General features: G+C 35.4%; 1 pseudogene; it reads right to left on the reverse strand.

Moving 5' to 3' along the window:
* Nucleotides 1-16,540: 16,540 nt before the first annotated feature.
* On the reverse strand, nt 16,541-17,328 carry LOC110591737 (annotated as a pseudogene).
* Nucleotides 17,329-72,089: the final 54,761 nt, after the last annotated feature.

Genomic DNA, 72,089 nt, shown 5'->3' on the forward strand with positions numbered 1-72,089 from the left:
TACACATACATATATATCCTTGATTTGTTGAGGTGGCCTAGATACAATACTCCAGTAGCAATAAGCATGCTTAGGTACTAAAGTCTTGGTTCCTAATATCACTCTAATAGAAGAAATCAGGGCTCCTGATGAAATGGCTGACTTTAAGGTTGGGACATGTAATATACAAGCTAATCCTGTAATACCTTGTAGTGTAGAAAGTAAGGAAGTACTAACAAACAAAAACTCAATTAAGGACATCTATCAGGGAACACGGGAGCCAAATGAAGGAGCTCATGGCTAAAGCTGAAAGAATTATAGCAGTATATAGTAATATTGGAGTATGGCACAAAAATGAATATCCATGCTATAAATAAATGACTGACTACATAAACAAATGGGTGAGTAGATAAACCTTCCATGTAAAAGACTTCTAAGTAACTTATGTAGCACTTCTTCTTTAAAGGGGTGAAGCATATCTTCCCACATCTTAAATGTATAAGAATTTCAGAGTACAGTATGTAAAGGAAGGGAAAAAAGAGTAAATTTGCAGTGAGTAAAACTGACAAGCACTATCTCAAGGTCAACATCAACAGTGATAAGTCATACTGATTGGTACATATCCTTAATATAATGTGATAAAAATGTCACTTTCCCTTTCTGGTCTTCTTGCCCAAAACACTGTACCCCAATCTAATCGTGAGAAAAACATCAGACAAATACCAGATTAGGAACATACTACAAAATATCTGGTCAGTCCTCCTCAAAACTGCCAAGGTCATCAAAAACAAGGATATCTTGGGGCATCTGGGTGGCTCAGTCAATTGGGTGTCTGATTCTTGGTTTTGGCTAGGGTTGTGATCTCAGGGTCATGGGATTGAGCCCTGCCTTGGGCTCTGCACTCAGCATGGAGTGTTCTTGTCCCTCTTCCTCTGTTCCTCCCTTTGCTTGCATACTCTCTTTCTCTAAAATAAATATGTAAATAAAATCTTTAAAACAAAACAGAAAAAAATAAGGAAAGCCCGAGAAACTGTCAAAACTAATAGGAGCCTAAAGAGACATGACAACTAAATGCAATGTGGTATACTGACTGGGGATAATGACAAAGAAAAGGGATATTAGGGGAAAACAGGAAATCTGGATTACATGTTCAACAATACATTAAAAAGGCATCATTCACCATGATCAACTAGGATTTATTCCAGGGATGCAATGGTGTTTCAATATTTGAAAATCAATATGATATATCACATTAATAAGAGGAAGGATAAAAACCATATGATTATCTCAGTAGATGCATAAAAAGCATTTGACAAAATACAAAATCCACTCATGATTAAAAAAAAAACTCAACAAAATAGGTTTAGAGGAAACACACCTCAACATAATGAAGGTCACATATTAAAAACCAACAGTTAATATTATATTCAATAGTGAAAAAGAGACCTTTTTCTCTGAGATCAGGAGGAAAACAAGGATGTCCACTGATAACACTTTCATTCAACATAGTAATGGAACTCTTCGCAAAAGTAATAAGGTAAGAAAAAGAAATAAAAGGCATCCATATTGATAAGGAAAAAGTAAAACTGTCACTATTTGCAGATGGCATGATACTCTATTGGAAAATCCTGGAGGGAAATGATAGGGAGAGTAGGGGGATTTTAAGCTCACCTGGTCTCAATGGATACACTTAGATAACAGTTACATCAGTGCAACCCAGAAATCAAACTGAAGACAGGCAGAACAAATCTCCACAGCTAATCACAACCACACTGAAAACATTGCCAAAGGCAGAGTCCCAGCTGGGAACCAAACTAACCTGTGAGACTAACCACAAATGGGAGGGACAACACATGCATGGGGAAGGGAGAGGAACCAACCCCACACCAGGCATCCCAGACATGGGGGAACTGCATGCGCAGACGAGTTCCTGTTACATTAGGCTTTGAAAACCAGAAGGGCTTCACTTAGAGAGTTTTTATAAATAGTGGAGCTTCACAATGGGAAATTTAGAAATTAGCAGACTCCACTCTGGGAGAGCTGGAGGGTCACAAGAAATAGCCCTTGCCCCTAGATAGACAGCATAACAACCTCATGGAGGCACAGCACAGAAGTAGCAGTTTGAGAAGTACCTGATGTATACAGGAAAGATATTTATTTACTAATTTCAGAAGGTGTGCTGGGAGGGGCAGGGATCTTTAGGAGACTTTTCCATGAAGAGAAAACCTTAAGGACTCCAGCAAAAAACTATTAGAACTGATAAATGAATTCAGTTAAGTCACAGGGTGCAAAATTAATATCCAGAAATAGGTTGCATTTCTATACACTAACAACAAAATAGGTAGAGAAATTAAGAAAACAAAAATAATTGCAACAGAAAGAATAAAATACCTAAGAATAAACTTAACTGAGAGGTTAAAGACATGCACCCTAAAAACTCTAAGACATTGTTGAAATAAATTGAGGATGACACAAAGAAATGGAAAGATACTCCATGTTCATGGATTAGAAAAATTAATATTGCTAAAATGTCCATACTACCCAAAGCAATCTACAGATTCAATGCAATCCCTGCCAAAATACTAATAGCATTTTTCATAGAACTAGAGTAAATATTTCTAAAAATTTGTATGAAACCAGAAAAGACCATGAACAGTCAAAACAATCTTGAGAAAGAACAAAGCTGGAGGTATCACAATCCCAGATTTCATAAAATACTACAAATCTGTAGTATCCAAAAGAATATGGTACTGGCACAAAATAGACACACAGATCAAAGGAAGAAAATAGAGAGCCCAGAAATAAACCTACACTTAAACAAGGTCAATTAATCTGCAACAAAGAAGGCAAGAATATACAATGGTGAAAGGACAGTCTTTTCCATAAATGGTGTTGGGAAAACTGGACAGCTACATGCTAAAGAATGAAACTGGACCACTTTCTCACAGAACACACAAAATGAACTCAAATGGATTAAAGACCTAAATATGAGACCTGAGACCATAAAACTCCTAGGAGAAAACATAAGCAGTAATCTCTAGGACATAACACTTAGCAACATATTTATGGATTTGTCTCTTTAAGCAGGGAAAACAAAAGCAAAAATGAGCTATTGGGACTACACCAAACAAAACATTTCTGCACAGCAAAGGAAACCATCAGGAAAACAAAAAGGTAACCCAGTGAATGGGAGAAGATATTTTCAAATGATACAACTGATAAGAGTTAATATCCAAAACACATAAAGAATTTACACAACTCAACACCAGAAAAAAAATGGGCAGAGGAACTGAATAGACATTTTTCCAAAGAAGACATACAGATGGCCAACAGACACCTGAAAAGTTGCTCAACATCACTAATAATTAGGGAAATGCAAATTAAAACCACAATGAAATATCACTTCAGACCAGTCAGAATGGCTAGTATCAAAAAGACGAAAGATAACAAGTGTTGGTGAGGATATGAAGAAAAGGGAACATGTATGCACTGTTGGTGGGAGTGTAAATTGGTGCAGCCACAGTGGAAAATAATACAGAGTTTCCTCAAAAAATTAAAAATGGAAATACGATATCATCCAGTAATATCACAACTGCGTATTTACCCAAAGAAAATGAAACACTAATTTAGAAAGATATATGCATCCCTGTGTTTACTGCATCATTATTTACTAGAGATAAAATATGTAAGCAACCCAGATGTCCATCCAGATGAATAAGGAAGATGTAATATATGTATGCATATATACATACACACACACACACGCGTGTGCACACATGCACACACATGTAAACATATAGAGAAAAAAAAGAATCACAAAGGCTGGTTCAGCCACAATATTGGCCCTGGTGGTGGGGGGTGCAGAGGGGATGTTTGTGGGGCTCCCTGTGAGTAAATATGGGCACAGGTAAGTGCCTCAGGCATTCCCAGCTGAGAACATCACCGTCAGTAGGCTGAGACCCACACAACATTCTCCTATAGTACAATCCCATTATATACGTAGACTGTCCTTCTGGCTGTCATTCTGCTATCTGTGGTATGCTTCGTATGAAGGACCAATGCTAGAATATCATTCTTCCCCTAAGTTGCTTGAGTAAATAAAGCCCTGATTTCTGACTCAGAGGACTCATGTTTCTGATAGTATGTGTGTGTGTGTGTGTGTGTATCTCTTTATCATCTATCTATATATGTATACAAGTAAACAAGAAAAATCTAAGCTCCCTTATATTTTCTGATTTAACAATTTCAAGACATGAGAATATGATTTTGATTTTATACTTAGAAATGTTTTTGCAGGGGCACCTGTGTGGCTCAGTAGGTTGAGCATCAGACTCTCGATTTCAGCTCAGGTCATGATATCAGGGTCATGAGATCCAGCCCTACCTCAGGCTCTGTGCTCAGTGCAGAATCTGCTTGAGATTCTTTCTCTCTGCCCCTCTTCCCACTCATGCTCTAAATAAATAAATATAATCTTTAAAAATGTATTTTCATATAGAAATTATAAATAAGAAAACAGAAATTATTCATAAATCCAAATCAAAAGTAGTTACCATAAATATTTGTTATCATGGCCTCAACTCTAAACAGATGATCATCTTCTATTTCGCTATTATATTTGGCTCATTTTCTTAGCATCTTATGAGTGTTACATATTTAATCACTCTTTTTTAAAAATTTATTTATTTGAGAGAGACAGAGACAGCGAGAGCACATGAATGGGGGTGGGGAAGGGCAGACAGAGAGGGAGAAACAGGCTCCCTCCCTGCTCAGGGAGCCTGATTCCAAGCTTGATCCCAGGACCCTTGGATAATGACCTGAGCTGAAGGTAGACACTTAACTGACTGAGCCACCCAGGCACTCCTATTTAATCACTTTTAACAAGTATTTTTTTGTCAGACTGGTATATTATTTAATAATTTTTTTAACTTTCCTTGAATAGTACTAATTTTGTTTTTACTTAGCCTTGTTCTAAGCAATAATATCCTTGAAATAATATTATGATATATTAATTATAATTTTCTATTTTATACTACACTAAAAGGAATGTAAAATGATAAATGTTTTAAAATTTTTTTCAGTTTTTATGCCTATAATCATTTTTCTTTTTCTTCCTGATTATGAAAATCAGAGCTAATAGTTTTTAACTAAGGACCAAAATTAGGGAAATATACAAAATAAATATAAAAAATATACAAAATATACAAAACTAAAAACTAAAAACTCAACAGAAATAGCATATACAGTCACAGGATTGAAGGAATCCAAAGTAAGACCAGGAAACAGGAAAGACCCAGGCTTTCAAACACAGCAGGAAACCTTAGATCTTCTATTTAGTAAATTAGATTATTCTCTCAAATATTCTGGTCACCATTTACATTCCTAGTGAGAGCCTGAAAGTTGCCCAATCTGGCCCACACATATATTTTTGAATTTGGAATCCCATAGTTAAATCTTATTGTAAGATTCACACAAAGTAGAGGCACCTGGGTGGCTCAGTCAGTTAAGCATCTACCTTTGGCTCAGGTCATGCATGATCCCTGGGTCCTGGGACTGAGTCCCGCATTGAGCTCCCTGCTCAATGTCTGCTTCTCCCTCTCCCTCTGCTTCACCCCCCTGCTAGTGCTCTCTCCCTCTCTTGCTCTCTCAAATAAATAAATAAATAAAGTCTTTAATTAAAAAAAAAAATCACACAAAGTAGAGGGAAAAAAAGTCCTGCATTGGAAGGGAGTGTTTTTAAAAAAGAAAAAGAAGTTGCCCTAGATTGCACCCTGGGGCCACTGTGCAAACTATCTCTTAATATATCCAAACCCAGAAAATTGTTTCATTGAGCATCACAACTTTTCTTCAAACCAACAAAAATATTGATCCATTCCCTTTCCAGTGAGAGAAACACAAGGCTGCAGTTTGCTACTGAGTCCAGGAGATAATATCATGAAGCCATTGCTGTCAGAGTCCAGAATCACTAACTGATGGCACTGCTCATTTTCTTTCTCATTCTTACTATCAAACCCTATGTAATATTATAATGAGAAGGAAGATAATGTTTTTCTTACATAAGTATAACATACAAAACTTTGGTGGCCCTGCCTGTGTTAGGTGAGAGATGCCTTCTGCCTCCTGATAATCATTGCCTCTAAGCATAGGGATACTATGAAGTATTCCAAATGTGTCATAATTATAAATTTCATTTAGGTCTTTATTGGATAAACCAATCCTCTTTCTTTTTCATAGTCACCGTCAGTGACCACATATAGATTTTACCCTGTTTCCAATGACCCAGTGAGGAGCACTGGCTGCAATGGGGCAGTTATCAGTGTGCTCTTGTGGCATCATCCCTTGGTCACTAAGACCTGTAGACTAGAAGAGCCCAGAATCATAGGAGCAAGCCATAAACCTACTCAGAATAAGCAACTAGTATAATCCTGAGAGGCATATCTCTTAGGAGAAAACAGTAATGCCCTTACCTTTGATTTTCCTGAACCATTTCATAAAATCCTGTCTATCCCTATAGAGAATATTCTTTTCAACAACTAAAGCACCTACTTTAAATAAACATTAAAAAATCCGCTTAATTTATGTTAATAATGACTTGCGTTATGATAATATATTCTGTTTAAAATCTGCATTTCATGTTTTTAGATTATTTGACATTTTAAATACCATTCTTTTAATTACAAAATTAATTAGAGTATAATACTCTTCTCATTAATGATGAAAATTAACATGCCATGCAATATAGATTGTTTTCAAATATGAAAATTGTCAGTGTTTACTGAAAGCTTAGGTAATTTTCATTAAAGTATGCATAATTGCATCCATCCATAGGAAATTTTTTCAGGAAATTATAGTTAGACTATTTTCTTTGAATGTGCCTCATATTTTTGAGGAAGAACTGAAAACCCGATTAAGATACATTATAAATTTAGGAAAAGATGCTTTTATCAGCAATAATCCTCCTCTAAATTTACAAAGTTAAAGCATTGAAGTGTTTCATTTCTTTACTTGTAAATTTTGAGCAAATAAATTCCTCTATCAGCAATTTTTTTTCCTTAAAAAGCCAGCAGCTAAACCCACAGAAGATTTATGGGTTCAGTTACAGATGTCAGCCAACTCCTTGGGGAACTGTGAGAAGAGATATAGAATAAGTCACTCTAGTCTTCAGAAATCATACAAAGTGCAAAATGTACAAAGTCTTCAGAATTGTATTACATATTAGTTTGCCAGAATACCTTTCTATATCTGGTCTCATCCCTACAACCTTCAGCATGAAAAATAAAATATATATATATACACAAACACATACACACACACAGTCAGTAAACAATTTCAAATTGAATAGCAATTTATGGTCAATTTTTACAGATTATAATTTTATCAACTCAGCTACCATTGACTGAAATAGTATCTTCACCAGATTTTTCTATGATAGCATAGTAGGTTGATGTGTCTTGTGATAGACTAAATAAACTAGTTGCTCATTCACTTCTGGAAACATACAGGTCAGGACTGGTTACCACTCTAACTTAGAATCTATTTTGGTAATTTCCATCTTGCCTCTTACCATGGAGTGCCAGTCTTGGCCTCTGGTTTTTGAGAATACTATCATACCACCAGTACACAGTAAACTATTTCCATGGCAATACCATGGTAATTGGAACATCAAGGTAAATCAGTTTCTACTGTCAACTCTAGCCTCCTTGAGCTTCTTAAATATTCTCATGTATTCTTACCAATACATTTATTATTATCTAGAAGAAATGTTTCTTTTGAGCCTTTCCTGGGAACCTAATAAAGTTGAAGTTGTTCCCAAATTAATCTTTGTAGCAACCTTAGTCTGTGGATTGGTTTTAAGACAAAATGAAGATAAGCCTAGAAATTGAAATGTTGAGGCAGACATAGAGCATCTTTGTGACAATTGCCTCAAGTGAGATTTCTGCATGGTTTCCAGGTAAGAGAAAACTGTTATCTCATAACAAGGAAGGAGCTGTTTCCCTTGGGTGGAAATACTGGGAGTTCAAGATTCTCAGCTATGTTGACACAAATTTCACTATCATATATACCAGCACTCTACTCTATCCCTATCTGGGTCCCGATTTTGGCATAGATCTCTAAAGATGTGCATTTGGTGTCCTTTGAAACTCTGTCACCACTAAAATTAAATTTCACCCTGATTTTTCAGCATAGTCTGCCTTGCAGTTATAGGTAACAAGTTTCTTAAAATGTTCCCATGATGTTATTCTGACATTCATAATGTGCCATTGATAGTTTGCTAAAGTGAGCCTATCATTTTCTTTTAGGACTACTAAAATTAACCTCAAGCCATCAACCCAAGTCCTTACAATGTCCACTGTCCCAAAATGTTCAAGTATAATCCCTACAGTATAAGCCAAAGTTTCACAGTCTACCTTGTTGCATTCTGGAAGTAGCCACCAGAATCTAGAAGAGAGACATGAGACAGATTCTCTCTTAAAGCCCCTGGAGGAAGCATAGTCTTGCCACTCCTGTTTTCAGACTCCTGGCCTCTGAACTGTGAGAGAATAAAGAATAACCTTGTTTGTGGTAATTTGTTATGACAGCCACAAGAAACTAATACACACCTCATCAAAATGTTCCACCAGTGAGGTTCTTAGTAATGATAATTCTTCTGCCTTCCAGGGGTTATTATTACCTCTACTGGTAACATCAATGGAGTCCTTATTTCTATCTGTCCTGTGGGTGATATCTCACCAGAATGCCATATTGAGTGTCTGCTTTCTAAGGCCACTATGATACCAATTATCTCATATAAATTGTCTATCTTCCAAAATAGAGCTTACAATAAGGGTTAGCATGCAGGTAGTTTATGTGAGGATGTTCTCCTTGGGACAAGGACAAGGGTGTCAGGGAGGAGTAAAACAGTAAAGTCAAACCAAGGATGTGTTATTGTGCTGGTTTCTATTCTGGACAAATAAGGCTCAAACCCTATGATGGGCTATTTGATATGCTGACTTGGCCAGACCACAGTCCTAAGTTATTTAATCATACATCAATCTAATTTTTGCTGTGAAGATATTTTGTAGATGTGATTAAAATGGAATTTTTTTTGGCGGGGAGGCACCAGGGTGATACTGTTGTTTAAATGTCCAACTCAAGGTTTCAGCTCAGGTCATGATCTCAGGGTCATGGGATTGAGCCCTGTGCCAGGCTCCATACTCACCATGAAGTCTGCTTAAGATTCTCTCTCCATCTGACCCTCCCCCTTCTATTCTCTCGCCAAATAAATAAATCTAAAAAAAGTTGAATTTTTATTTATTTATTTATTTATTAGAGAGAGAGAGAGTGCGCACAAGTGTGGGGAGCGGGGACCAGAGGGAGAGGAAGAGAGAGCATCTCAAGCAGACTCCCCACTGAGTGTGGAGCCTGACTTCGGGCTGGATTCCACGACCCTGAGATCACAACCTGAGCCCAAATCAAGAGTCAGATACTTAACTGACTGAGTCACTCAGGTGCCCCATGATAAAAATTGACTTTAAGTAATCCCTTGACTCTAAGTAAGGTGTATTAGATAATCTGGGTGGGCTTGATTCAGTCAGTTGAAAGGCCTTAAGAACAGAGCTGAGCCTTCCTTGAAGAAGAAATTTCATCTATGGGAAGCAGTTCAGCTCCTGACTGGGAAGTTCCAGCTTGCCCTTCCTGATGGCCTGCCCTATGGATTTTGGAATTGCCTAGCAAGCCTCCTTCAATTGCATAGGCCAACTCCTTGCTAAAAATCTATCTATCCATCCATCCATCCACCCATCCATCTATTTTCTAATGATTCTACTTCTCTGGTTGAAACCTGAAGGACATGAATCCCCTGGAAGTACCTTAAGTGGCTGTACCAACTGAGCCTCAGGATTTTTAACAGAAACAGAAAAGTATTCATCCACAGACTTCTATTTTCAAATCATCAAGGGTTCCTCCAGGAGCTATGAACTACTTTACCTTTCCAAGTTTGTGCATGAACTAGAATGGCTGAGCAAGTCTTATAGGTAAAGCATGTAGTAATGGCAGACAAATACTGGGGAAAATTAAGCAAGAGATACAATGTGGACTGAGAAAAATGACCAGTGCATTCATGCAAATTGCTGGTTCCTGCAGCAAGGGCCTGATTAAAATGTGGCTCAAAGTTGGGGAGGGTATGTGCTATGGTGAGCGCTGTGAATTGTGCAAGACTGTTGAATCACAGATCTGTACCTCTGAAACAAATAATACAATATATGTTAAAAAAAAAAAAAAAAAGAAGAAGAAGAAGAAGAAGATAGCAGGAGGGGAAAAATGAAGGGGGGGAAATCGGAGGGGGAGACGAACCATGAGAGACGATGGACTCTGAAAATAAACTGAGGGTTCTAGAGGGCAAGGAGGTGAGGGGATGGGTTAGCCTGGTGATGGGTATTAAAGAGGGCACGTACTGCATGGAGCACTGGGTGTTATAAGCAAACAATGAATCATGGAACACTACATCAAAAACTAATGATGTAATGTATGGTGATTAACAGAACAATAAAAAATTTAAGAAAATAAATAAAATGTGGCTCAAAGTGATGTGAAGATGATAGTATAGGAGTAACATTTACACAGCTATCTCTATGTAGGTATACAAAGATACAATAAACAACTTTTTCTAAAAGACAAAATTTTAAAAATTTCTTTTTTTTTCCCGAGAATGATCATACTAAAGAAAAAGATGGTTTATGTTTTACTGTGCCCAGTTTAGCAAAACATTTATATAAAAAATGTGAAACATTAAGTACTCAGCCATTCATATTAACACTTATTACTGTATAATATTTCTTCTTTATATAACCCTAATTTCATTAGTGTTAATTGGAAGTAATTAGGACTGATTAATTGAACACTTCATTAAATGATTTGTCTATTAGTTTGGCTGTGATCCCTAATATGAACATACCATATATGCAAATAGCAAACTACTATTTCAGAATTTAGATAAAAATCTCTAAAATACGTTACAAATCAAATATTTAAATTAAAAATAACATTTATACATGCATGTACAATATATACACTCAGGTGTATATATACTCATGTATCCATGCATATATTCAGGTTGAAAGGTAAATAAATATACACACACACAAATATACACAGACACGAGTGTGTATATGTATATCCCTGTGTTTAGAAGAAAACCATATTTTTTCTTTACATAACCTGAAGTTTTCCTCTGAACACAATGGTGAAAATTTATATGTATATTCCTTTCCATATCTCTACTGTTTTAAATAATCGTTTTTTAGATTGTAAAATTCTTAACTTTTTATTTATTATTGAATTGTATGAACTAGCAATTCCATTTCCAGGTATATATGCAAGGGAAATGAAGAGTTCAAAGAGAGATCTGCACTTCCATGTTAACTGCAGCATTATTCACAATAACCAAACAACCTAAATGTCTGTCAGTGGAGGAATGGATAAAAAAGTAGTGGTAAACATATACAATGGGATATTACTCAAATACAAGAAAGGAAATCCTGCTATTTGTGAACATGGAATATGCTCAGGCAATATGCTAAGTGAGATAAATCAGACAAATACCATAAAATTTTTTTCGGAGGGGTTAATCCATGAAAATACAAACTATTATGCCTATATTTATACCAGAGTTATCATGACCTATTTGCAGAATAATCATAGATTTCCTAGTGCCTTTTTTTTTTTTTTACAGATCAGTGATTTATTTTATTATGTTATGTTAATCACCATACATCATTAGTTTTTGATGTAGTGTTCCATGATTCATTGTTTGCATATAACACCCAGTGCTCCATGCAGTACGTGCCCTCTTTAATACCCATCACCAGGCTAACCAATCCCCCCACGCCCCTCCCCTCTAGAACCTTCAGTTTGTTTCTCAGAGTCCATAGTCTCTCATGGTTCTTCTCCCCCTCCAATTTCCACCCCCTTCATTTTTCCCTTCCTGCTATCTTCTTTTTCTTCTTCTTCTTCTTTTTTTTTTTTTTTTTTAACATATAAGGCATTATTTGTTTCAGAGGTACAGGTCTGTGATTCAACAGTCTTACACAATTCACAGTGCTCACCTAGTGCCTTTAATAAATAAAAGTCATTGATTTTCAAATCCTCCAGAGCCTAGCAAATTGGCATAAATGTATGTTATAGTTTAACTCAGGTTATCTCACCCTATCTTCTTAGGTACTTCTAATGACTATTGCTATACCCTTCTCCAATGATTCTTCAATTAAAACTCTTCACTGTTAGTCTTTTATCCAGAGTAATCAGAAAGAAAATAAGGTGATCATGAGAGAATTTCCCCAGATCTGTTTTCTAAAACCCAGAATGACTTGTATTAACTGAAATGTGGCTTTGTCTTTACAGAAAATGTATTATGAAATCAATAATTATTTCAGGTGGACAAACAGGAACTGTGTGGAGGTTACCCATACAAATTATGATTCTACATCTAAGACAAATACAATATTTAAAACCAAACAATTCAAAGGAAATAATACATATATTATTTTAATGATGAGTCTGATTAATGTTACTCTTGAATGTATATATGTTGTAAAATGCTAATTCATGCTAAAGTTACCTATTCTTAGTTGGAAGAAGTTATGGATAATAAAATAATTTGATAGGACTATATTTAAGTGTTGAACAGACAAATCAAAACTACTTAAGATAATTTAAAGCATAAAATATAATACATTGGCTGATGTTTCTCCAACTCATAATTATTTATCTTTGTGTCTCTCTCTCCTTTTTTTTCCCCTATCCTAAGAACATCTTTGAGACAGTGCTTTTATTAATTCCCAAATTAGTGGTAAACCCTTGTTTCATCTTCAAATGATCTCGATAGCATGGGAGAAGACAGGGAGGAAATACTACCAGTTGGTATTGAATTGCCATTTTCTCAGGAAGGACTTTCTCAATTTTTCTTGCCAAAAACAAAATTAAATTAGCAAACTTTAATATATGCATTCAAAATGGAATACTTATTCTGGCCTATTACAGAAAGAATCACTGATACAGATTCTTTGATTACCTTGGAACATTTAGGAAAATAACTACCAAAAATAATTTAAACTTCTTTTCTCTCATTGGAATGAGAAATGCAGGTAGGCTAGTAATTATGGTTATGGTTACAATGGCAAATGAAGGTGTATTACTCAACCTCCTGCAGTTCATGAAAGGATCATCACTCAAAACTCCAGGATGATTTCTCCTGGGTACCTCTAAATGGTATCCTTTCTACCAACATCTTATTTCTATTTTATTTCTCTCTTCTTGGAAATGCTACTGCTTCTTAGATTTGCAGCCTCCCTAATTTCCATCCTGTGCTTTGTGCCTGACGACAGAGCCTACAGGGACTCCCTTTGCTATCTACTTTTCTTCTCCAACTGAAATAGAACATTCTGAATTACTGACCTCTTCACTCCTAAATGATCTTCACTCATTTGAAATGCTGGCAGTGATAAACTTCAACTTATTATCTCACAAGCTGCTAAGCCTAAATAATCACTGAAGTTGTTTTAAGTCTTTTGAAAACATCGTATCAGAATTTCATTCCTGTAGGATACCCACCAGCTAGAAACTGAAACAAAGTCCATTTAAATACAACAAAATGAGGTGGGAAAAAAAATCACAAAAGAGGAACTGAATGCTTACAGCTTTATGCAGTCCAAGTCTCCAGGGTTCTGCAATTTTGTGACATTGACAAAAGCTCAGTCAAGTGAAAAAAAAAATGTTACTGGTGATTGATTTATTTCAGATTTGTTTATTCTTTGTCACCTGTTACCAAGCCACAGTAAAACCACATCATGTTCCCTGAAGAACAGCAGGTTTCCATTGTGGTTTTATTGTGGTCACCATGATGTATTCAATACTGAGGCATTAACTACCAAAACATATTAAAAAATTTTAAAACTAACAAAAAGATTACTCCTGAATATGCCTGCGAGATTTCCAAGATTAAGGAAGCACATCTGCTTAACTATTATTAAATGAGTGAAATTGAATAAAGAAGTAGGAGAAATGAATAAATATTAAATGTTCTTTGGTGTATACCTTTGTTGCTTTAAGTATTACCCAGTAAAGATTGATTTTTTTTTTAAATTATTTACCTGAAATACTTTCAAGGAACTTGTTAGATACCAATGTCTTTATCAGCTAAACTGGGTAATATATTCTATTAGGTGGCACTTATATATGTTTGTGTCATAGTGGATATGCCATATTGTTTATCTAATTGAAGTTATTGAACCCCCCTTTTGTAGTCCAGAACAGGAGATATTAGGGAAAACTGGGGGGCACAAGACTACACTGGAGAACTTTGATAAATGTTTGTCATTCTCTCTTAATATTTTTTAAGGGGCGCCTGGGTGGCTCAGCCGGTTATGCATCTGACTCTTGATTTCAGCTCAGGTCATGATCTCTGGGTCATGAGGTTGAGCCCCACATCAGGCTCCACACTCAGCACAGAGTCTGCTTGTCCCTCTCCCTCTGCCCCTCCCCCCACTTCGGTGCGCTCTCTCTCTCTCTCAAATAAGTGAATAAACCAAATCTTTAAAAATATATGTTTTTTAAGAATGTAGGTTATTTTAGTAGAATGCCCCTTACTTTGTGTACTTCTGGTGTTTCTCCATGACTCTATTTATGTTATGTATATGGGGTGGGATTACCTCTTAAATAATATAATGTCCTCTTCAGTGCATTATTTCAGAAAGCACAAGATTTTGCTGCATTGGTGATATTAAATATTAATCACTGGAAGTTGTACCTGTCAGGTTTCTCTGTAAATACTATTTTTCTTTTTCTAATTAACATTTCTTGGGAAAAACTATGAAAATACTTCAATATTCTCTTATCAAAATTTCAATGAATAGTTTAACATCCATTGATGATTTTCCAGTTTCAACATTCCTACTACATTCTTCAGCCTCCATTCTAATAAAGAGCTTTTTTTGTGATATTTAATATATCAGTATGATTTTACGAATTTTCATTTCATTCGATGGATTATTTTTATTTATTTTGATGCTTGACTTGTCCCACATTTGGCCAGTGGAAGCCTCTTTAAGTTTTGTGTGTCCTTTTGACATGGTCCTATAATTCTTTAATTACTTCTTTACTTTCCAGTGTCAAAATAAGTACTAGGTTTATCTTCTACTTTTCCAGCCACACCCTGAAACCAACTATTTTCCTTGGTTTATTTAGTGGAGAATTTTATTTAGAAAACAAGAGCTGGATGCTACATATGCTCATTGTCACTGGTGTAGCATTGCTTTTAGGTCTTTTGCATAAACAGATATAGGAGGAGATATATAGATGTATGTGCGGATATAACATATATGTGTGTGTGTGTGTGTGTATATCTATACTGATATCTCCAATTCAATGCAACAACCCAAGTTTCATTCTAGCATTTTAACTTTCCATATCTTTAACTCCTTGCACCACATTGAGAAATATAACTTTTATTATCCTCACTATATTTATTCATTTGTTTAAGCCTAGCATAACAAATAGTTTTAGGATTTTTTACTCATACTGATGTGAAAAGCAAACTTAGATATAAATACTTGTTCCCATTGTGTTATGTAAAATTTGCATTTAGTGAGTGAACACATTTTAATAGTAAAATTCAACGAATTTTTAATAATGCATATACCTGGCTAACTATATACCTATCAATAGAAAAATTCCATTAGAAAAATTTCCAATAGAAAATTCCCATTAGAAATTTCTGTCATATCCCTTCTCAGTCAATATCCCAGCCAGAGAAAACTTTTTTTTTTTTTTAAACCATAGACTAGTTTTAGGACATCTTATAAATAGAATTGTACCGTGTGTACTGTTCTGCTTTCATGTTCTCACATTCAGCATATTCATTTGAATCATTCATGGTAGTAATCATATGGGTAATTTGTTCCATTTTAGTACTGTGGAAGTATTGATAAGTGATCAGATTTCAGACTTATTCTGAAGTCAGAGAAAAAATGTTGTCTATGGATCAGTGATAGAGGAGATGGAAAAGAGAAATCAAGTTGGCTGCCCAAATATTTGTCATGAGTGATTAGAAGCCTCGAGTTAACTTTTACTGAAATGATGATGACAAGGCTAGAGCTCAAGTTTGGGCATGTGAATTTGGAAATACATTTTAGAAAATTTTGAAATGTATATTAGAAATGTATTGAATTTTGAAATACATGTTAGAATAACAAATTGAATAGCTTTTATTTTGTTTTTAGAAGTTGACTGAAATAACAGCATGCTGAAGGAAATGCTTTATAATAGAACACCAAAGTTTATACTGATCTTTTTTATTTTGCTGTTTTCTCTTAAGTTCTTATCCTGAACACTTAATTCTTTGTTTTCATAATTTTGTACTACTGCATTAGCTTCATCCCATGTGTGTTTTTGGATCATTATCATATTTTTAAATTTTCACAATTATTTATTCAGAACCATGAATTAAAGTATGATATTTAATTCAAAAACATCATTTTGTTCAATTATCTATTTTTTTAAATAAGCTTTACTTTATTTTTCTTGTATAAAACTATGTGGTGGCCACAGTTGGAGCCTGAGTCCTCTGCACAGAAACTCTGGTGTGGGTCTTTACAAGATGGTCAGTGAATTCCTGATGCGGGCCCTTGGTGAACACAATCTCCTTCCAGAGGTGAGGGATGAGATAGCTGTAAGTCTTGGAAATGGCATCAAAAGTGGCCTTGGTGTAATTGCCCAGGGTGGCAGTACAGCCCTTGGCTGAAGTGTAGCAGTTGTCAATACTGTCCATCATCAGTAGCTTCTTGGACAATGCCAGTGCCTCTGGGGCAAGGATGAGGTGCACCAACACAGAACCACAGTGGCGGGTCACCTTGCAAGGGATCTTGTTACCACAGTAGCCTCGCTGCACAGGGTGATGGAAAGCTTGGCCAGGATAATGGCCCCAGGGACGGCAGTGGCTACCTCCCTGGGACATTTAACACCCAGACCAATGTGTCCATTGTCATCTCTGATGGCAACAAATGCCAGCCTGGGTCTGCTTTTGCATAGGTAGAACTTTCAAAACTTTATCCTTGAGGGATATCCCCAGGAAAAAGTCAATGATCTCAGATTCCTTGAGAGGCAGAGAGAAGAAATAGATCTCCTCCAGGGACTTAATCTTCATGTTCTTAACCAGGTGTCCCAGCTTGGTGATGGGGATCTACTCCTTGTGCTCGGCCTGGCCTCTGTGAGCTCTACAGCCTCAGCTGCAGGCCCTACCCAGGTCCTGGATGCCACTGCCAAAGCCTCTAGTGACCTCCCATTCCAGGGCCCTTCAGCAGCACTGGCGTAATCTGCCATTTAATTCTTGGAGAAGTGTTCAATTATCTCTTGTTAGTGATTTCTATTATCTATCATTGTGATTAGAAAAACTGGTACTATAAGTTCAACTTTGATATTTACTGAGATATACTTTATCTCCAAAAATTCATCATAGTCTTTGCCTAATGTGTTTGCAAAGAATCTGTATTATTCAAGATTTATGATTCAGGATTCTGAATATATTTGTTATATCAAGTAGGCAGTGATTAGTAGTATTAGTACAAAGAAAGTTGTTAAGCTACATTAATGTAAATAAATAAAGAAGTAAAATGAAAAGGAAGGGAAGCACTATTAAAGATTTAACAGAAGGGCACCTGGGTGGCTGAGTTGGTTAGGCATCCAACTCTTGGTTTTGGTTCAGGTCACAGTCACAGGGTTGTGAAATTGAGGCCCTGTCTCAGGTTTATGTTCATTGTGGAGTCTGCTTAAGAGTCTCTCATCCCCTCTCCCTCTACAAGTCCCCCAGCTGTCATTCTCTCTCTCTCTCAAATAAATAAATATTTTAAAAAAGATTTTAAAAAAGATTTAACAGATACTATTTTTCATTCATTTCATTTCATTCATTACTCATTTTCCTTTTTTGTTTTTAGTAATAGAATTCTTGAAGTTTGAATAAGCATATAGCTTCTCAGCTACAGATTACATCCTCAATTTCCTGAGCAGTGACGTATTGCCATGATAGTATTTCAGGCCAATGGAATATGAGAAGATGTGATATGTGAAACATCCTTAAAGATGGCTGCTTGCCCTCAATTTCCTCTTAGCTAATCTTGTTGTCTAGAAAGATGTTAATTAAAGCAGGTGGTATTGATGCACACCTAGAAGTCATATACTCGGAATAGAACAAACAATTTATTTGATTCAAAGTTCATAGTCTAGTTCTGTGAATTGGCTCAAGTCTGTGAATTGAGTAAATTGTGAGGCTTTCCCACTTGATTTTAAGGAAATACTTATGTATCTCAAGCCTAGTGTCCCTATAATCAATTAGTCCCTACCAAAGATCTGTGTCAAAATATTCTGATTACTGCAAACCCTGTTGCCCCTTATGATGACCATGCTTACACACCTTCTGATCATTAACCAGTATCTGCAGCCCTGGGATCCTAACATCACACTTACGTCTGAGAACTCACTGCAATAACAGTATCGTCAACTGTAATCTTTGGCTTGCAGATAACAGCAAATAAATACAGAGTTTTTTTTTCATGATGTTGATGTTTTTCAAAGAACTATATTGCTCAAGGTATTGGTGGAGGACACATCCTCTGGACAGTCCCAGGTGACAGAGTTAAGGGATAGGGAGATCCTACATAATAAATTTATAAGTTCACTCATCTCCTTAAACCATTAGATTTTCACTTCAGAGGATAAAAAGTATATTCTGAAATCTCAACTTCATTTAATGCAGGCCACTTTTGAGGCCAGGTTTTATTCAAGCAAATGAGTAAAGTGTTAGAGCTACTTTTATATATTCAAAATAATGCATTCATTATTGTTAATTCAATATTGTTCAGGGTCTTTTTGGTCAGTGTACCCTTATCAATAATTTCAGCCAGGTCTAACAATACATTTTTTTTCATCCCTTGTACAGCACTCTTAGATTTATTCTCACCTAAATTCATCAGGTTTGTGTCAATATAGCTTGATAAAATTTTTAATTCTTTGTTGTGTCTGGTGCATCCTGTCAGATTAGGTTTTGTAGTCATCCTTTTGTGGTCTGCTGCATCTAGTTCTAAGTCTAAGGGCAGGGAAAAGCAACAGATGTAGGAATTGAGAACTGGCATTCACCTAAAAAGCCACTGTCAGGTGAGATCCTTAGGGGGATAATAGGCAATATTTAGATAATCCCTTGATTGGGGAGGATTCTGCTACTTCTGCCCACAAGAGAAGCTCAAAGGAAGTTCAAGGTCTTCAATTCATCAGAATCCACCCAGAAGTCCACATTGTAATTCAAAACCCAGCCTCTCCTGATCACAAGAAAGCAGATATCTGAAAACCAAGAAGATAAGCCTTACCAGAAATCAGCTCTGCTGGTGCCCTGATCTTGGAATCCCAGTGTCCAGACTGAGAGGATAGTTATCTGTTATTTGAGCTACCCAATCTGAGATATTTTGTTATGGCAGCTCAGGCTGACTAAAATGCCATTAAAATCAAGCTTTTAAGAAGTATTTAATAACATGAGGTAAAAAAAAAAAGAGAGAGAGTAAAAACAATGTGTCTATCACCATAATATTTAGCATGGAAAAATAAATACACATATATGTTATACATTGAAGGCAGACTGGAAAGAACTACTGAGAAATAACAATAGGTTTAGTAAGAGTTCTTGAAAAACACTCTTGTTTTGGGGGAACAAAGCCTTCTTTTCCAAAAAAAGCTGCACCATGATGAGTCATTAGAATTTAACTCCATTCTGGCTGGCAACCTCAGTTCAGAATGTCCTAGTTAATTTCATGCAATCTGGGGATACTGTGTGTAACTCTGCCTGTATGAAGCTAAGCTGGTTGAACTACTGGAGGGTGGAGGGATGGTGGGATAAGAGAGTAAGAGATGACACTGTGATTGATAATAAACCAAAAATGATACATGATTCTAAGTTTAGACTTTTTGAAAAGAGATAATAATAGAGTCTTTTATACTTTGAGTGCTTCCAGTAGTAAACCTAAGACTTGCTGTTCAGAACATGTTCTACTGCATCTAGCTATTTTAATTTAGAAGTTAAAAAAAAAGTTCTCAGTCATTCTATCATTTGTCCAAATTTTGTTGATGTTGATTTAGTGTATATTTGGAATTTTACTTTAGAAGCTTTTTTGAAAAAAAAAAAAACTCATTCTTTTTAGTAATTCAATTTTCAACTTTAAAATATGTATAACTTGCTTAAAAATTACTTTATGAAGTTATTGAGAAATACCACAGTCTAAGGGAAGCACTATGATATGCACCTACAGCACGAAGATGCTGTTGCAATGCCAGTTAACACTATACTATCCCCTCTCACACCCAAAATCAAGTGAAATTATCTTGCACACAAATATTTGATCCTAATCTCAAGCAGCTGACACTCCTCTGGAGACCCATTGTCTATCCCTCTAAAAATTTGCATAGTATAAATCTTCCTGCCCTACTTTCCAATGCGACTTGGCTATCCATTAAAAACCAGTTTCTGGGTGTTACATGAAAACAATGGATCGTGGATCACCACATCAAAAACTAATGATTTATTATATGGTGACTAACATAACATAATAAAATTAAAACAAAACAAAACAGTTTCTGACCTTTTAGAAGCTTCATGACTTTAAATGAGGGAGTGAATAAAAGAGTTAAAGCAAGCTCACCAGGTTTTCTTTTTGATTACCGTACATGCTTTCAGAATTATCTGTGCTGGATTGGTTCACAAGTTAGAAATCCAATATATATGTGTATATATATTTTGTTTTGCTATTGTTCTTTTTTTGTATGTTAAACACCAAAAAGGAGTTACCATTTCTTCCAGGAGCTAAAGGGGAAGGACTAGAAAGTAGAGAATTATTAAAGTGCCTTTTTCCCCACACTTCATTCTACCTGATTTACAAAACTCATGGACGAGCATAGAGTAAGTCAATTTTGCAATTTATATAATACACTTGCATAAGTGTCCCTTCTAGGCTCTCAGGCATATTTGTGTCTTAAAAGAAGGGCCTTGATACTTTCAAGGAGCTACCTTTACCATTACTTATTTCAAGGTACTTCTGAAAGAGATCTTTGAGTGTGTGTATGAAAATCTACTAAAATAACTGAAAATCAAAACTGACTGAAGAACTCAAGCATGGTCTTGAAATATTTGCTCTTTTTGATGAGATATATTATTTCATACGCCTTTCAGATAGCAGTCAGGCAGTATACCATATATAAAGATAAATAAAATACTTATATTATAAAAACCAATGTATAGAAGACTTTGAGCCCAAAGAAAAAAAACATGAAAATACCCCTCTAACTTAGATGCACCATGACAAATTAATGCAAATAATAGTTTAATGTTTATTGTCCAATAACAGAGAGAAGCACCAATAAATGAAAATACTAGAGGAGTAACATTACCAAGATGACAACGTAGGTTATTCCTCACTTTGCTTTTCCTCACAAGAAAAACTAACAATCATTTATGGACAAGGCACAACTGAGAAAATCCCAGAACACAGGGGTAAGACTGAGGCAGTCTTTAGTACCACAGAGACCAAGACAGATCACATTAAATGGGTAAGTGGAGTGGCTACATGCTGACAAAATTGCCCTACCCCCAGGCTGGTGCAGCACCACACTGACTGGTCTCCCCTGAGCCTAAGGTACTCCAGTGGGAAAAGAGAGGCTAAGGTGGACATTCAACTCCCCCAGTGTTATGGGTCACTTCTTCGGAGCCTCTAATCCAGTCTCATTCCATAAGAACTGTATGAGAATCTGCAGAGCTAACCACTGGGAATCAAATTGTGAAGGAAAAGAGATAGAGACTTGCAATAACCAGCACTCAGATTTTGGCAGACTGAGTTCCTACCTGCAATGCCCAGGTAGTTCTAACCACCATCTTTGCTCATCTGCAGAGTCAAGACAGTGGCAGTGTCTGACCAGGAAACTTGACAGGGTACAGGCCTGTCTGATTTTGGTCTTCAAACAAAGAGCCAGGCCCTGGAGCCTGGTCTGTCCCTGCCTAGGCAGGTAGGTAATTCAAAACCTTACCCACCGCTAAAGTATAGCTCCCAGCCATGCCTGACCAGAAAACCTGGCTGGAATACCTGAAAGCTATATAGCACAGCAACATTGGAACAGAGATTCTGGCAGATAGAATGAGTCACTCAGAGCAAAGCCAGTGGTCCCATTCAGTCAAGGAAACTGGGGAGTGGGTAGGCTCAAGACAAGACCACAAGCAAAGAGCCTTACCAGCTTTGGAGGCAGGTCTGCTGCCTGGCATAAGCAGTGAAATTAATTCACAGTCCTACCCATTGTTAAATACAGCCTTCAGATCACTTCATAAGGGAACCAAACCAGAGCACATTGGAATCTGTGTAACCCATCCAACAGCCTAGCATACAGGGGTACTTTAACAAAGAGTACAGCCCATGGCTTAAGCCATCTGCAGAGCAAAACAGGTAGCTCCATCTCACCAGGAAATTCAGTGCACAGTCTTGCCTAATTATGTTCCCAAACAATGAGCAATGCAGGCCCTGGAAACCATACTGCTACTCTACCAGGGAAGGGGAGCTAATTCATGGTCTTGCCCATCGCTGAATATAATACCCAGTCCTGACCACCTAGGAAACATGATCAGAAAATCCAGGAAACCATGGAGCCAATCCTATGGCGTCATTTGGGTGGGGAACCAATCCATCAGTCCTATCAAACTGTTAATAACCAGTGGCACCTCCCACCCCAACCTCAGAGCTCAGGCTGTATCCTCACCAAAATATAGGCCCTGATAACAAGCCCTCCTGCCCAAGGACATTACAACAGACATGTCCAGAAACCTAAACTGGGTTGACTGATGAAAAGATATCTCTGCTAAAGTGAACCTGTAGGGTCTGGAATAGGAGAATGCTTATTCAAATGTGCAGATACCAACATAATAAACAGGATCACAAAAATCATGTAAGCATGGCACCACCAAAGTAATAAAGCTCCAATAAATGATTCTAAAGGAATAGAGAAGTATGAACAGTCAAAAATGCAATATAATTCTCTTAAAGTTTAGTGAACTACAAGAACACACAACTAAATACAATTAGAAAAAAAAAATGCATGGACAGAACAAGAAATTCAATAAAGAAATTGAAACCATTTTAAAAAAACACAGAAATGCTGGAGCTGAAAAATTCAGTAACTAAACTGAAGAATTCAGACAAGATCTTCAAAATCAGACTTGAAGAAAGAATCACTGACCTAGGGGAGCCTGGGTGGCTCAGTTGGTTAAGCATCTGCCTTCAGCTCAAGTCATGATCCCAGGGTCTGGGGATCAAGCCCCACATCTGGATCCTTGCTCAGGAGGGAGCCTGCTTCTCCCTCTCCCTCTGCCTGCCACTTCCTCTGCTTGTGCTCTCTCTTTCATTCTCTGTCAAATAAATAAATAAAATCTTTAAAATAATCACTGACCTAGAAGACAGAACATTTGAAATGATCCAGTTAGAGGTCTATAAAGAAAAGAGAATGAAAAAGAATGAAGAAAGCTTTGGGAATTATAGAACACAATCAATAAAAACAATATATATTTTATGGAAATTCCAGACAGCAAAGAAAAAGAAAGTACATTTAAAGCAGTGATGGCTGAAACTTCCCAAGCCTGTGGAGAGAAATGAACACACAACCCCGTGAGTTCTAAAGACCCTAAATTGGTTAAACACAAATAGAACTAAACTGAGATACATTATAATTAAACTGTCAAAAGTGAAAAACAAAGAATAATTTGGAAAGCAGCAAGAGAAAAAAGAGAAGCTATATAAAGGAACCCTCATTCAGACTTCAGTAAATTTGTCAACAGAAACTTATCAAGCCAGGAGAGAAGGAGTTATATAATCAAAATATTGAAAGAAAAAAACTTGTCAACCAAGAATCCTATACCTACCCAAACAAACTGAATCAGAGGGAGTGCATATACTTGCCTTACAGGACATGCTAAGGGGAGTTCATTGAGTGGAAGTAAAAGGACACTAATTACATCATAAAAATATAAGAAGGTAGTATAAAATTCATTGGTAATGATAAATACACTTTTAAATAAATAGGTAAATAAAAGTTAAAAAGTGTACTAAAAAAAACCCTAATTACAACAATGTGTTATTGGTTACACAAGGTAAAAATAAGTAAACTGTAACATCAATAACCCAAAATGTGATGGGGAAAATGAGTAAAAGTGTAAAGTTTAGGGATGCTATTGAAATTAAGATGTCATCAGTTTAAAATAAGGTTTATAATTTTTAGATTTTTTAAATGTAAGCCCTATGGTAACCACAAGGGAAAAACCTATAGTAATTACACAAAATAACATGTTAGAGCAGTCAAAGCATACTGATACAAAGACATCAAAACACACACACACATGCACACACACACAGAGTAGGATAAGAAGAAAGGAAAAAAAATTGGATCTGTAAACATCCACAAAAAATTATCAAAATGGCAATAGTAAGTCCTTACCTATCAGTAACTACACTAAATGTAAATAAATTAAATTCTCCAATCCAAAAGTATAAAATGAATGGATAAAAGTATAAAATTCATGATATGCTGTCTATAAAAGACTCAATTCAGTCTTAAAGATGCACACAGAGAGTGAAAGGATGAGAAAAGATATTTCAAGCAAATAATAACAAAAAAAAAAGCAGGGTAGCTGTACTTATATCAGACAAAAAGCAGGCTTTAAACTAAAAACAGTAAAAAGCGACAAAGAAGGTCATTATGTGATGATAATGGGATAATCCAGATGTAATCCATTACATCTGTTATATCCAGATGATATAACAAATTTAAGTATTTAGGCACACAATATAGGATCACCTAAATATAAATAACAAAGCTAACAGAGATAAAAGAAATAAACATCAATACAATAGTATTTGAGGATTTTAAGTATGCGACCCTCAATAATGAACACTGCATTTAGACAGAGGATAAATAAGGAAACTAAGATTTGAACAAATGACCCCAAATGGGCCTAACAGACATATTCAGAATATTCTATTCAACAACAGAAAAATATATTTTTCTCAAGTGCACAAGGAACATGTTCTAGGATTGATCATATGTTAGGTGATGAAACAAGTCTCAGCAAATTTAAGACAATTGAAATCCTACCAGCTGTAATCTTTCACTAAATGGAATGAAACTAGAAATCAATAACAGGAGGAAAACTCAAAATCTCATGAATACATGGAAATTAAACAATAATGTCCTGGAAACCAATGGATCAAAGAAGAAACTAAAATGGAGAAATAAAAATCTTGAAATACAAAAATGAAAACAAATTACACAAAACTTACGGAATGTAGTGAATGCAGTTCTAAGAGCTTATAGGAGCTTATAGCAATAAGTGCCTACATTAAGAAACAGGGAAGATCTAATAAACAACCTAACTCTACACCTCCAGTAACTAGAAGGACAAAAAACTTTTAGGCCAAAGCTGGCAGAAGAAATAAAATAATAAAAATTAGAGCAGAAATAAATGAAATAGAAAACAAGAAAATAATAGAAAAGATAAACAAAACTGAGTTGATTCTTTGAAAAGATAAATAAAATCAAGAAAGCTTTAGCTAGATTAACCAAGGAAAAAAGTGAGAGGATTTAAATCAACAAAATTATAAAGTAAAAAGGAGACATTTCAACTGGTACTGAAGAAATGCAAAGAATCACAAGAGGCTTTTATGACCAATTCTATGCCAACAAATTGGACAGCTTATAAAAATGGGAAAATTCTTAGAAACATACAACCTACCAAAAGTGAATTATGAAAAACAAAAATAAAACCTGAACAGACCAATTACTAGTAAGGAAATAGTAATCAAAAATCCCACAATTCTGGACTTCAAGCTATATTACAAAGCTGTCATCATCAAGACAGTATGGTACTGGCACAAAAACAGACACATGGATCAATGGAACAGAATAGAAAACACAGAAATTGACCCACAACTATATGGTCAACTAATCTTTGACAAAGCAGGAAAGAATATCCAATGGAAAAAAGACTTCAACAAATGGTGCTGGGAAAACTTGATAGCAACATGCAAAAAAATGAAACTGGACTATTTTCTTACACCAAACACAAAAATAAATTTAAAATGGATGAAAGATCTAAATGTGAGATACAAAACCATCAAAATCCTAGAGGACAACACAGGCAGCAACCTCTTTGACCTTGGCCATAGCAACCTTATTAGACATGTCTCTGGAAGCAAGGGAAACAAAAGCAAAAATGAAGTATTGGGATTTCATCAAGATAAAAAGCTTCTGCATAACAAAGGAAACAATCAACAAAACTAAAAGGCATCCTTTGGAATGGGAGAAGACATTTGCAAATGATATATCTAATAAAGTGTTAGTATTCAAAATATATAAAGAACTTATCAAACTCAGCACCCAAAACAAACAATCCAGTTAAGAAATGGGCAAAAGACAGCTTTCCAAAGAAGACATCCAAATGACAAACAGACACATGAAAATAAGCTCAACATCACTCATCATCAGAGAAATACAAATAAAAATTACAATGAGATCACCTCACACCTGTCAGAATGGCTAAAATTAACAACACAGCAAACAACAGATGTTGGCAAGGATGCAAAGAAAGGGGAACCCTCTTACACTTTTGGAGGGAATGCAAACTGGTGCAGCCACTCTGGAAAACAGTCAAAAAGTTAGAACTACTTTATGATCCAGCAATTGCACAGTAGGTATTTATCCAAAGTATACAAAAATACTTATTCAAAGGTTTACATGCACCCCGATATTTATAGCAGCATTATCAGCAATAACCAAATTATGGAAAGTGCACCCAAATGTCCATCAACTAATGAATGGATAAAGAAGTGGTGTACACACATACACACACGCGTGCATGTGCATGCACACACATACATAGTGGAATATTACTCAGCTATCATAAAGAATGAAATCTTGCCACTTACAAGGACAAGTGGATAGAACTAGAGTGTATTATGCTAAGGGAAAGACAGCAGTCAGAGAAAGATAAATACCATATGATTTCATTCATATGTGGAATTTAAGAAACAAAACTGATTAACATAGGGGAAAGAAAAAAAAAAAGAGAGGGAAGCAAACCATAAGAGACTCTTAAGAGAACAAACTGAGGGTTGCTGGAGGGGAGGTAGATAGGGGAAGAGCTAAATGGGTGATGGGTATTAAGGAGGGCACTTATTGTGATGAGCACTGGGTGTTTTATGTGACACATCACTAAATTCTACTCCTGAAAATTACACTATATGTTAACTAACTAAAATTTAAATAGCAATTTCAAACATTAAAAAAAAAAAATCTCCCAGTGAAGAAAAGCCCATGCCCAGATAGATGTCTTCACTGGTGAATTTTACCAAACATTTATAGAAAAATTAATGACAATCCTTTTCTTTTTTTTTAAGATTTTATTCATTTATTTGAGAGAGAGAGCACAAGAGGGGGGAGGGTTAGAGGGAGAAGCAGACTCCCCACTGAGCAGGGAGCCAGAAGTGGGGCTTGATCCCAGGACTCCAGGATCATGACCTGAGCCAAAGGCAGCCACTTAACCGACTGAGCCACCCAGGCGCCCCAATGACAATCCTTTTCAAATTCCTCTGAAATACTGAAAACAAGGGAACACTCCCAAACTCATTTTATGAGGCCAACATTACTCTGATACCAAAGCCAGAAAAGGAAAGGCTGTAACTACAATAAAAGAAAACCACAGGCCAATATCCCTCATGAATTTAAATGTAAAAATTCTCAATAAAAGACTAGCAAACTGGATTCAGCAGTACATTAAAAGGATCATTTGCCATGATCAAGTGGGATCTATTTCTACATAAAAAATGGTTCAACATACACAACTAAAAGTGATGTTACATTAATAGAATAAATGAAAAAAATCAAATGATCATCTCAATAGATGCAGAAAAAGCATTTGACAAAATTCAACATCTGTTCATGATAAAAATCTCTTAACAAATTTGGTATAAAGAACCTCAATAGAGCACCTGGGTGGCTCAGTTGGTTAAGCGACTGCCTTCGGCTCAGGTCATGATCCTGGAGTCCCTGGATCGAGTCCCACATCAGGCTCCCTGCTCGGCAGGGAGTCTGCTTCTCCCTCTGACCCTCCCCCCTCTCATGTGCTCTCTCTCTCTCAAATAAATAAATAAAATCTTAAATAAAAAAAAACCTCAATAAAATAGAGGCCACATATGACAAGCCCACAGCTAATATCATTCTCAATAATAAAAGATTGAACGCTTTTCCACTAAAATCAGAAACAAGACAAGGGTGCCCACTCTCACCTTCTATTCAATATAGTACTTGAGGTTCTAGCTAGAACAATCAGGCAAGAACAAAATAAAAGACATCAGAATTGGAAAAGAAGAAATAAAATAGTCTCTCTTTGTAGACAGCATGATTTTATATAGAAAATTCTAAAGACTCCACCAAAAACCCTTAGATCTAATAAATGAATTCAGTGAAGTTGCAGGATACAAAATTAACAAATAAAAATCAGTAGTGTTTCTATATACTAACAAATTATCTGAAAAAGAAATAGAAAACACTGTAATTTACGATACCATTAAAACCAATAAAATACTAAGGATTAAATTTAACTAAGGAGGTGAATGCTCTCTATACTGAAAACTACAAGACACTGACAAAATAAACTGAAGGTGAAACAAATTAAAATGTATCCATGTTCATTGATTGGAAGTATATTGTTAAAATGTCCATGCTACCCAAAGCTATCTATAGATTCAATGTAGTACCTACCGAAATTCCAGTGGTATTTTTTTACAGAAGTAGAAAATAATAAAATTTATATGAAGACCTCAAATAGCCAAAGTCTTCCTGAGAAAGAATAGAACAGGAGATACCACAGTTCCTGATTTTAAGCTATATTATGAAACTATAGTAATTAAAACAGAACAGTATTGGAATAAAAAACAAACACATGGAACAGATAAGAGCCCAGTAATAAACCCAGGTATATATGATCAACTGATATGCAACAAGGGAACCAAGAATACTGAATGAAGAAAAGGCAGTCTCTTCAAAAATCGTTCTGGGAAAATTGGATGTTTACATGTAAAACAATATAACTAGACCCCTATCTTATACCATTCAGAAAAGTCAACTCAAAAAAAAAAAAAAAAGACTCAAGTATAAGATGAGAAACTATAAAACTCAGAAAAAAAAAAAAGGAAAAAAGCTCTTAGACATAGGTCTTGGCAATTATTTTTCTTGTTTTGTTTAGATACGATAATGAAAGCACAAGCAAAAAATGAAAAAAACAAGTCGAACTAAAATTAAAAAGCTTCTGCACAGCAAAAGAAACTATGAACAAAATGGAAAGGCAACTTACAAAATGGGAAAAAATATTTTCAAGCCATATATCTAATAAGCAGTTAATATCCAAATATATAAATAACTCCTACAATTCAAAAGCAAAAATCCAAGTAATCAAAAAATTGGCCAGGACTTCATTAGACATTTTTCAAAAAAATATATATGAAATACAATAGATACATGAAAAGGTGTTTAGCATCACTAATCATAAGGCAAAGGCAAACTAAAGCCACAAGATATCACTTCATACCTATTAGAATGGGTATTATTAAAAAGACAAAAAATAGGGCGCCTGGGTGGCTCAGTTGGTTAAGCGACTGCCTTCGGCTCAGGTCATGATCCTGGAGTCCCTGGATCGAGTCCCGCATCGGGCTCCCTGCTCGGCAGGGAGCCTGCTACTGCCTCTGACCCTCCCCCCTCTCATGTGCTCTCTCTCTCACATTCTCTCTGTAACAAAAAAATAAATAAAATCTTAGAAAAAAAAAAGACAAAAAATAACAAATGCTGGCATGGATATGCAGAAAATGGAACCCTGGTACGTCATTGTTGGGATTGTAAATTGGTGTAACTACTATGGAAAACAGTATGGAATTTCCCAAAAAAAACTAAAAACAGAACTATTATATGATCCAGTAATTCTTCTTGTAGGAATATATCCAAAGGAAACGAAAACACCATATTGAAGAGATGCATGCACTACCTACTCATAGCAGCATTAGTTAAAACAGCCAAAATATGGAAACACATTAAATGCCCCTGGGTCGAAGAATAAAGAATGGACACACACACACACACACACACACACACACGAATACTATTCAGCCATTAGAAAAGGAAATTCTGTCCTTCATGACAAGTGCATGGACCTGGAGGGTATTATGCTAAGTAAAATAAGTCAGAGAAAGAGAAATACTTTATGATCTCACTTGTATGTACAACCCCCACAAAACAAACAAACAAACAAACAAACTCATTCAAAAAGAGATCAGATTTGTGGTTCCCAGAGGCAGGGGGTGAGGGTATTGGATAAAAATGGTCAAAAGGTACAAAAATCCAGTTACAAATAAATTCTAGGGACGTAACATATAACATGATGACTATCATGAACACAGCTGTATGGTATATTTGAAAGTTAAGAGTAAATCGTAAAAGTTGGCATTACAAGGAAAAAAAACATTTTTTTCTTTTTTTTTTTCTTTTTATATCTATATGAGAGGATGGATGTTAAACTAAATTTATTGTAGTAACCATTTTACACAATATATGTAAGTCAATTATGCTGTATACTTTAAACTTATATGGTGCTGGATGTCAATTATATATCAGTAAAATGGGGGATAAAAGAAAATACCAATGAGCAAGTACCAATCAAGTGATAAACTAAAATGCGTACTACATCACATGCATTTCAAATCTTGCATGCTGTTTTTTCTCATCTGTGTCTGATGTTTAAAAACCTGAGGATTTCACATAATTGATCAAAATAGATTTATTGAAGATAAATTTAATGCCCCCAAGTGTCATCGTAAAGGACTTTGTCTTCATAACTGATTTATATAGTGATTGAGATTATGATTCTAGGGAGCTGGTGACTGTGTCTGCTAATCCTTTATAAACTGCTTTCACATCCAATGACATCCTGTGTCCCTGAAAAGACAATCTGGAAATCCACACTTACTATTGAGATTGCCATCATCAATGAGGCATTTTTATTATTTTTTTTCTTGTTTAGACAAGGCCAAAGCTATCATGTAAATAAATATGCCAACATTCCTAAATGAATATCATTTAGGATATATATTATTATTTGATATTTCATTTCATTTGATATACAGTCCATATTTCCCAATTATTTCAATGTCTTAACCAGTGCTTATTTTCCAGGATTTGTCATGTCTTATAAAAGTATTTTAAATACATTTGCAATTGTTTTATTAATATTGACTTTTAGATAAAATTTATAAGAGATAGGGAGAATTTTTTAAATTATCATAAGTTCTAGAGCAAATCATGTTATCTCACAGATTTTTAAAAAATAGAAATTTAATTAAAAACCAGTGATAAATTTCAGACATGCTAGACATAATGAAAAGATATTTATACATTGGAAATTACTACCAAAATATAAGACATCCATGACAAATTATGATGTATCATGAGATATAATGCAGAGTAATGGACTGAGTGTTTGGGGTGTCTCCCCAACATCCATATGTTGAAATCCCAATGTGATGGTATTAGGAGGTGGGACTTTGGGAGGTGATTAGGTTATGAGGGTGGAGCCCTCATAAATGTGATTAGTGTCCTTATAAAAGAGACCCTAGAGAGTTCCCTCACTCCTTCTGCCTGTAAAGACACAGCGAGTGGACTGTTAATGAACCAGGAAGCAGACTAACCAGACATGGAATTTGTTGGTACCTTGATCTTAGACTTTCCAGCATCCAGAACTATGAGAAATGTTTATTATTTAAAAGCCACTCAGTCTATGGTATTTTTTTATAGCAACCTAAACAGACTAAGTTAGAAATAAAGATATGGAACCCAATACATAAAAGAAACTTTATTTAAAATAAGCAATGTTGGCTTATATAAAAACCTCAAACAATTATTGTTCTTATTTGTCATTTTCTCTTGAAATTCTTGGAATGATTATGAAGCGAGTAGAAACTGTCTCATTAAACACTATTTAGTTACTTACATCAAGAGAATACTTAAGCTCTACTTATTAGATATAAACTATAAAAGGCCACATCTCTTTTCATTTACACAGAGGAAAAATCTAATCTAAATTAGTATTTTTGATTTAACTTTAGTACATTTTTTAAAAACAGGCACATATGCTCTTTATAAAATGTTTCTAAATCTTCTATTGTTATTTTCTTTAAATCTTTCTTCCAGGGTAAGCCTGATAGTTTGGAGACGAAAAAGAAAGTTCAGATAGCTCATTCCCTACAGAGATGTATCAAACTGTGTGCAAACCAGGTCACCCAAAGCCAGTAGCAAAGAAATGCTCACTGCTAATTACTGCTCTGTGAGTATGCTATGGTGGATGATGAATTGGAAGTGCTAATCTTCCTAAAGTTTACACACAGATCTATAGCCTACTATATTGATTACTAGTTTAAATTTCATCGTTCTTTTTTTAATCTCAGATTTCTTTTCACTCACGTTTGATTAGTTTGTATTTTTACAAGTTAATTGGAATTTTTCAATAAGTTACTAAAACAAAATAATTCTATGAGTTGTCAGCTTAATATTTAATATTTTGGTATACTGAAGAGAAACCTCAACCTGAGAGTCTTATGTAAATGTAAAAATCAAAACTTGGCTTCAATCGGAATAGCTTTTTCTCAAATATTTGAATGCTATTTTATTCTGCAAAAGTGGTTGAGTTCTTTTAATTTCATTGCAAATTTTATTGGCTATCAAATTGTAACTACAGTTTTGATTTAGTGTACTTTGTTTTTAAATCTTTTTGTCTATGTTGCCATCTTTGCTTACCTCTAATTTGTTTATCTGCTAGGGATATAATCAACAGGAATTTGTGAGATTTCTGATTTTTTTATTCTTATGAAATAGGTGTTTGAAATTTCTTACACATCCAACTTTTGATCTCACAGACTTTGTAATAACACAAATACTGTTTTTTTTTTTTTTAGTTTATTGTCATTCTTATTTTAGGATTTTGAATTTTTTGTGCTTCTTTGTTTCCATTGTTATAATTAACTATGTAATGTGGATTTTGTATACATGCTTATTTTGTCTTTTCTTATCATTCATACTAATTTAATTTTAGTTAATGATTGCTTTTATGTTTTCAAATCATCTGTAAGTATTTTTAAAAGTCAACTCAAGTAATAATCTTTTGAATAACTTTTCTAAATCTTTGGCAATACAGCTGAGAATTTTAGAATGTTTTTTTCTAACATTGTATAGTTCATTGTTTTATATATTTTACTCCATGTTAATTCAAAGAAAAAAATTTTAAGCTAAGTCCTCTTAATCACTAATTTGAACAGTTTTATTTATTTTCTGTTGACAAAAATCTAACTCAAAGTAGCTTCAGAGAAAGAACATAACATTGGCTCATAGAATAGTTTTTTTGCAACTACAGGAATGGCAGAAAATCCAAGTATTAGAAACCCAAACCGAAAAGCTGGTAGGATTATCTTCTCTCACTCTGTCTGCATTTTGTTTTTGTTTTTCTTCAACATTAAAATCTTTCTCTACACAGTGAGAAACATAGACTTTGTTGTTGTTGTTGCAAGTTTTTATTTAAATTCCAGTTAGTTAACATATAGTGCAATATTAGTTTCAGGAGTAGAATTTAGTGATTCATCACTTACATATAACACCCAGTGCTCATCACAACAAGCTTTGATAATTCCTAAATTTTAAAATATATGGCTTCTGTCACTAAAAAGGACTTTGATTTTATCCTGATTTCTAAATTCCCAAGGAAAGGAATATTTGACCCAGCTTTTACCAATTCACCAGGCTAAAGAGAGGTAATAATTTTTGAGCATCATTTCCATGACCATCATTAAAATAAGTGCTATGGTAACTAGAAGATTTCAAATTATAGGAAAAAATAAACAATTATAACAATCTGATAATTCTACAAAGATACATAAGGCATATTTAGGCCTTTACCTACCCTGGGATATGCTATATGCATTTTCTGTAAGTTCTTATTTGTATGTATTACATGAAGTTCAAAAGTAAATCATGCATCACAAATATTAAAATAAGTTTTAGGTACATTTAATAATTTGTATGCTTAATTCCTTTCTTTATGCTATTATGCCTGTTGACAATTTGTATGTCTTCTTTTAGGAAATACCTATTCAGGTTCTTTGCACATTGTTTATAGATTTATTTATTACTATTGAGTCACATGAATTCCTTATATATTTTAGATATTAAGTCCTTATCAGATATATAGTTTGCAAATATTTCCCCTATTCTGTTGGTTGCCTTTTCACTTTGTTGATTATTTTCTTTGCTGTGCACTAGCTTTTTAGTTTGATACAAAGTCACTTATTTATTTTGGCTTTAACTATCTGTGCTTTTGGTGTCATAGCCAAAAAATTATTTCCGAGACCAAGATCAAAAGATTTTGCCTCTGTTTTTTTTTTTTTTTTCAGCAGTTTTAAGGCTTCAGGTCTTAAGTCTTAATTTACTCCATCTTGAGTTGTTTTTTTTGTATATGGGTGAGATGTGTCCAATTTTATTATTTTGCAAGTGGATATTTAGTTTTTCCAATACTATTTATTGAAGAGACCATCCTTTCCCCATTGTATGTTCTTTCCACCCTTGTCAAAGATCAGTTGACCAGAGATGCATGAATTTCTGGGCTTTCTATTCTAGTCATTTCAATGTCAGTTTTTATGCCAGTACCAGGCTGTTTTGATTACTGTAACTTTGTAGTATAGTTTGAAATCAGAGAAAATTTTGTTATTCATGCTCAAGATCACTTTGGCTAATCAGGAGTTTTTTGTGGTTCCATATGAATTGTAGAGTTGTTTTATTTCTGTGAAGAATGGCCATGAGATTTTGATAAGGATTGCACTGAATCTCTCGATTGCTTTGGGTAGTATGGAAATTTTAACAATACTAATTTTTCATATCTGTATAAGGCAAGTCTGCTTACTCTCACCACTGCCAACAGAGACACTTTTACTTCTTCCTTTCTGATTTGGATGCCTTTTCTTTTTCTTGCCTAATTACTCTGACTACAAATCTAGTAGAATTGTAATGTTAGCAGTGAACCATTCATATGTTGACTTCACTCTGTTGAGGTAAGTTCCTTCAATACTTATTATTTTGTTAAGACTTTGTCATGAATGGATATTGAACTTTGTCAAATACTTTTTCTGCATCAACTAGAATAATCATGTGGTATTTGCCTTTCATTTTGTTAAGTGTTAGATCACATTGATTAATTTGTCTATGTCCCAAAACACTTGCATCCCAGGGATAAAACCTACTTGGTCATAGTGTATGATTATTTTTAATGTGCTGAATTTGATTTGCTAGTGTTTTATGGAGAATTTTTGCATCTGTGGTCATCAGGGATATTGACCTATAGTTTTCTTGTAGTGTCTTTGTCTGATTTTGATACCAGGAAGATGCTAGACTTATAAAATGAGTTTGAAAGGATTCCCTCTTCTATTTTATGAAAGAGTTTAAGGAGGATTGGTATTAATTCTTCTTTAAATATTTGGTAGAATTCGCCTGTAAAGCAATCTCATCTTGGGCCTTTATTTTTGGAAAAGTTTTTAGTTACTAATTCTTTATATTTGTTACTGGTTTGTTCAGGCTAGTGTTGTTCAAATCAGCCACTTACTTTTTGCCTATATATTCTATTCTATTCAGAATTTTAAGTGGGATATTGAAGTCAACTTCTACATTGAGATATGTCAACACTTGCTTTACATTTTTAACTGCTCTGATGTTGGGTATATATTTATAATTGTAATATCATCTGGTAAATTGACACATTTATCATTATCTAATGACATTTTTTTGTCTCTAGGCAGTTCTAAACTTATAGATTATTTTGTCTGATGTAAATATACCCACTTCTGCTTTCTTTTGGTTACCATTTGCATGAGGTACCTTCTTCTATTCCTCTACTTGCAGCCGTTGTGTATCTCTAAATCTAAATTGGTTTTCTTGTAGATGGTGTATGACTTGATCTTATTCTTATTTAAAATCAATTTAGCTACTCTATGCCTTTTGATTAATAAGTTTAATCCATTTATATTTAAAATAATTATCAATTGTGGGTTTAATACTGCCATTTTTAAATTTTCTATCTGATTTGCAGTTGTTTTGTTCCTTTCTTCCTCTCTTGCTGTCTTCCTTTTTTTTTAAATTTTGAGATATAATTGACATATAACACTGTTCAAGTCACACAGTATGACTTGACTACATACATTGTGAAATGATTATCAAAATGCATTTAATTAACATCCAGCACTTCATATAGTTGTAATTTTTTCCCCTTTTAATGAGAACTTTTAAGATTTTCTCACTTAGGAACTTTCAAATATATCATAAAGCAATGTTAAGTATAGTCATCATACTGTACTTATTTATAAGTTTGTACCTTTTGACCACCCTCTCCCAATTCCCCATCCCCCAATCTCCATGCCTGGTAACAAGAAATCTGACCTCTTCTTCAATGAGTTTGTTTTTATATTTCACATATAAGTGAAATCTTACAGTATTTGTCTTTCTCTGATTTTACTTACCAAAATGCCCTCAAGTTACATCCATGTTGTCACAACTGTAGGATTTCCTTTTTATGGCTGAACAGTATTCCATTGACATAGGCCACATTTTCTTTATCCATTCATCTGTCAATAGACACTTAGATTATTTTCAGGTCTTACCTACTGTAAATAATGCTGCAAAAAAACATGGGAGTCCAGACATCTCTTTGACATAGTGACTTCATTTCCTTCAGAAACAGTCCCACAGGTAGAACTGCTGAGTCAAATGTCACTTCCATTTTTAATTTTTTGAGGAAACTCCATACTGTTTTCCATAGTGGCTGTACCAGTTTACATTCCCACCAATGGTGCACAAAGGTTCCCTTTTCTCCATACCCTTGCTGGGCATTTGCTATCTTGTCTTTTTGATGACAGCCATTCTACCAGATATGAGGTGATATCTCATTGTAGTATTGATTTGCTTTTTCCCTGATGATCAGTGATGTTAAACATGTTTTATGCACCAGCTACCTACTTAAATATATTTTTTAAAAAGAATGAGGTCCTTTGCCCATTTTTAAATTGAATTGTTTTACTATTGAGTTACAGGAGTTATTTTTTAATATTTTGTATATTAACCCCTTAATAGATATACAATTTACAAATATTTTCTTCCATTCCATAGATTGTCTATTAATTTTGTTGACTGTTTCTTTGAGAAATTTTTTAGTTTCATGTAGTATCTCCACTTTTTTCTTGTTTGTGCTTTAGGTATCCTGTCCAGAAAAAAATCATTGCCAAGACCCATGTGAACCTTTTTCCCTAGGAGTTTTATAGTTTCCAGTCCTGGATGTAAGTATTTAATCCATTCCAAATTAACTTTTTTGAGTGGTGTAAAATATGGGTTTAATTTCATTCTTTTACATGTGAACATCCAATTTTTCCAACACAATTGACTGAAGAGACAGTCTTTTCTCCATTGAGTTTTCTTGGCTTTTTTGTTAAATATTAGATGACCGTATATGCATGGGATTTTTACTGGGCTCTTGTTCTGTTCTATGTGCCTGTTCTATATCAGTACCACAGTGGTTCACTTACTATAGCCTTATAATATAGTGTGAAATTATCTTTTGTGTATCTATTATGTTTTCTCTTTGCAATTAGCTTGAGGTTTACATAAAACATCTTGTTGTTATAACTATCTCTTTTAAGTTAACAACTTCAATTGCACAAAAAAACTGTATTTTTACTCTTCCTACATCTTTTTGTTCTTATAGGTAAAGTATATCTTTTATATTGTGTACTCATTAACTAACCTTTATCTTTTAACTTTTATAGTAGGGTTTAAAGGTAATTTATATGCCATCAATGTTATAATATTACATTAACTCATATTTGTCTATATATTTACATTTAGCAATGAGGCTTAAGCTATCATGTGCTTTCACATTGCTGTTCAGAGTGTTTTCATTTTAAATTGACTAATTCCCTTAAGCATTTTGTATCAGGTCTATTGGTGATTATTTAGTTGTGCATTTTTGTTTTGTTTTGTTTATGCTTGGAAGAACTTGCTTCTTCATCTTAAAATAATTTTGACATGGAAATTATTCTTGGTTTTGTGTGTGCAACTTGAATGTATCATCTCACTTTTTCCTGGCCAGTAAAGTTCCTACTAATTCACTGAGAGTCTTACAGTTGTTCCCTTATACGTAGAGTCAATTTTTTCTTTCTGCTTTCAAAACTGTTTTTCTCCTTGACCTTTGACTATTTAATAATAATGCATCTCACTGTAGTCTTGAGTTGATCTTATTTGGGGATTTTAAAGTATCATGAATCTATATGTTCATTTTCTTCTCAAGATATGGAAAGTTTTCAGAGTGGCTTTGGCTGGCTCTGAGGGAGAATAGCATAGACTCCAGGCACCTCATCAACTAAGCTCAGAGTCAGCCAAGACTGTGGGTGTCCTCAGAAGCCAAATTTTGAGTAATCATGGCAATAGAAAGGGTTCTCAGTGGCAATGGATGCATGCATCTTTCTACTATCCTTTTCTTGACCACTGCAGTTAGTCATGGCCTAGGGGATCTATCTTAGCATAGGGTACCAGGGTGTGGGCCTACAATGTTGGTGTGGATCCAAAATGCAGGTGTGGACAGACTAATAGTGGTATATGTTTCTGGGTCACACGTGTATATATGGTGGTGACAGTTCTGGGGCACAGAGGCACATGAGGATATGGTGACACCATTGTCTGGGGCTGAGCATGTACAGAGGGACCATGGAGCTAGAGTTTGGGGAATGGGAAAGTACAAAGCAGTGGTGACACTGGGGACTGGTATATGGCTGATATGTGGTGGTTGTGACACTGGATCTGTTGTAGAGTGGCCATGGGGCCAGGATTCATTATGTATATATATGTGGAATGGCCACAGACCTGGAGTATGGGATGCTAGCACATGCAGAGCAGGAATGACACTTGGGGACTCATGATATGGGCAGCTGAAGAACAAGTGCAGAGCCAGGGTCTGGGATGCATCCATGCATGGAGCAATGGCAGCACCAGGGTCCAGGGCATGGGAACACATGGAAAATCACAGATCTGGCATTTTGAGCATGTACACTGTGGCACCAGGATGGGGTGTGGGGCACAAAGCAGTAGTTGTGTGGGGAAAAAGCAGTAGTTTGTTCTCTGTGGGTACACACTGGCATGGACTTCAAGTAGCTCTATCAGCTGTGATCTGCATTGGTCAAGACTAGAGGTGGGGGTAACTGGTGTTGAAAGTGGTGATTTTCCACTAGTGGTATAGACTTCAGGGGTCCTTCTCTTTTTCCATTCCTTGTGGGAATGCCACAGCAGCCTCGATCCCTCTTGGTGCTGAGCTATGCTGGACTGGGGCACGCAGTGACACAGATAAAATTCCTCCTACACTTTCATATTTGTTTGTGTGTATGTGTTTCAATGGGTGCTCCAGCTTCTTTTTTGTATTCTGGTGGTCTCCCAGAGATATTTTCATCAATAAGTAGTTTTTAATTTTTATTTTTATGGGGGAGGTCAAACATTGGGATTTCCTGGTACATCATTCTTGATCTTATCCTGCTTATTTCCTTTGATTAAAAAATATAACTAATATGTTTTAACAGCCATATAATTTTTACTTAATTCTATTGGCAAAAGATGTATTATTATATAATAATAAATGGATTAGGTATGTACGGATGAGTGAGGAATAAGTAATGAATAAGGAATTGTATTACGGAAAGCTAATGTTTGCCAGTTTAAATATGTACCCGGGTCTTCAACTTTCTAAACATTTGTGAATTTATAGGAATATCACAAATCATGAGAATAATTACCAAATCCAAAGGGTAGATGTTGGATTAATTTTTCTCTAAAATTATTTGTAACTGTTTACACACTCATGACTATTAGTCCTCTGGGGTCACTGCTCTCTTGACTATAATCCTCTTAAGGATTATAGTTTAATGGTCTTTGTTTAAAAATATCTTTATTCCTCAATATGAACCTTAAAATAACTTTTATATCTATATTATGGTTTAATGGTATTGTACAGGTTATTGGACTTCAACATTTATATTATCCAGCATTTTATGGAGTTTGCCAAGAATGATTGGCACTATAGTGGAGGTTGTCAAATTGTAAAATTAAAGAGTGATAAGAGGGAGACTTCAGAGTTTACAGTTTTATTTATTACTAAAGCTGTTTGATATTTGAGATTTTTATTAATATTAGAAAAAATATTGTATAAATTTGGCAAATTAAATATAAAAAGCTTAGATATTTACTGGTCTTGCCCAAAATTAAGAGCTGACTCATTTGTTGTGATTTTAATAGACTACCTTGTAAAAAAATGTTGATTCACTACAGTTTACCAACTTATTAATTACCTCCCTTTCAAAATCTATTCTTTAGGAGATTATATTTACATAGTTATCATAACATAGGCACAATTTTGATATATCAAAACTATTCAACTGGATTGCTAAACTTCATAATGATAATATTAAGAAAGTATATAACAGATTTGACTAGCAATAATTTTATATCCATTCTTCTAAGATTTTAGGGAGTAGTAAATATGTACCTGATACATTAAAAATATTAAAATATTTAATAATCATTGAATTTATATTTTCCAAGTTTATAACCATTAGAATTTTTAATATATGTCCAGTTAAACAACTTTTTTTTCCACACAAGCACAGTCTTAATATTTTATCCATGGATGATTTTGAATGGCTGCTTAAATTAATTTTCATTATCAACCATCATTCTTGCTCTCTCATATATGTAAAAGTAACTTATGTAGTTTCAATCATATTGAACCAAATATTTTATTTTCTCCAAATTTCTAGTCATGTGAAACATGTTTGTAAAATCAAAATAAACACTGGCTCTATTTTCAGTCTGGCAAAACTCAAAAGAAGGACAGTTATATTGTGTTATAGGTGCCACCAGTAAACCTAAAGAGGAGAAGTATTCTTGATTTCAAAAGTCAGTTTTAGCAAAAGTAGAATTTTGATAGGAAAGACAGATAAACCCATATAACATACACAAATACATGTACCAATTTCTCATTTTGCCCTCAGAAACCTAAAATACAGCCTAATTACTGGGTCTTTGGATATGCAATAGGGAAGAAAAGCTGTAGGGGGATATCCACTTATGGTTGCTAACTCAAAATTTTAATTTTTAAAATTATATTCAACTTTAGATCTCAATTTTTAACTTTTGAAAGTCAACAGGAGTTTAAGAGATTATTTAATGATATAAGGCAGAAAATTTTGGATAGGGTACTTATATCTTTGCTCTGTATTGAGTCAGATTCTTCCCATACACACCTGAAATTCATCTCTTATTTCCCTTAGAGGACATGCCAAGGAAGTCTTATGCCTTCTCTAAATCATATACAAGCTGGTGGGCTGCTTAAATACTATATTGGTTCTTAACACTAGTATATTAGAGGGGTGAATCCAAGTTGAATTATTAAAGTTCAAAATCATTTATAAAATGTCATCACCAGGTGCATTTACTTATCTATCATACCAAAATGCCATTAACATTCACAGCTCAAACATCAAAGGATAAACTAGCTTACTCCCACTAGAAAAGAGAGTTGTTAGAGATCCACATTCCTCCAAAGACATTTCATAGATTGGTGACTATCAGACATTTTTAACATTCAAATTCTCCTAAAATTTTAGTCACATTTTCCCTTTAAGACTTATAATTTGTGTTTTTTGCTTTAATAATTCCTCAGAGTCCTGGGCGCCTGGGTGGCTCAGTTGGTTAAGCGACTGCCTTCGGCTCAGGTCATGATCCTGGAGTCCCTGTATCAAGTCCCGCATCAGGCTCCCTGCTCGGCAGGGAGCCTGCTTCTCCCTCTGACCCTCCCCCCTCTCATGTGCTCTCTCTCATTCTCTCTGTCTCAAATAAATAAATAAAATCTTTAAAAAAATTAAAAAAAAATAATTCCTCAGAGTCCTTAAACATTGACTTTTAATAAACAGTAATGGTGATGATTAGGATTTTTAACCAAATAAACACAATTATCATTGCTTTACAATGATGTTTGGTTCTCAGTAAATTTACAGTTGATATTAAAATGTCTTTGTTTTCCTAATAACACCGTTGAAGAGAAATGATTAAGAACTAATGTGTAGGTAGAGGCAATGTAAGATGGCTGCTCAGGAAGATCCTGAACTCACCTCTTCCCATGAGCACAACACATCTACAGATACATAAGGCACAATTCCCTCTGAAAATCCTTGATAACTAGCTGAAGAGCCCCTCTACAAAAAGGGATAAAATGAGACATCTCTGTCAATGAGACAGAGATGTGGTCTTGCCAAAATCCCCATGTCCAGCACAACAGATCTACCAACAGAAGTGTTCTCACAAACATCAAACTCCTCCCTAAGAAGCAAGGGGTTTGTACCCCACATTAGGCATCACAATGTTTGGGACCTGAACTAGAGAGATGAGCTACTTGTTCAAACCAACAAGCTTACATCCACGAGAACCATAGGGTAATAGGGAATGAAGTAGGTGCTCTTAGGAAACAAATTGAGGGTTACAGAAGGGAGAGGGTGGGGGGGTGGAGTAACTGGGTGATGGGTATTAAGGAGGACATGTGTTGTGATGAGCACTGGGTGTTACATGCAACTAACGAATCATTGAACACCACATCAAAAACTAATGATGCACTATATGTTGGTTAACTGAACATAATAAAAAAAAAGAAAAAAGAAAACAGTGAAATGAAGATAACAGAAAAAAAAAAAAGAGCTCATATGCATATATCTTGTGCTGAGACCTAGCCAAAAAAGCAGTGGTTTGAAAAGAGCCTAGACCATATGTGAAGGAAATTCATTTGCTAATCTTAATTTGCCAGAGGGGCAAAAGCATACTGGCACTCTCCAGGGACAGAGGTGTTGACAGGTACCATTTCTACATTGTCTTTCTACCTTGCTAGCGCCAGAACAGGCAGGTACCATTTTTGCAATCACATTCTAGCCTGCCTAAATCCCCTCGCTCGTCACAGCCAGAGCTCCACCAGAGATATCAAGTGATTGTCTTGTCCCCTGTGCTACTGCTGCAGTGCCCCCAGAGGTGGCAGATAAATGCCTCGTCTTACTACATCCCTTTTGTGGCCCCAAAAGGGCCAGCAGGTGGGTGTCCCATCCTCTTCATGGCCCCCCAAATCCAGCAGGCATACACAGCCTGTAATAAGTGATGCTACTTGAGTGCTGGGCTCAGGAGGCCAGGGAGTATTGTTTTTCTGAGCCCCATGGGCCTAAAAGAATCAAAGAGACACTTCAAGAAATGACCAGATTAAATGCAAGATTAAATGATAAGGTTCACTGCCTACACAGGGCCACCCATTCAAAACCAGGAGAGAGCTGTTTCAATGAATACATAGTAACAAACAAGCAGCCAAGCAAAATGAACAGAAGAATATTTTCCAAATGGAAGAAGAAGATAAAACTCTAGAAAAAGGCTCAATGAAATAAAGATAAATAATTTACTTGCTAAAGAGTTCACAATGATGCTTACTGTACTCAAGAGAAAAATGAAGAGAGAACTTCAATAAAGAGAAAATATAAGTATAAAAAGAGGTCATAGAGCTGAAGAGTATAATAATTGAACTGAGAAATAGTAGCCAATAAGGAGAAGAATCAATGATCTGGAAGACAGGGCATTGGAACCCACTCAGAGCAGCAAAAAAAAAAAAAAAAAAAAAAAAAGTTCAAAAAATGAAGATAGTTGAGGGAACAATGGGATAACATCAAGTGGAATAATACTTACATTATAGGGGTTCCAGCAAAAGTAGGGATAGAAAGGGGCAGAAAACTTATTTGGAGATACCATGGTTGAAAACTTCCCCAACCTGGGGAAGGAAAGAGATATCCAAATTCAGGAAGCCCAGAGAATTCCAAATAAGATGAACCCAAAGAGACCTTCACCAAGACACACTATAGGGAGCATGTCAAATGTTAAAGAAAGAGATCTCAGGGTCCTGGGATTGAGCCCCGCATTGGGCTCCTTGCTTAGCAGGAAGGCTGCTTCTCTCTCTCCCACTCCCCCTGCTTGTGTTCCCTCTCTCACTGTGTCTCTGTCAAATAAATAAATAAAATCTTAAAAAAAATGTTAAAGAAAGGATCTTAAATGTAGCAAGAGAAAAACAGCTTGTCATGTAAAAGGGATCTGGCACAAGGCTATAAGTGTAATTATCAGCAGAAATTTTACAGGCCAGAGGGAGTACAAGGATATATTCAAAATGCTAAAAGCAAAACACTTATAACCATGAGTATTCTACCTGGCAAGATTATCATGCATAACTGAAAGCCATATAAAGAGTTTTTCAGACATACAAAAGCTATCAGAGTTCATCACCACTAAAGCAGCCCTAGAAGAAATGTTAAAGGGACTTTTTTAACCTGAAAAGAAAGAGCACTAATTACTAATAAGAAAACATATAAATGTAAAAATCTCACTGATAATGGTAAATATGTAAAGGAAGTGGATTAATCACTTATAAAACTAGTATAGAGGTTAAAAGAAAAAGTAGTGAAATTATAACTACAATAATTAGTTAAGGAATACACAAAATAAAAGATGTAAAATACAATATCAAAAATATAAAACACAGAAGGGAGAGTATAAATGTAGGGTTTTAGAATGTGTTCAAAATTAACTTGCTATCAGTTTAAAAGACTGTTATATACCCCAATTTTTATAGCAGCAATGTCCACAATAGCCAAACTATGGAGAGCCTAGATGTCCATCAATAGATGAATGGGTAAAGAAGATAGGGTATATGTATACAATGGAATATTATGCAGCCATCAAAAAATGACATCTTGCCATTTACAATGACATGGATGGAACTAGAGAGTATTATGCTAAGCAAAATAAGTCATTCAGAGAAAGAAAATTATCATATGATCTCACTGATATGAGGAATTTGAGAAACAAGACAGAGGATCATAGGGGAAGGGAGGGAAAAATGAAACAAGACTAAACCAGAGAGGGACACAAACCATAAGAAACTCTTAATCTCAGGAAACAAACTGAGGGTTGCTGGAGTGGAGGGGGGTGGGAGGGATGGGGTGGCTGGGTAATGGGCATTGGGGAGGGTATGTGCTATAGTGAGCACTGTGAATTGTGTAAGACTGATGAATCACAGACCTGTATCCCTGAAACAAATACATTATATGTTCATAAAAAAAATTAAAAAAATAAATCTTAAAAAAAGACTGTATATATATATATATGTATATATATATATATATATATAAATAAATCTTAAAAAAAGACTGTATATATATATATATATGTCATTATATGTGAGCCCCATGGTAACCACAAAACAAAAACCTATAAGGATACATAAGACATAATGAGCAAGAATCTAAACATAACACTATAGAAAGTCATCAAACCACAAAGGAAGAAAGTAAAAGATTAAAAGAACAGAAAGGACCTACAAAACAACCAGAAAATATTAACAACATGGCAATGAGAACATATTTATTCATCAATACCTTAAATATAAATGGACTAAATTTTCCAATCAAAAGACAGAGTTGCTAAATAAAGATGTATCCATACATTGCCTAGAAAAGATTCACCTCATATTTAATCATACACACAGACTGAAAGTGAAGGGATGCAAAAATCTTTATCATACAAAGCAAAGTAAAAAAGAAATCTGGGACAGCTATACTTATATCAGAACTTTAAAACAAAGATTAATAGAAGTCAGAGATAGCATTGCATAATTATAGAGGGGTCGATCCAACAAGAAAACAGAACACTTGTAAATATTTATGCACCCAACATAGGAGAACCTAATATATAAAGCGAATATTAAAAAACATAAAGAAATTGACAGCAATATAATAGTAGGGGGCTTTAGTACCATATTTACAACAGTGGATAGATCATCCAGGCAGAAAATCAATAAGGAAACAGTGGCCTTAAGTGACACGTTAAACTAGATGGACTGAATAGATATATACAGGACATTCCACCTGAAAACAATAAAATACATTCTTTTCAAGTGCACATGGAACATTCTCCAGAATAGATCAGACATTAAGCCACAAAACAACTCTCAATAAATTTAAGATTGAAATCATATCAGTAGGGAGGGGCTAAGATGGTGGAGTAGTAGGAGGACCCTAGGCTTGCCTCCTCCCTCAAACACAGCTAGAGAAATATAAAATCAGTTGGAATACCCAAGAAATCAATCTGAGAACTGACCGAAAAAACTGCACAACTAGAAGGAGAGAAGAGACCACATCTTGGAAGGTAGGAAGTGTAGAGACATGGTTTGGGAGAGAAATGGATCACAGATGCTGCAGAGGGGAGGGAGCCCTGGTTGCAGAAAAAGGTGAGAGAGAGGAGTGCTCCAAACAAAAGACACAGGGTATCAGAATGGATTAAAAAAAAAAAAAAGACCCATCTATATACTGCCTACGAGAGACCACAGAGATCTGCAAAGCTTCAGTTCTATTGGAAATAGCATCAGATCTCTTTTAACAAGCAAACCAGAACACACTTAGTTAAAACCCACCTTGCTCTGCCCAAGGTCCAAACACTCCCCCCTGCAGGCAAGAAGAAACTGCAGAGGACTGACCTGAGGGCTAGAGCAGCCATAAAACAGCAGAGTACACACCAGGACACTTCCTGACACCAGAGACACCATAAAGCCATTACTCTCAAGAGCAGGAAACATAACAGGCTTTCCTAACACAGAGAAGAAGACAGAGATCTAGACAAAAATGCCACGATGGAGGAATTCATCCCAAAAGAAAGAACAAAAAGAAGGCCAGGGATATTATCAAAACAGATATAATTAATATGCCTGATCCAGAATTTGAAGCATCAATCATAAGGATACTAGTGGGGCTTAAGAAAAGCACAGAAAACATAAGGGATACCCTTACTGCAGAGATAAAAGAGCTTAAAACCGATCCAGCTGAAATGAAAAATGCAATAACCAAGATTTGAAACTGACTGGATGTAATGACAAGGATGAATGAATCAGAGGAATGAATAAGTGATACAAAAGACAGAATTATGGAAAATAATGAAGCTGAACAAAAAAGGGAAAGAAAAATCTTGGATCACAAAAGTAAACTTAGGGGACTCAGTGACTCCATCAAACAAAACGACATTAATTTCATAGGAATCCCAGAAAAAGACAGCAGAGAAAAGGGGGCAGATGGTCTACTAGAGGAAATTATAGCTGAAAACTTCCCTAATCTGGGAAAGGAAACAGACATCCAAATCCAGGAGGCACAGAAAACTTCTACCAAAATCAACAAAAGCAGGCCAACACCAAGACACATTGTAGTTAAATTGGCAAAGTATAAAGAACAAAATCCTAAAAGTAGCAAGACAAAAGAAAATTACAAGGGAAGACCAGTAAGTTTAGCAGATCTCTCCACAGAAACGTGATAGGCCAGAAGAGAGTGGCATGATATATTCAACATGATGAATGAGAAAAATCTGCAGCCAAGAATATTCTATCCAGCAAGGCTATCATTCAGAATAGAAGGAGAGATAAATACAAACAAACACAAACTAGAGGAGTTTGTGACCACTAAACCAGCCCTGCAAGAAATATTAAAGGGGACTCTGAGTGGGAAAGAAAGACCAAAAGCAACAAAGACTAGAAAGAAACAGAAAATCTCCAGAAACAATGACAAAACAAGTAATAAAATGGCACTAAATTCATATCAATAATTACTCTGAATGTAAATGGACCTAATGCTCCAAACAAAAGACACAGGGTATCAGAATGCATTAAAAAAAAAAAAAAGACCCATCTATATACTGCCTACGAGAGACTCATTTTAGACCTAAAGACACCTGCAGATGGAAAGTAAGGGGCTGGACAACCATCTATCATGCTAATGGACATAAAAAGAAAGCTGGAGTAGCCATACTATTACCAGACAAACTAGATTTTAAACCAAAGATAGTAATAGGAGATGAAGAAGGGCAGTATATCATAATAAAGGGGTCTATCCAACAAGAAGATCTAACAATTGTAAATATTTATGCCCCAACTTGAAAGCACTCAAATATATAGAACAAATGATAACAAACATAAAGGAAATCATTGATAATAATACAAAAATATTAGGGGACTTTAATACTCCACTTACACCAATGGACAGATCATCTAAGCAGAAAATCAACAAGGAAACAATGACTTTGAAGGACACACGGAACTAGATAAGTTTGAAAGATATAATCAGAATGTTATATCCTAAAGGAGAATACAAATCTTTTCAAATGCTCATGGGACATTCTCAGAGTAGATCACATACTAGGTCACAAATCAGGCCTCTACAGGTACAAAAAGATTGAGATCATGCCATGTGTATTTTCTCACCACAATGCTGTGAAACATTAAGTCAATCACAAGAAAAAATATGAAAGATGACAAATACATGGAGGTTAAAGAACATACTCATAAGGAATGAATGGGTCAACCAGGAAATTAAAGAAGAAATAAATACATGGAAACAAATGAAAATGAAAATATGATGGTTCAAAACCTCTGGGATGCAGCAAAAGCAGTCCTAAGAGGGAAGTATATAGCAATATAGGCCTACCTTAAAAAGCAAAAAAAATCTCAAATAAGTAACCTAACCTTACACCTAAAGGAGCTAGAAAAAGAACAACAAATGAAGCCCTAAAGCCAGTAGAAGAAGGCAAATAATAAAGATTAGAGGAAAAATAAATAATATAGAAAAAAGAAACAGTAAGACAGATCAATGAAACCAGGAGCTGGTTCTTTGAAAAAATTAATAAAATTGGTAAACACCTAGCCAGACTTAACAAAAAGAAAGGACAAAGGACCCAAAATAAATGAAATCACAAATGACAGAGGATAAATAACAATCAATACTATAGAATTACAATTACAAGACAAGAGTGAGAAAAATTATATGCCAACAAATTGGACAATTTGAAAGGAATGGATAAATTCCTAGAAACATATAAACTACCAAAGCTGAAACAGGAAGACATAGAAAACTTGAACAAACTGATAACCAGCAAAGAAATTAAATCAGTAATAAAAAATCTCACAATGAACTCTAGAGCCAGACGGCTTCCCAGAGGAATTCTACCCAACAGTTATAGAAGAGTTAATACCTTTTCTTCTCAAACCGTTCCAAACAATAGAAATGGAAGGAAAACTTCCAAACTCATTCTATTAGACCAGCATTACCCTGATTCCAAAACCAAAGACTCCACTAAAAAAAAGAAAACTACAAGCCAGTATCCCTGATGAACATGGATGCAAAAATTGTCAACAAAATACCAGCAAATTGAATCCAACAGTGCATTAAAAGAACCATTCAACACAATCAAGTGGGATTTATTCCTGGGTTGCAAGAGTGGTTCAATATTCACAAATCAATCAAGGTGATATACCACATTAATAAAAGAAAGGATAAGAACCATATGATCATTTCAATAGATACAGAAAAAGTACCTGACAAAGTATAACATCCATTCTTGACAAAAACTCTCAAGAAAGTAGGTTTAGAGGGAACACCTCAACATCATAAAGGCGATATATGAAAAACCCACAGCTATATCATCCTCAATGGGGAAAAACTGAGAACTTTTTCTCTATGTTCAGGAAAGACAGAGAGGTCCACTCTCACTACTGTTATCTAACACGGTACTGTTTAGGCGCCTGGGTGGCTCAATTGGTTAAGCATCCAACCCTTGATTTTGGCTCAAGTCATGATCTCTCAGTTTCATGAGATCAAGTCCTGTGTTGGGCTCTGTGCTGGGAAGGAGTCTGCTTAAGATTCTCTCCCACTCTCTCTGCCTCTCACTATAAGCTCCCTCTAATAAATAAATAAATAAAAATGAACATAGTACTGGAAGTCCTAGCCACAGCAATCAGACAACAAAAAGAAATAAAAGGCTTCCAAATCATCATGGAAATCAAGCTTTCACTATTTATGGACTACATGATACTATATTTAGAAAACCCAAAGATTCCACCAAAAAATTGCAAGAATAAATGAATTCAGTAATGCCACAGGATACAAAAATCAACATAAAGAAATCTGTTGCATTTTTAAACACTAATAATCAAGCAGCAGAAAGAGAAATCAAGGAATCGATCCCACTTATAATTATGCCAAAAACCATAAGATATTTGGAATAAACTTAACCAAAGAGGTGGAAGACCTATACTCTGAAAACTATAGAACATTTATGAAAGAAACTGAAGACAAAAAGAAATGGAAAAACATTCCATGCTTATGGCTTGGAAGAACAAATGTTAAAATGTCTATACTACCTAAAGTAAGCACATGTTTAATGCAATCCCTATCAAAATACCACATGCATTTTTCACAGAGCTAGAACAATCAATCTTAAAATTTGTATGGAACCTGGGGCGCCTGGGTGGCTCAGTCGTTAAGCATCTGCCTTCAGCTCAGGTCATGATCCCAGGGTCCTGGGATTGAGCCCCATGTCAGGCTCCCTGCTCCGCGGGAAGCCTGGTTCTCCCTTTCCCACTGCCCCTGCTTGTGTTCCCTCTCTCATTGTCACTCTCTCTCTCTCTGTCAAATAAATAAATAAAATATTAAAAAATAATTGTATGGAACCATAAAGGACCCTGAAGAGACAAAGTAACCTTGAAAAAGAAAAGCAAAGCTGGAGGCATCACAATGCCAGTCTTCCAGTTATATTACAAAGCTGTAGTGATCAAAACTGTATGGTACTGGCACAAAAACAGCCACAATGATCAATGGAACAGAATAGAAAACCCAGAAATGGACCCACAACTATATGGTCAACTAATCTTCAAAAATGCAGGAAAGAACATCCAATGGAAAAAATACAGTCTCTTCAACAAATGGTCTTGAGGAAACTGGACAGGAACATACAAAAGAATGAAACTGGACCACTTTCTTACACTATACACAAAAGTAAATTCAAAATGGATGAAAAGACCTAAATGGGAGACATCAAAATCCTAGAGGAGAAAACAGACACCAACCTCCTTGACATCAGCTATAGCAACTTCTTACTAGATATGTCTCCAGAGGCAAGGGAAACAAAAGCTTCTGCATAGAAAAGGAAACAATCAACAAAACTAAAAGGCAACCTTCAGAATGGAAGAAGATATTTACAAATGACATATCTTATAAAGGGATAGTATCCAAAATGTGTAAAAAAGCTTATCAAACTCAACATTCCAAAAAATAATCCAGTTAAGAAATGGGCAGAAGACATAGAAAGTTTTCCAAAGAAATACAGATGGTCAATAAACACATGAAAAGATGTACAATATCAATCATCATCAAGGAAATACAAATCAAAACCACAATAAGATACCACCTCCCACATGTTAGTATGGCTAAGATTAACAACACAGGAAACAACAGATGTTGGTGAGAATGCAAAGAAAGAGGAACCCTCTTACTCTATTGGTGGGGATGCAAACTGGTGCAGCCACTATGGAAAACAGTAAGGAGGTTCCTCAAAAAGTTAAAAATAGAGCTACCCTATGACAATTGCACTACTAGGTATTTACCCAAAGGATATAAAAATACAGATTCAAAGGGGTACATGCATCCTGATGCTTTTAGCAGCATTATTAACAATAGCCAAATCACGGAGAGAGCCCAAATGTCCATCAGCAATGAATGGGTATAGACACACACACACACACACACACACACAGAATGAAATATTACTCAGCTATCAAAAAGAATGAAATCTTGCCATTTGCAATGACATGGATGGAGCTAGAGAGTCTAAATGCTAAGGGAAATAAGTCAGAGAAAGACAAATACCATATAACAGACTCTGAACTAAAGAGAACAAACTGAAAGATGCTGGAGGAGACGTGGGTGGGGAGATGGGTTTTAAGGAGGGCACTTGTGATGAGCACTGGGTGTCGTATGTAAGTGATGAATCACTAAATTCCACTCCTGAACCTAATATTACACTGTATGTTAACTGGAATTTAAATAAAACTTGAAACTAAAACAACAACAAAAAGGAATTTTGTAGATTCCATCTCAAAAAAATAAGTTAAGACATGGTTTAAAACATGATATTTAGATTTCCTGGAAAAAAGACAAGAGAGTAGCAAAGTAGAGATCTATGTAGAATATCAATCTGCAGATTCTAATTGTCTTGTTTGGCTTCTAATTATGCTCAAGCCTCAGGGGGAAGATCAGCTTCTGGCAAGAGTGCAGACAGAATGTTTTTTCCTAATTACAAGTATCCAGAGTCTCATCTCCTGCTTCTTTTTTCCTTCTTTCCCCACCCCCCCTTTGTATTTTAGTTCTCCATAGAACAGACCCCTTCTACTAAATGCCTTCCAAATATCCCCTTTTTTATTCCAACATCTCTAGGGCAATTTCCTATCCACTATCCCTCAGGTACCTGTTTTCACCCTTATTTTCACCCTTATTGTCAAATCACCCTTATTTCCTAACCTATCTCTAATACTAAATGTTCTTACCTGATGTTCTTCTTTGAGGGCAGAGCTGGAATGAAGGCATTGGGCACTGCTATTGCTAGGCCAGATCTTTTATCTACTCCAAATACCACAGCGATGATTACTTACATTTTAAATGCAGAATTTGACATATCTAGTGTCATTAAATCTTTACTAAATATGTGGGCAGAGAATAAAATTTCCACCCTAATTAAGGTAAAGGTTAAAAGAGAGAAGTATTATCAAGCAATATTATGTATTACATCGATACCATTTAAAGTCTGATTCTTGTTATCCTACAGGAAAGGAAAACACAATCTATGCATAGTGATGCTTAAATGGCTTAAAAAAATAATTCCTATCACCAATTACCTTACTACTACCATGTAAAATCCAGTATTTATTTTTAAATATTAGGATGAAATTGTATTCATGGTTATGTGCATTGGGATTTTCATCTCAAAATTATAATATATCTTACAACAGACTAAGAAAAAAGTAAAAACAATTTGATTTCAGTGAAGGAGCAAGATGGCGGAGGAGTAGGAGACCTAAATTTCATCTGGTCCCAGGAATTCAGCTAGATTGGGATCAAACAATTCTGAACACCTACAAACTCAACAGGAGATCAAAGAAAAGAATAGCAGCAACTCTCTGAACAGAAAAGCAACCACTTTCTAGGAGGGCTCTTCTGATTTGTTTATGGTATATTTTTCTGGGGTCATTGTTACCCTGTTAGCATTTTGTTCTCTCATTTGTCTATTCTCCTCTGGACAAAATAACAATATGGAAAAAATCACCTCAAAAAAAAAAGAACAAGAGGCAGTACCAAATGCCAGGGACCTAATCAATACAAACATTAGTAAGATGTTGGAACTAGATTTCAGAATGACGATTTTAAAGATACTAGCTAGGCTTGAAAAAAGCATTGAAGATATTAGAGAAACCCTTTCTGGAGAAATAAAAGAACTAAAATCTAAGCTAGTCTAAATCAAAAAGGCTATTAATGAGGTGCAATAAAAAATGGAGGCTCTAACTGCTAGGATAAATGAGGCAGAAGAGAGAATTAGTGATATAGAAGACCAAATGATGGAAAATAAAGAAGCTCAGAAAAAGAGAGATAAACAACTACCGGACCATGAGGGCAGAATTTGAGAGATAAGCGATACCATAAGACAAAACAATATTAGAATAATTGGGGATCCCAAAAGAAGAAGAAAAAGAAAGAGGGGCAGAAGGCATTTTGGAGCAAATTATAGCAGAGAACATCCCTAATTTGGGGAAGAAATGGGCATCAAAATCCAGCAGGCACAGAGAACCCCACTCAAAATCAATAAAAGTATGTCAACACCCTGACATCTAATAGTAAAACTCACCAGTCTCAGAGACAAAGAGAAAATCCTGAAAGCAGCTCGGGAGAAGAGATATGTAACCTGCAATGGTAGAAACATTAGATTGGCAACAGACCTATCCACAGAGACCTGGCAGGCCAGAAAGGACTGGCAGGATATATTCAGAGTACTAAATGAGAAAAATATTCAGCCAAGAATACTCTATCCAGTTAGGCTGTCATTGAAAATAGAAGGAGAGATAAAAATCTTCCAAGACAAACAAAAACTAAAGGAATTGGCAAACATGAAACCAGCCCCACAAGAAATATTGAAAGTGGTCCCCTAAGCAAAGTGAGAGCCTAAAAGTAAAATAAACCAGAAAGGAACGGAGACAATATACAGTAATAGTCACCTTACAGGCAATACAATGGCACTAAATTCATATCTTTCAATAGTTACCCTGAATGTAAATGGGCTAAATGCCTGAATCAAAATACACAGGGTATCAGATTGGATAAAAAAAAAAACAAGACCCATCGATACGCTGTCTGCAAGAGACTCATTTTAGAACCAAAGACACCCCCAGATTGAAAGTGAGGGGGTGGAAAATCATTTACCATGCTAATGGACACCAAAAGAAAGCTGGGGTGGCAATCCTTATATCAGACAAATTAGATTTTAAACCAAAGACTGTAATAAGAGATGAGGAAGGACACTATATCCTACTTAAATGGTCTATCCAACAAGAAGATCTAACCATTGTAAATATCTATGCCCCTAACATGGGAGCAGCCAATTATATAAGCCAATTAATAACTAAAGCAAAGAAACACATCGACAACAATACAATAATAGTGGGGGACTTTAACACCCCCCTCACTTAAATGGACAGACCATCTAAGCAAAAGAGCAACAAGGAAATCAAGACTTTAAATGACACACTGGACCAAATGGACTTCACAGACATATTCAGAACATTCCATCCCAAAGCAACAGAATACACATTCTTCTCAAGTGCCCATGGAACATTCTCCAGAATAGATCACATCCTAGGTCACAAATCAGGTCTCAACTGGAACCAAAAGATTGGGATCATTCCCTGCATATTTTCAGACCACAATGCTTTGAAACTTGAGCTCAATAACAAAAGGAAAGTTGGAAAGAACTCAAATACATGGAGGCTAAAGAGCATCCTACTAAAGAATGAATGTGTCAACCAGGAAATTAAAGAAGAATTAGAAAATTCATGGAAACCAATGAAAATGAAAACACAACTGTTCAGAATCTTTGGGATGCAGCAAAGGCAGTCCTAAGAGGAAAGTATATAGCAATACAAGCCTTTCTCAAGAAACAAGAAAGGTCTCAAATACACAACCTAACCCTACACCTACAAGAGCTGAAGAAAGAACAGGAAATAAAGCCTATACCCAGCAGGGGGAGAGAAATATTGAAGATCAGAGCAGAGATCAATGAAATAGAAACCAAAAGAATGGTAGAACAGATCAACGAAACTAGGAGCTGGTTCTTTTAAAGAATTAACAAGATTGATAAACCCCTGGCCAGACTTATCAAAAAGAAAAGAGAAAGGACTCAAATAAATAAAATCATGACTGAAAGAGGAGAGATCACAACCAACACCAAAGAAATACAAACAATTATAAGAACATATTATGAGCAATGATATGCCAGCAAAGTAGATAATCTGGAAGAAATGGATGCATTCCTAGAGATGTATTAAACACCAAAATTGAACCAGGAAAAAACAGAAAACCTGATCAGACCTATAACCACTAAGGAAATTGAAGCAGTAATCAAAAATCTCCCAACACACAAGAGCCCAGGGCCAGATGGCTTCCCAGGGGAATTCTACCAAACATTTAAAGAAGAATTAATACCTATTCTTCTGAAAATGTTCCAAAAAATAGAAATGGAAGGAAAACTTCCAAACTCGTTTTATGAGGCCACCATTACCTGGATCCCCAAACCAGACAAAGGCCCCATCAAAAATGAGAATTACAGACCAATATCCTTGATGAACATGGATGCAAAAATTCTCACCAAAATACTAGCCAATCGGATCCAACAGTACATTAAAAGGATTATTCACCACGACCAAGTGGGATTTAGCCCTGGGCTGCAAGTTTGGTTCAACATCCACAAATCAATCAATGTGATATCATATGTTAATAAAAGAAAGAATAAGAACCATATGATCCTCTCAATAGATGCAGAAAAGCATTTGACAAAGTATAGCATCCTTTCTTGATCAAAACTCTTCTGAGTATAGGGATAGAGGGTACAGACCTCAAGAGCATAAAAGCCATCTATGAAAAACCCACAGCGAATATCATCCTCAATGGGGAAAGACTGAGAGCTTTCTCCCTAAGGTCAGGAACATGGCAGGGATGTCCACTATCACCACTGCTATTCAACATAGTATTAGAAGTCCTAGCCACAGCAATCAGACAACAAAAAGAAATAAAGGGCATCCCACCCCAAAACTACTAGAACTCATACAGGAATTCAGTAAAGTGGCAGGATATAAAATCAATGCACAAAAATCAGTGGCATTCCTATACACCAACAAGAATGAAGAAAGAGAAATTAAGGAGTCAATCCTATTTACAATTGCACCCAAAACGATAAGATACCTAGGAATAAATCTAACCAAAGAGGCAAAGAATCTGTACTCAGAAAACTATAAAATACTCATGAAAGAAATTGAGGAAGACACAAAGAAATGGAAAAACGTTCCATGCTCATGGATTGGAAGAACAAATATTGTGAAGATGTCAATGCTACCTAGAGCAATCTACACATTTAATGCAGTCCTTATAAAAATACCATCCACTTTTTTCAAAGAAATGGAACAAATGATCCTAAAATTTGTATAGAACCAGAAAAGACCCCGAATAGCCAGAGGAAGGTTGAAAAAGAAAAGCAAAGCTGGTGGCATCACAATTCCGGACTTCAAGCTCTATTACAAAGCTGTCATCATCAAGACAGTATGGTACTGGCATAAAAACAGACCCAGAGATCAATGGAATAGAATAGAGAGCCCAGAAATGGACCTTCAACTCTATGGTCAACTAATCTTCAACAAAGCAGGAAAGAATGTCCAATGGAAAAAAGACAGTCTCTTCAACAAATGGTGTTGGGAAAATTGGACAGCCACATGCAGGAGAATGAAACTGGACCATTTCCTTACACCACACACAAAAACAGATGTAAAATGGTTGAAAGACGTAAATGTGAGACAGGAATCCATCAAAATCCAAAAGGAGAACACAAGCAGCAACTTTGATCTCAGCCGCAGCAACTTCTTCCTAGAAATATTGCCAAAGGCAAGGGAAGCAAGGGCAAAAATGAACTATTGGGACTTCATCAGAATAAAACGCTTTTGCACAGCAAAAGAAACAGTCAACAAAACCAAAGGAGAACCGACAGAATGGGAGAAGATATTTGCAAATGACATATCAGATAAAGGGCTAGTATCCAAAATCTATAAAGAACTTCTTAAACTCAACACCCAAAGAACAAATGATCCAATCAAGAAATGGGCAGAAGACATAAACAGACATTTTTGCAAAGAAGACATCCAAATGGCCAACAGACACATGAAAAAGTGCTCAACATCGCTCGGCTTCAGGGAAATCCAAATCAAAACCTCAGTGAGGTACCACCTCACACCAGTCAGAATTAACGAGTCAGGAATGACAGATGTTGGCCGGGATGTGGAGAAAGGGGAACCCTCCTACACTGTTGGTGGGAATGCAAGCTGGTGCAGCCACTCTGGAAAACAGTATGGAGGTTCCTCAAAATGTTGAAAACAGAGCTACCATATGACCCAGAAATTGTACTACTGGGTATTTACCCCAAAGATACAAATGTAGTGATCTGAAGGGGTATGTGCACCCCGATGTTTATAGCAGCACTGTCCACAATAGCCAAACTATGGAAAGAGTCTAGATGTCCATCAACAGATGAATGGATAAAGAACATGTGGTATATTTATATATACAATGGAATATTATGCAGCCATCAAAAGGAATGAAATCTTGCCATTTGCAATGATGTGGATGGAACTGGAGGGTATTATGCTGAGCGAAATAAGTCATTCAGAGAAAGATATGTATCATATGATCTCACTGATATGAGGAATTCTTAATCTCAGGAGACAAACTGAGGGTTGCTGGAGTGGTGGGAGGTGGGAGGGTTGGGGTGGCTGGGTGATAGACATTGGGGAGGATATGTGCTATGGTGAGCGCTGTGAATTGTGTGAAACTGATGAATCACAGACCTGTACCTCTGAAACAAATAATACATTACATGTTAAAAAAAAAAAAAGAAGAAGCTAGCAGGAAGGGATAAATGAAGGGGGGGAAATCGGAGGGGGAGGGGAACCATGAGAGACTATGGACTCTGAGAAACAAACTGAGGGTTCCAGATGGGAGGGGGTTAGGTGGATGGGTTAGCCTTATGATGCGTATTAAAAGGGCACGTACTGAATTGAGCACTGGGTGTATATATGCAAACAATGAATCATGGAACACTACATCAAAAACTAATGATGTAATGTATGGTGATTAACATAACATCATAAGATAATAAAATTAAAAAAATTTGATTTCATCAAATAAGACATTTGATACACTTCGAAAAGTCCTTATATATATGCTTTTATATATATTTTGCTTCATGAAATTGTATTCTGTAAGTATTTGCAAGAGTAGAGAGAATAGTATATTTTCCCTAAAATTCAAAAAAGATAAATTCTGAAAAGATGATAGTTCAGAAGAGTTATTTCAAACCAGTATATGCCAACCCTGCCAAGGAAAGATTCGTGTTAAGCCAAATTCATTTTGTTTCCCCATGAATGCATATGGAGTTATTCTTTGAAACACCTAGGGAAACAGTAAAAATCTTTGACACTGAAGACCCAGTATAAAAAACAGTAGAAAGAAAAAATTAAGACAAAGTACTTTAATATTTAACTTGTATTTTTGCAACTTAAATGTATGTATTTTAGAGTATTCATATTTACAGGGTATTGACTCTGCAGGAATCTACTCAAGTACCTCTAAGTATAAAAACTGATAGACTAGCTAGTTAGTATGATGACAACAGCAAGGCTATTTTAGATCCCAAAGTGCATATTTAAAAAATTAAGACCTATATAGTGAAACTAGAGTAACAACATTATTGTTTTTCTGGATATGTTGCTTAATTAAAATTTTCAGCTCATTTATCTTTTAAGAATTACTTTAGGGGCGCCTGGGTGGCTCAGTCGTTAAGCGTCTGCCTTCGGCTCAGGTCATGATCCCGGGGTCCTGGGATCGAGCCCCACATCGGGCTCCCTGCTCAGCGGAAAGCCTGCTTCTCCCTCTCCCACTCCCCCTTCTTGTGTTCCCTCTCTCGCTGTGTCTCTCTCTGTCAAATAAATAAATAAAATCTTTAAAAAAAAAAAAAAAAAAAAAAAGAATTACTTTATTATTTTTTTGAGTACAATTGCCATTATCAAGTCATGACTGTATAGGCTTGATACCAAAGCAAGTTATAATTTTGTTAGCATCAATGCACAGACATTAAAATTTACTAAGAAAAATCATGCATAAATTTGTCTGATTATAAACAAATGACATAAAAAGGTAACATCTATGAGTCTAATTAGCAAGCATTACTTGCAAGTGTATGTTTTTCCAACTAATTGCAAAAATTTCCTAATAAGAGGGAAAGAAAGTTAAAGCTACTGCAGAATTGGAATTTTAGACAGCAATCTGGAGTTGCATTAGATTTAGTGTGCTGCAAAATTAGTTCTAGGGTTTGACAGATGATCTAAATGTATCTCATATTGAGACTGTGGGGACTCAGTATTGCTTTCTACATGTATTGTAAGAGGCTTTTAGTATTATTTTGGCCTTCTGAAATTTGTTTTTACCTTCCCACTGAGTTTGAGAGAAATAGCTGGAATGATCCTGATTGAAGGCAATGCAGCCCACATTTGCCAGGTTCATGTTGAAGTTTTAAAGTTTTCTGTGATAAAGTGAGATACTTCCTGGTATTTGTCAATTACGCTTTGAAAAGCTTTTGGTTCTGGCCTGTAGGTTGTAAATTTACTATCGATGGGCCAGAAGAGGAATGTTTTAAAACTTGGAGGTGTTTAAAGATTTAGTTGGGGCTGAAAAGAGCCTTAAAACCCTCACATTGCCAACAAAAGAGGTCCAAGAAACTATAACAGCAGGTACATGGATTGAACAGATTATATCTTCAGTAATTACTGAACCCTGTTGCCACCTGTTCATGAAGCATTTCCCAGCTCCCTACGTCAAAATGAATTGCTTCCTCTGCTCTGCTTCAATAGCACTCTGGGCATTCTCAACACCTCTCTTTTCTGTGTTACACTTAGTTGCATACCCTTCTGTTTTTTCGGTTTTTTTTTTTTTTCAACAGATTTCCAGTTTCTTGACCACTGATAACTTTTTATTCATCTCTGTAACTCCTGCATATAGATTAATGCCTATTACTTAGCAGGTATTAGTGAAAGTTGTCTGGCTAAAAATGAATTCCAGAAGGCACTGTGAACAAGATAAAGAGAATAAAAGAAGAAACCGGAGTTAAAAACTAACAGAACATATAAATCACACACACCAGGAGTTAAGTCAAATACGAGAAAATCGGTATCCCCACAAAAGTAGAGATATTAGAAGAGTTTTCTCAAAATATAAAATATGAATGTTTACAATTTTTTTTTTTTAAAATTATCAGTTAAGTAATAGAAACCACAGTGGAGATGCTCTTCAAAAATGATCCAAAAAATAAAACCCATTTAGAAATAAAACAATAGTTAGGTAAATTAAATTAGGCATTAATGGATAGGATAGACAGCAAATTAAGCACAGTGAAAAAGAGAAAAATCAGAATCTCATCTTTAGGTAATGAGGGACTAGCAAATTTAAATGAAATATGCTACTGAGAATAACTAGGAAAAAAACTATACACATATATATCTTTTTAATTCTGCTTGTAGTATTGCATAGGCAAGGTCATGGAGACAATCTAATGGAAAAAGCTTTGCCTTGGCTTTGGGGGATATTTTTTCCCTTGGGCTGTCTGATGACCTCAGCTGAGAGTTGCAGAAAATTAGCAGTTTTAACAGCCTTTTGCTTTAGTGGTTTAACAAATGGGATTTAGAATATGCCAAGAAGCTGAGAAGGCAGAAAGATTCTGGTAAAAACCATTGGTTTTAAGTTGGCAGTTCAAGATGAAGGAAAATGTGAATTGGAAATAGATCCTTGACATTTCAGGAACTCAAATCTGTCTTTAAAGTATCACAAACACTGAAACTGGATGCAGATACTCCATCAGAATTATTAATCTTCCAATCTTGTTCTTGCCCTGAACTAAGAGCCAGAGTATATTATCTCTGGAGAAAGTAGACATTAATTTAGTCATCAATACCTAAAAGGATTCATTAAAAAATCTCTAGAACACAATAAAAATAACAAAGCCTCAGGGCTACAAGAAAGCCACAAACTCCAAATAACCAGTAAGTATTATAAATATTGATCATTTAAACACTTCATTTACAAGGGTAAAGATGGTCATAGAGGGTTAAATTTTAACAATACTCAGCTTTTAAGAAGAAATATAAAAACACAATAAATTTAAGAGAACAGGAGGAAAAAATTTACTATGCAAACAACTAATCAAGGGAAGCTAGTATAGGTTTATTAACACCAATTAAAGTGAGCCTTAAGGCAAAAGCATTAAAGAAATAAGACACTAGATAATAAAATGGTTAAATTTATCAAAAAGATAAAAATTCTTAATTTGCGTGCAAGAAATAGCATGGCTTCAATTATAAAGCAGGAACTGACAGAGATAAATGAAAAGTAGGTAAATCTGTAATCATAGAAGATATTTTAACACACCTGTCTTAAAATTTAATAGAAAAGCAAACAAATTATTAACAATAATATTGAAGAAATTGAACAAGGTGATTAAATCTTGATATAACTGATATTACAAGCCCAAACTCCAAAATACACATTCATGTCAAAATCAAAATCAATGTTTAAAAAATTAAGTTTGTCAGGATATAAATCAAGATGTAACAAATGTCAGGAGACTGAATTTATATAGGACATGCTCTCTGTCATTAATGGAAAAAAGCTAGAAATCATAAACAAAAATGATAACTGAAAAATACCCATATGTTTGAAAATAAACATAAATCTATGGATCAAAGAAAAATAGCAGAGGAAATTAGAAAATATTTGAAAAGAATGACATCTGAAATACTATATATCAATAATAATTGAGATAGTGGCAGTAATTTTATGAGATGATATTACAAGAGCAGAAAAAATAGATAATCCACAAGCTAGATCAGGTATATACTGGTACTTGGATTATAACAAAAGTGCCATTGCAAAGTGGTAGGGAAAGTGCCATCTTTTTAATAACTAGTACTAGATAAATTGGACATCCACATGCAATAATGAAACTTTCCCACGTATGCCTCTTGTCTACACACAATAGATAGTTCAAAGTAGACTTCAGAATGAAATATTAAGGAAAAAACTAAGACGTCTTAAAAATGATAAAGGATAATATTTTTAAAAACTTGGTATAAAGAAAGATCTCTTAAAGCATAGACAACATTAAACCTAATAAAAATTTGGAATATGTTAAAGTTAAATATCTCTATTTATCAATAACACTCAATATGTGAATGTGAAAGACAAACCACAGACTGAAATTATTTACAATATATAGCAAAGGACTCTCATTCAGTATAAAAAATATCTACCCATCAAAAGAGGGCAATTAACTCATTAAAAAATGGGCAAAAAAATTTTGAATTGGTAATTCAATGCTTGAAATTAGCTACTAACAGTGAACATAGAGAATGTGTATGCTAATCCTAGGAATATATTTGAATCATTCTGGGCTTAATCAGAGAAGTGGAACCATATGAGCAATATGGGCTAAGGATTTATTATTGCAAATAACTCTTCCTCAATTGTGGGAGCTGGTTAAACAGTCCATGTAAGACTTCTTGATTCTACTGTGGAGGTCTAATGTCAGAGGGCTTGTAGTCAGGAGGAAAGATGGGGGTGAACTGCAGAAGAGCAAAAACAACAACAACAAAAAACTGGAAACAGCAAAGATGTTATGAGGACAAACTGAATTCATGAGGGCAGACTAACAAATTGGAACTTTATCCTGCCACTGACAAAGCCGTCTCAATTATAGGCGTGACCACAGCATGAGCTGGTGCCCTTTACCCAGAGCTGCACATGCACCTGGCCTAGAATTCAGAAACACTGAAGCTGGGGATGAGTGGCAGCAGTGCCTGGCACTGCCCTGAAATAGTTACTGCTTATCTTCTTCCTTTTAATTTTACACAAATTTAGTCGCCTTCTTTTCATTCCACAGAGATGGGAGATGGCCAAACACATGACACTCAACACTGGACAGATGAGCAGTGTTATCAGTCCCATATACCCACAGTTTGGGGAAGGATGACACTGCACCACGCAGGGTGACATAGGGTTTCATTTGGAAACAGAACAACCAGGGACTGTGGAGGCAGGTTTTGGAGCATCAAAATGGTGAGGTGGCCCCTTGTTCCCACAGGAGGATGGGATTGGCTTATGTGAATAATTCCCCAGGATCGCAGGGAACTGAAACCCACTACTCAAGGATAAGACCTGCTCCCTGTTACCTTGACAAGGAGGGCTATTCAGCTAGGGGTCCTTATCTAAGTGAACAGAGCAGGAAGGGGAACTAGCAGGGCAGCCATGGATCACTCAGTTAAAATATTTAACATGACCCAGTGAAAATTAAAACAGGGACTTCAAGGACTGAAATTTATTTTCTAAGACTTAATGAGTAAAGGAGTGATTTTCCCCCCCGTTTCTCTGTTTAACAGCTCAATTTGGCCTGTTCTTAAACATAAGAAGACTGAATGGCATTTCACAGATTAACACAACCTTCATGTATGATCTCAACCGGTAAGACCTCCATTATCTAATACCCAGAAATACTGAAATTACAGATTCTATTCAATCACCACATATTTTGCTATCTATAGATTTGGCTGAGGTGTTTTATTCAGTGCCGACTTCAATGGTCTCTCAGCTTTAACTTGCCTTCTCTTCTGAATGGCAACAATATGCCTTTTTAAGGTAACCTAAGTAGCCTTTCCACTGCACACAATCATTGCAGTCAAGATCTTAACTGTAGCCACTTGCCTCTGGCATCACAAGAATGACATTACACCTATGAAGGGTACAATATAAGGCCTTGCCAGGATACTCCTTATTCTTGCTGGAGTTCCTGATAGTGACCAAGACACACATTTCATTTCTCAGAATGCACAATTCTGGGCCCTTGAAAAAGGCATTTAATGGAACTTCCATCTTCCCCATAGGCCCCAGGCACCTGGTTTAATTCACAGGCATAAATGTGCTCCTTAGAGAACTCCTATTTAAGTTACAAAGTGGGAAATGGAAAACCTGCTTGGTGTGACTGTTGCAATGGGCATTAGTCTAAATTCATGCCCCCTAAGTATACACACTGCCCACACCAATGGCTCACAGGTCCCTCAACTGCCTTTTTTTTTTTTTTTAAGATTTCATTTATTTATTTGAGAGAGAGAGAGAATGAGAGAGAGAGAGCAAGCACATGAGAGGGGTAGGGTCAGAGGGAGAAGCAGACTCCCTGCTGAGCAGGGAGCCCGAAGCGGGACTCGATCCCGGGACTCCAGGATCATGACCTGAGCCGAAGGCAGTCGCTTAACCAACTGAGCCATGCAGGCACCCTCCTCAATTGTCTTTACTGGCCACAAAAGCCCTCTAAAATTCATTTCAATGACAACATTGCGATGTGCACTTACCCTTCCGATCTAGTGCCTGGCTTGCTTTCTAAGGATGAACTTCTCTGTCTCCCTAAAGACTCAGTTATCTCCAAGATTTAAACTGATGGCAAGGCATCAAGAAACAATTGAGATGTAAGACCTAAGATTAAAAGTCAGTAACATGTGGTACGTTGACATCATTGGGCCTGAAGAGCCTCAAATGGCCTAAATGAAATTTCTCCTCGCCAGTTTGCTCCCATGGATGAGGTCCCTTAGTCAAACAACCCTCTTTATAAAGAGAACCAGACACAGTTCCTTCTTGTTTCAGAGTAGTGCGTTCAGAATTAAATCAAAGAATGATTCAAACAAGCCAGTAATATCCTATCATGGGAAATAGGGGACACCTCACCCTCTTAATATTACAAAATCATGCCCTTGATTTTTCACTATGTTCACTGTGTAGCCTTGCATGGAGTGGTGTCCTTTTTCCCCAGGCTGTGAGTTACACAACTAACAAACTGCTCTGTATTGCATCTGTTCAATGTCAGGTGTCTTGTGTTTGTCCATCCCCTTAACTCTAAGGTGTAAATCTCTCCTTCACCAACGGGAAGAAGACAGAATGATTAAAACAGGGAAGGAAGGGAAAGAGGTAGAAAATATGTTAGGATCAAAAGGATAGGCTCTAGAATTTAAAAGATAGGAGAATTTTTTTCCCTCCCCAATGAAGTAAGAATATGTATTACCTATATTTGTTCTTAGGTTATAGATCCTAGAGCAAACTTTAGTTTTGTTACTCAGAATATAAGTATTGTTTCCTAAATACTGGTTGATTGCTTTACTGATCTTTCAAGATATACCATGGTATCATTTCTATGATAGGTTTCCATTGTTTTGTGAGGTGAGGAAACTGTGCATTGAGTTTTTTTTTTTAATCATGTGTAAAATATAGTATATGCATTTCAAGAAGAAAATTTACTCAGCACCACTACCTGTAGAATAAAAGCCAGAGCTCTTTCATAAACCTTAGTACCATTCTTACAGTGTCTGTCATTAGCATTTTACTAGGGATGTCAACAAGTCCTATTATTAATATTAAAAGTAATCTAGTTTAGAACACATTGATCCTATTACAGAACACTTAAAATGCTTAGATATTAAAACTACTTTCTAACCTAAGAAATTATATTTAGAATTTATATTTAAATATATCAGTATACATATGTATGTATGTATTGAATTCTCTACAGGCACAGAGCAAAGAAATACAATTCAAAATATTGTAATTTTTTTAATGCACATTTTCGGTTGTGATTTTACTTTAAGAAAGGGAACAGACTTTCTTATAGGGCCCAGAGAAATCTTTTTTATTTTATTTTATTTTATTTATTTGACAGAGAGACATAGTGAGAGAGGGAACACAAGCAGGGGGGTGTGGGAGAGGGAGAAGCAGGCCTCCCTCTGAGCAGGGAGCCCGATGTGGGGCTCGATCCCAGGACCCTGGGATCATGACCTTAGCGAAAGGCAGCCTCTTAATGAGTGAGCCACCCAGGCGCCCCCAGAGAAATCTTTTTTAAAGGGAAATAGAAGTAGATGCATTATAATTGAGACAAAACCTTATTCACAGAGGTTCTTTAATATATCATCCCCTGTCTTGTCAAAAGTATAAACCAGAACAGATATCCCTTTTCCTTTGGCTCTTCTAAGCACTCTAAATTTCTTCAAGTCAACTACCTTCTGAGGTAAAATGGTAGTGATAACTCTTTATTTCTATACTTGGCAAAGATATGTAATAAATAAATGGACAAATGAATGAACAAATTGCTGAAAATAGCAAGTAACATTTTGCTTGCTTGTTTGCTTTTAAATTGTTTTAAAAAAAATCATTACAACCTCTGAACTTGTAAAGCATAAAGATTTGGTTATAATAAAGACTATAATGAGGCATATATCCCATTTACTTTTGTTCTCTTAAATGTTGCCTTTGAGCTTTGAGTGAAGATCTTACAACATGATAGTAATTAAAAGTTCAAAAGCATCAAATAGTAATGATGTTTCAATAAAACTTCAGAAGCCTGGAGCACTAAATGATAAATTCTAAATAACATGGCATATCCTTCAAACAGACCATGTATTTAAAATATATTATCATCATTCTTGATCAGTAAAAATAAACAATGTTCAGGGGGAAATGTATCAAATGAAAGTTATATTGTTGTATAGTATAAAAATTCTAATGTGTTGTAAAATTGTTTAATTGGACATGAGGAAAGAGTAATGATTGGGCCAATGAACATATCTAAACTTAATTAGATACATTTATCACTTTAATTTTAGACAAAACATTTATATTTGATGTTATCCATCTAGACCAGGAGTGGGCAACTATGACCATGGGCCAAATCTGGCCCACCTTCTTATCAATAAAGATATATTCAAGCATAGCCAAGCTCATTCATTGGCATATTACCCATGGCTACCTTTGCATTAATAAAGCAGAGTTCAGTAGTCATGACAGAGACCAGATGGCTTGCAAAGCCACATATTTTACTCTCTGGACCTATATAGAGAAAGTTTTCTGACACCTAGTCTAGACAATTTAGTTAGATCAAATATGTTTGGTAAGTACTATTTGAATATCTTCTATACTTTTATATAGTTTGATCTAACATTTGTAAATCACTGCCCCTATTCTCTATATCCTATTGAAATTATAGTCAAAGGTATACTAGAGGGATTATGAACTGTAATGGAAACACAGTGCATTTTACTAAACCACAGTATTAATTATGGTGTTCCAAAAATATATTGATTAATAATCTTAGATAATTTTTAGTGGGGTGTTGTCAAAATAAGGGAAAATAGGGATTAATTGATCTTGTTGATTGAGCTCATGTGGTATAGAATAGCATCTCTTTTCTTCATATCTCCAGATCAATTCAGTACCCTATGTAAGTATAAATTAATTTTTTTAAATTGATAGTGATGAAAAAGAGAAGTATATTAAAACAAGTTTGGAATGGGAGTTGCAAAAACACCAGGACCTTGAACTTGTATCACTACAGTGTGGATAAAGGGACAGAACGGGCAAAGTCAGAGGATCTTGATAGATTCTGTAGTGTTTTCTCAGGCAACACCAAGTTTGAAGCAAGGTGTGTCCTGAAAAGATGTTGGAGAACTTGCTGGCATATGTCTGGCATATGTAAGAGTGTAGACCTCTGTTAAGCCAGGTTACAAATTGTAATAAAGCATCATTCTGATTTATATCTTTTTTTTATGTAAACTCTGGTAATAAGGGAAGAAAACATTTTCAATTTTCAAATTGTATGCAACCAATTGCATATTATCATTCAATTCCTGAGGTATGATAGGTACTAATTCTACAACAATCAATTTCCATTATTTTATTATTATAATTAATCTTGCAGCCAGCAAGATAATGGGATGCATTGTTCCAGGAAGAGAATATACTGTAACAGAGTCAGAGTAATTAACTAATAAATATTTAAAATGTACTTTTAAAGAGAATTTTGTTAACTGTGTGGTTATGTAAGTCTTGGAATTTGTGTAAAAAGGATTTAAAACTCATCTAATTAATTGGCCATAATTCAGATAGCAAGAATAAAGTTTAGATCAGGAAAACACATGGAAATTCAGGCATGAAAAGAAGAAGGCACAGTTCTGACATACTTTCAAACACAAGAAAGTGGAAGGAAACAGAATGGAGTTTAGTAGCATCATGTGGGGGATTAAAAATGCCTGAGAGCACATGAGGATGTTTTATAATGGTAAATAAAATGTGTTCATAAGCAGGAGAGCCCAAGACCCTCTTAAACACTGCATCTGTTATCTTCTCCTGCTCAAGTAATGGTGAAAAGCAGTGGTAAATGACATCTCTCCTTTCTGTAAAAATCCCTCCATGGAATGAAACAACACAACACAACCTAGGGAGCTAGGGAATTTCATTTTCTGGTGGCACCCCCAGTGTCAGCTTGAGTGGAGGAAGCTCCTGCATTAGTTGCATTACTTGCCCTCCAACCTCTCATTCTTTTGCCAACAAAGAGGATTAAATAACAAGTGAGTGCAGAACACTAATACCCGAATGTTTACATACACTATGGATCAGTTCCCACTTTGAAGGTATTTTGACTAAAGATAAATCTACCTTAAAATTTTAAAAACATTCTATATACAGGTGTTTTAAAGAATATTCCACAAGTTCCAAAACCATGTCAAAGGAGGCTCCAGAAAGACAATTCAAGCAAGAACAATAGAATGGGTAAGCATTGTACTGTTCATCTAAAGTGACTATTCTGAAGATAAACACATACTGAGATGCATAGGCCTGTTGTGTTTGCTACAAAATCAGTCTCATTAGCATATATATATGAATATATTTTCACACCTCATATACTTCTGAATCCAAATCATAAGACTATCTGCTTCAATTAATGAAAGGCAGATTACAAAGGGAAAGAGGAGCACCTAGAGAATTATACTAGAACAACAAAGCTATTAGAAACACTCAGCACAGAAGCACTGGAGTGTTTTAAGTAAAAAGCACTGTTTACTTTTCTAGTCCATGTTTTAAAGAAAAAATGAAACCTTTAAGTACATTTGCATACATTAATACCAGAAGGAGTTTGAGGAAAAACTAAAACCAGTATCTACTCTCCTCTGCTTTGGTTGTTGTCTCTCCAGTGATTTTAAAAAAGCATGTATTAATTGTGCTAGGAAAACTAAAAATAAATAGCCTTTGGCCAATGAGCTATACCCCAAAATGAGATCATTTGACCCCATCTCAGTTAGTTGTATTGTTTGACATGCTGACTCATAGAAGTACCCCCATTTTTTTAAAAGATATCTTGAGTATGTTTCTATCTGCTGAAGCTTATATCTGGTTCACTTCTTCTTTCTAGACTAGATATTAAGACTATCAACACTTTATTTTTCCCTAGACTCCTATTCACTGATATGCACAGTGCTCCAAAAAACATGCTTCATTTACCAGGAGAAAGAACCCTCCAGTGTATCTCAAGCCTGAAGGAATTGATATACAGTACTTCATTTGGAGGCCCAGTTAATGGAAATGATTCTGCGGCACACTGGCTTCTTATAGGTATTCACTGCTGAAGAAAGCAGTTTAAGTCTCAATAGTACATCCAAAAAAAAAACCAAAGCCATTTCAAGTGGTAAAATAAGAACTACAAAAATGAACAAAAATACTTTTTAAAAAATTACACATATGCATGTATGTGTATGTATGTGTATAGTTGGGAAAAAAACTAAATTAGCAAAGGCTAATTGATTTCTTTTTTAAAATTATATAGACTTCTAGTCACTCATTACTCCACTAACGAGTTACGTATCCTATCAGAGGTCAAAATTAAAACTGGAGAAACTAAGGCAAAAGAGGATTTAATTTTCATTCCAATAACTTTTCAAAAATATATATTGTTCAGATTGGAGTCCATAGTTGACCTGGCTATTTATTTAAGGTGTTATATTATTAGGTAAGTGACACAAATTTCAGAAAGTAATCACTGCAGCTTTTACTGAAGAAACATTTTGTTTCTCGTAAGTGATTTTCTTGGGCAAGATTTTCAAAAACATATACATGATATTGTTATAATTTCACTGTAGAATCTTTCACCTAGCATCTGAGATGTTATGCCCACACATCTTCACCTGCAACAGTACATTCAGAGAAAGGATGAGGAGGAAATTGGAGACAGAGAGCCAACACAACTACCTTTTTAAATCCATCTTCTCTCCTGAATGCTGTTAAACAGGAATACTTCTTATAGCAAATGAGCAGCTTTTGACAAACTATAACCACATATCCTAGGGGACCACTGCAGTATGATACCAATGCTTGATGATTACATTCCTACCCCTTAAAGATGCAGAAAAACAAGTTTCCAGCTCCGTGCTAATTTTCTAGTAATAGTTGAGTCATACCTTATCCATCCCCTAAATAACTGAATTAGCCAAGTAATCAAGGCTATTTTTTAACCACATTCCAAATACAGAACTATCTTAATTATTCAACTAGAAATGTTTAAAATAGAACTTACAGTCCATTACCTCACCTGCCAGTTCTTTTTCCTGTGACACCTATTTCTTAATTTTTTAAGTGCACAATATAGTATTGTCAACTATAGATCTTATACAGATCTCTAGAACTTACTCATATTGTGTAACTGAAACTTTTTACCCTTTGAACAGCAACTCCTTGTTTCCCTCTCCTCACTCAGCCAGCCCTTGGCAGCTACCATATATTTTCTCTCTGAGTTGACAACTTTAGTACCTCATGTAAGTAGAATCACACAGTATGGCTTCTAGATCTTTGCTATTGTGAATAATATCACAATGAATATGGGGCAGAAGACTTGAATAGACATTTCCCCCAAACAACATGAATATAAAATGGCAGCAAGTATATAAAAAGATGTTCAATATTGCTAATCATCAGAGAAATTCAAATCAAAACCACAATAAGATATTACCTCATGCCTGTTAGGATGGCTATTATTAAAAAAAAAAAAAAGTGTTGGTGAGGATATGAAGAAATTTAAACGCTTGTACACTGTTGATGGAAATGTACAATAATGCATCCACTATGGAAAATATTATGGTAACTCCTCAAAGGAAAAAAAAAAAGAATTACCATATGATCCAGTAATCCCACTATGGGTATATATCTATACTAATTCTTTAAAAAACAGAAGATGTAAGAGCAATCCTTAATCATTTTATGAGTCCAGCATTATCTCAATACCAACATCATATAGTGACACTGCAAAAAGTAAAATAGAGCCACAGACCGATATTCCTCATGAACATAGACACAAACATCCTCAATGAACTATTAGGGGAAACCACCAACTTGTAGAAAAGATAGTGTATTTTAACCATTTTGGATTTATACAAGGAATAGAAAGTAAATTTAACATTCAAAAACCAATAGTGCATTTTACCATATTATGGAATAAAGGAGAAAAAATTTATGATAATTTCTAGGCATAGAAAAATCATTTGACAAAAGTGAGCAACAATTCATTTAAGTATTTGCACAACCTAGAAAGAGACGAGGATTTCTTTAATCTGATAAGAGCTATCAACTAAAATTCTACAGCTAACATTATACTTAAGGGTTCAATATTTGTAACTTCCCCCCTTATTAAAATAAAAGAGCAAAAATATGCACTCTGAATGTTTCATTCAACGTTGCATTGGAAGTTCTGGA

This window comes from Neomonachus schauinslandi, chromosome 1 (genome assembly GCF_002201575.2).
Source record: "Neomonachus schauinslandi chromosome 1, ASM220157v2, whole genome shotgun sequence".
NCBI lineage: Eukaryota > Metazoa > Chordata > Mammalia > Carnivora > Phocidae > Neomonachus > Neomonachus schauinslandi.